Source organism: Neopsephotus bourkii, unplaced genomic scaffold (assembly GCF_033783945.1).
Source record: "Neopsephotus bourkii isolate Nb327-2 ecotype Australia unplaced genomic scaffold, CSIRO-AGI_Nbou_v1 NB_668, whole genome shotgun sequence".
Classification (NCBI taxonomy): Eukaryota; Metazoa; Chordata; class Aves; order Psittaciformes; family Psittacidae; genus Neopsephotus; species Neopsephotus bourkii.
In genome coordinates this window covers 347,753-403,226 of record NW_026901167.1, presented here as the reverse complement: position 1 = coordinate 403,226, position 55,474 = coordinate 347,753, and the positions used below count along the sequence as shown (strand labels likewise).

General features: G+C 45.6%; 1 long non-coding RNA gene across 1 annotated transcript; it reads left to right on the top strand.

Moving 5' to 3' along the window:
• The first annotated feature begins 14,881 nt into the window (after window positions 1-14,881).
• Window positions 14,882-31,137, top strand: LOC133212139 (uncharacterized). The gene is made up of 2 exons (XR_009725406.1): window positions 14,882-15,682; window positions 29,942-31,137. It is a non-coding gene; the product is annotated as an uncharacterized LOC133212139 (long non-coding RNA).
• Window positions 31,138-55,474: the final 24,337 nt, after the last annotated feature.

Below are 55,474 nucleotides of genomic sequence, written 5' to 3'. Positions count from 1 at the left end.
TTGGAGCAGGATTGGGTTTGGAAAGGTCCTGTGTACTGCACTAGATTGAAGGCCAGGCTCTTGTCCATGGTCGGTGGCTTGATCTATGCATGCAGAGCTCAGCTTTTGGAGCCTTCTTATGGAGAGAGGAGCAGCTCTACCTCATACTCGCATAGGCACAAACACAAGGAAGTTTAAGGTCCAGGTGAAATCTAGAAGCTGCAGAATTCCTCATCTCTGGATGCTGGGCTCGCTGCACTAGGTTAGTGGAGTTGTGTGTGCTTGCTTGCTGGAGCCTAAGCACATCTGCAACGCCTCTTGCTTGGAAGCAAAGGTAGGAATCTCCTCATCACTGGCTCTGCCATTCCTAATGGAAGCTGGTAGGTTTGTCCCCTCATGTCTAGTACCCTACCTGAGGTTGTTCAGGCTGTTGAAGAGCTGAATATGTTGGCTTATGCAGAGCTTTGTGCATCAATAGCTGCTTTGGCTGCAGGTCAGTGTGGGGAGACACTGCAGCATGCAATGTGCAGGTTGTTGCTTTGGGTGGCTGGGCAGGAGACACTGGAGCTGGCCTTTTAGCTTGTATGTTAGACCTAACAGGCCCTCTTAAATGCTTGGGTGAAGGATACGCTTTGGCTTGATGTTGCTGGTGCTTATTTTGACTAGGAGACATCACTATACACGTGTGAGACCAGTCAATATAGGGGAGGGAGACTGTACTCAAGATTCCTGATGCTACTGAGAAATAAGGCAGTTTGAGGGCAGTGAGAACAGAGGGAGATTTTGAGGGAGGGGAGGATCCATCAGGGCTTTATTTATCCTTTGCAAAGAGACATGAAAGTGAACAGAAATCCATTTCCAACCCCACCTCCCAGGTCAGCTGCGAGGGAGATGATGTGACACGGCTCAGTGCCACACACCACAGATTTTGTCAAGAACAGAAGGAAAGCCAGCGCTTTATCTTCATTTTTGAAGTGGAATTGGTTCACAAGGTGTACCAGGGAGACGATTCCATGCTTACAGTTGCAACATGTCATAGTCTCGTACACTCAAAGACGACGGTCTGTATTGTGTTTCCCTTTTCATCTTCCAAACTTTGAGCCCCTCTGTTCCTATCATTCCTCCCTTTCCCATGGAAGATAAGGAGCATATTCTAAACAATGGTGCTCTTTTGATACATGCCATAATAAAGCAACACTGGCTTGGAGAACAGCAGATGATAGCGGTCCACAAAGAAGCACAGAGAGGTGCTAATCCTTTCGGTATGGTGCTGCAGCACTTGCTGATGGGAAGCCAACAATTATTTTTCTCTTCTAACATACCAAGGACAAAGGAGCTTCCCTCAGCAGCCCTTCTCAGCCCTAATTTATGTTGTAGCTTTGCAGGGAAGAGAGCAAAAGTCATTTTAGGAGCTATTGAAGGACCTCATCTTTTAAAGCTCCTGTATGGTTTTGGCGAGAGGAGTAGAATACATTTGTGGGGTCCATCAATGGCAGCAGCCTGCAAAGGGCTCAGGAAGGGCCTCATCACTGCCTTGGTGGTGGCACAGCTGCTCTGAGATCCTGGCAAATAGGGAAGGAAGCACCTTGGGGACCTGAGGGTGGCTTTGTGATGGGATTGTTCTCTGCTGACCAGGAGGCGACAGGGCTGGGTGAGGAAAGCAGAGTTGGGTTGTGCTTTGTGGGAGGCTTTTCCCAAGACATCTGTGTTCTCTGCTGCTGTATTGACCTTAGGGATAACACCATGATGTGGTGATGATGTTGCTCTTGCGGCTCTCACCCTTGCTCCTGTAGGTAGGTAGTTGTGACTCTAAAGGGCTCCTATGCCCTGGGAGCAGCAGCAGGATCTCTCTTTGGAAGTGCTTTGTAATTCAGACTCCCTTTTTCTGCCTCGAGCAGAATGAATGCTGCTGTCCTGCTCTGTGAGGGAGATGGCAGCTCCCTGCTGGAGGCTGTGCTGAGCTGGGGCTTTAAGATGTGTGACACATATGAAGCAGAAGCTGTTAAAAGAAGGTTTGTGGGGATCTTTCACATGGTTAATAAGAGTATGTGGTCAGATCCAAGCTGGCTGACCATGACTGGATAGCAGTACTGCCAGGTGGCACTCCTTGTGGAATCATAGGATCATGGAATGGTTTGGGTTGAAGGAACCTTAAAGCTCCTCCAGCTCCAACCCCTGCCACGGGCAGGGACCCCTTCCACTGGAGCAGCTTGCTCCAAGCCCCTGTGTCCAACCTGGCCTTGAGCACTGCCAGGGATGGGGCAGCCACAGCTTCTCTGGGCACCCTGTGCCAGCGCCTCAGCACCCTCACAGGGAAGAGCTTCTGCCTAAGAGCTCAGCTCAGTCTCCCCTCGGGCAGGTTCAAGCCATCCCCCTTGCCTTGTCCCTACAGACCCTTGTCCAAAGCCCCTCTCTAGAGGGACAAAGTTTACCAAAGGTAGAAAATTCACTTACGCTTTCTCCTGTGTATGTGGGGGGGTGCAGCAAGGAGATGCCAACAAATGGCCCTTAATATAATATAGGGGGAATGAGAGGCCAGAGGTGGCACAGTGCTGTCCTGAACACTTAACATGGTGAAGAAATCCTCCCAGCACCAACTGGAGAATATTGCTTAAGACTGGATGGACCTGGGAGGGTTATTCTGATTGGGGGAAAATAGCAAGGAGTTGGCTCCTGTGTTATGACCGCTTGTGCTGGCTGTGTGTTGAACCTGTGAAATCATCTTGTCTCCTCTGCTCTCCCTGAGCAATCTCTGGGCTTCGAGAAGGAGTTTTGTGACTGTCTCATATTAGGGATGCAAACGCTGAGGTCGAGGGCTGCCTTTTTCCAATGTGAATGCAGCAGTATTTAGTGTATAACGGCTCCGGTTCCTGACTGAAACCTCTCTCAGGCTTTACTGCACCACGAGTAAAACGTAATGAGATTGGCTGGGGATAAAAAAGCCCTAGGAATTTTGATTTCTCTACCAGACTGAGCTGCACAGAGTCCCCCATCCCTTGAAGGCCAGTGTGGGTGGGAGCATTTCCATAGCCAGTGGGGTGGCTGAGCATGAAGCACAAACCAAGCCTGTGCAGAATGAGGTTTAACTCCTCCATGACCTGCCAGCTAACACAACGGTTGACGTTTGGACACTGAGCAGTGCTGTAACCAGTGTGGTGTTCCAGCGGCATTAAATCAAATGTGACTCTGCTGTCCCAGGCTCTGTTGTGCTGATCGTGCTGTGCCCATGATGCCCTGATCATTCACACCACTGGGACTACCACATTTTGTCAGAGGAACCCAAAATGAGCATGTCAAAGCCCATGGATGGTTGATGGATAGTGGTATTTGTAAGCTCCTGGTCTGAAAACCTCCCTTGACTTTTTAATTCCTTTCTGTTTCCAATCACGGTGATGTTTTCTTCTCAGGAGGCTGCAATCATCCTATTTGCCCTGTTAAATGCTGCTTTGCTCTGTTACATCTACCCTTCTGTTAGGCTGCTTCTGTCTTGTCTATGTGTCCGATGGCTAGATGATTGGGATCAGTTCTGTATCTGGAAGACACTCGGGGACACCAAAGTGCAGGGTTCTCATTTTTTGGCCGGACTATATTTGATTTAGCTTGTTTCTGTCACTGCAGTTTTGCTTTATCTGTTTTTAATGTCTGTTTCCTTTAAAAATGAATGTTGGGGAGGGTCAGGCTCTGAGTTAGATCCCAGTGCTGTGACTTCACGGGGCTGCTGCAGCACCAGGTCCTTTGCTGTCCTCCATACCCTGGGCCATGCTTGTGTAGCTCCGTAGCCCTGCCTGCAACATTCCTGTGCTCCCTGGTGTGGGAAAAGCAAGGAGGAGCAAGCTGCCATGGTCAGTGATATGTGGGGGTTGAGGGGAAGGGTTATGCTCATGGTGGGGGGGGCATGTTCTCAATGTGAAAAGACTGGTACAGATTGGCTTGGGAGATGCTCTGGGGAGGTGGGATCTCCTGCTAGCAAAGCCCTGTGTCTTCCCAAGGCTGTCTTAGAGGAGCTGTGGGATTTTCAGAGCAACTGTGTGGGAGGAGAGCAGGGATTTGTGGTTGAGCTTCGGGGAATTCAAAAGGGTTGAAACCTTGCCAGCCAAAAATGAGATCCCTTTCAAACTGGTGTGAAATTCAGGCACCGCTGAAGTCGGTGGCAGTTTTGTTCTGGACTTTGGTACCATCAAGGTTTTATCCCAGCTGTGTGGGGGAAGATCTGGAGTGATGCCCACTGCAGTGTTTGCTACTGAAGCTCTCTAGCATGAACACCTTCATAGAAAATAAGGCTTACAGCTGCAATGCAGAGCACTCCAGTTTATATGTGCATCTTCAGTCAACACGGCAAAAACCTGTGTGAGTGATTATAGGGTTAAACTCCCTATGCTTTTACAGCCAGGAGAGAGTGGAGTGCTCCAGCATGGACCATTCCTCAACTTTAAATGTGGATGAGGGTAGAATCTATTTTATCTCTCTAGAACTGTGGGACCTGCCTCATGTGTTGATGCAGTGAATGGTATTGTAAATACTTCTCACCCATACACAGAAATCAAATAACAAAAGGAACCATCTAAAAAGGCATTAATGAATTCTGTTAGAATAACAAGCGCTTGCAGAAACATCTCTATAGTGTTGATAGGTGAGTACACACCAAAAAAAGTAAAATGATTTAACTGCTATTTTTTCCCCTGTAATCTGATTTTTAATTGGGGACTTTGGTCAGGAGATGGTGCTGTAAATATGTCCAGCTGTCTTTCACACTCCTCTAAGCATCCCTAGCGCTATGCGGCATTGCACTCTGCAAGCAGATTGCCCTGAAGATCTGTTCTGCTGTGAGATCTGCCCTGTGTAGCTCTGAGGAATGAATTACATGGTTGAGGAGCTGTCAAGCAGCTCTTGTACCTCAGCTGTGGTCTCCTGGTGATTTGCCATCACCTGATCCTCCCCAGCAATGAGGGTCTGTCCTACCATTTGCCCTTATCCCCCCCACCTCCAAAAGCTGTGTTATTTAGGCAAAACCCAGGCAATTCGTATCAAGCCTCAAGCACCAAGTTGTACCATCTGAAACAGCTATAGCAAAGCTCCTTTTAGCAATGTGAATTCCTGCTGACCTCAGCAGTAATATCTCATGTCTTGCATGCTTGAGGTGGCTTGGATAAGTACCCAGTAGGGGTAAGTCTTTACGAAGCTTTTTGTCTCAAATCTGAGACCCAAATACAGAATCTAATAGGGTCTGGTGTGCCCACTAGTGATTTCTGGATGATTGCTAAAGAGATAACAAGCCATCAATGAGCTACTCCTGATTGTGTGTAATTTGTATGGCCTTCACTTAATAGACATTTTATATGTGCATAAGGTAGAAAACTCACCCCACAATATTATGCAATTGAAATATCAAGGGAGAAAAATAAGCTCTGAAAGAAACTGCAGCTAAATGGCAATGCATATGTGAATGGTGATGAAATACATATGCTATAGAGGACTGCCAGGCTATGCTTTGTAATGCCAAGAAATAGATAATGGCTTTGAGGTAAAGCTTCTGACTGCTCCTTCAGGTTGCTAAAGCCAAGCATGGTCAGGCTCTGACTTTTGTTATCTCACTCTACAGTGCTAACTGCATCAGCTAAATTGGCACAGGGTTATTTCTGATATCCTAATGACTGGAAAACCTCTCCTGGCTTCACTGCCTGGCCAGTTCACAGTGTGAGAGTGCTTCTTGTGTGCTGTTGTATACAGGCTAAATGCACAAACCTGCTTCTTGTTGGCTTGGGCCACCACGATCACAGTGTACTGCCCTCAGAGCAGCACTGGTGCTCAGCTTTTGGTGGCATGGTTAAAAGCATCGTTATCTGGGCTTCTGTAGAAGGGATCCTTTTGCTTAACGGTTGCGGTGGTGCCTTTCTGCAGCTGAAGAGTTAATGACTGGAGTGGCAAATGCTTTAAATTCTTTTTGATAACTTCAAAACTGTTTTCGGTAGCAGCTGAGTTGTCAGAAAATATTTACATAAGTGCATCTGTGAACCTCGCTCCGATAGCTTCAGATCTGCAGCAGCTTTGTCACTTCCTTACAAATAGCTGTGAGCGATCTATTATGTAAAAAGGTTCAGTTTAATTTACAGGAAGCCTTACATTTTTCTCCCAGTACTATGTTTAGTTGATTTTAAAAAAAAATCAAACCCAAACTACTGTGGCTTTTTTAATGTGTCTCTACAGAAGTCTGAGTGATTTATAAGGAAATGGGATACCTTTTCATCAGGCTGGCTGACATCAGGGGGAAGGAGAGAATAGAGCAGTCCTTGTGTAGGTGAGCTGTATGCAAAGCCTCCCTTGGCCCAACACTGAGCTGATGCTGGCAATTGGTTAACTCGAAGCTCCAACTTCTCCTGTTGATGAGCTCCAAGGTGATGCCAGCATGGACAATGGCCAGAGGAATGTATGTTTCACCCAACCTTGGTGGAAGCCTTTGGGGCTAATGATGATGGATCTGCTCAGTGCCTGGTATAGGCACTTCTGGCTTCTTCATTGGAAAGAGCAACAACCTGGCATATAGCTGCGAACTCCAGTGCAGCTTTTGGAGGTTTATTTTATCCCAGAAAGCTTCAGGTCTTTGTGCAGTGACTTTTGCATAAAGCAATAGGCAGAATCTTTGTTCAAAGGCCTGATGCTCATGCCAGCTTAATGCTGTTTTCTGAAACTGCTGTTACTACTTGAAGCCTGTGTGTGTTTTGATTCCGAAACAAATGGCTGACGTTAATGCAAATCGGCTATTTACATTAGCTAAGCTGACTTTTAATCTCTCCCCTGCTCTTCTAACTTGAAAGATAAAGCTGTCCCTTGCTTGAACTGCTCCCAAACAACCAAATTGCCTTAAACTTGCACCTTACATTGTTCTGAATGTGAGTTTTATACAGACTCAAGACCTTCGATATCTTTGACTGAGCTAATGTAAATGTGACCTACCCAAGTTGCAAAGCTTCCCTGAACAACTAGAGGCTTGTTGGCATATGTCCTTAATCAGCCGAAAACAATCAGGGACACTTCCTGAGGTTGCTTTGTTCTTCTCCACTGCAAATGTGTATTGTGTGTGGTCACGTTCTCCAAGTGTGTGAAGACTTGCTCACACTGTGGGAATTTCTTCTCTATCTGCGTTGCTGTTGTACCCAGCTATTCAGACATATTTCTCCCTTAAGTGTGAAGCTAGAGACAATGATAATAACGGGACCAATTATTTTTTCCTAGAGTGGTGTCCCAGATCTGACTTTTCCTGAGGGAATACCATGTTCCTCTCTTGTTTGACTTTTTTACTCCCAAACACTGGATGTGATATTACCAAGAAGAAGATTGAGAGAGAGAGAGGAGCGATCTGTCAACCTTACCATTGAAAGAATTGCACGTTGTTACTCAGATAACAGCTGAAGTAACACAGTGATGAAGACAGACTTCAAGTTGGTGCAGCTTTCCCTGGAGAAAGGGACTGTACTGGCAGAAATGTCTGTTAATTTTCATGCATATTCATCCAGTGGAGGATCCAGATCCCTATATGGGGATGCTGATAGAAGTTTGCACAGGAAAAGTGAGGTTTCCAGAACTACTCTCCAGAGTTACTTGAAATCTCAGAAAAAAATGTTTGCTGGTCTTTGGAGCCTTTTAACAAGAAAATGTTTTATTCTTTGGGGAGGAGAAACCAAACCTATATGAGTTTGGGTGAGTTTTTATTGAAAAAGAGGCCTGCCTGAAGTCAAAACTTCTGCAAACTTAATTTTCTTGAGATAGTGTTTGAAAATACTCGGTTTAGAATTTCTTGTTGAAAAGCCAGAAAGCTGTCAGGTCTGACCACGCTGGTGTCAGACATTAATAGAGAAGTTTTCCTTTACAGCTTCAGTAATCCAACATAGTTTTACTCTTCCCAATTTGCCAAATCGTGCATTATGAAACCCTATGCATTCTTTTTGTTTCTTCCTGAAAATGAGGAAATAAATGCACTTTCAAGACAGAGAAGGCCTTAGGAGTAAATAGAGCTCAGTGATTTAAGACTCGGTGATTGCAACTGGGCTAAGAGAATGGCCGAGTGCCACCAGCGAAAAGAGCAGTCCACTTCCATGCACTTTGAAAACCTTCAGTGTATTCTCAATTTCTGATGTTGATTTATTTGGCTTTTAATCCACTAGGTCCCAAGAGTTGCAGTGGGAGGCACTTCCCAGTCTCTGCTCCAGAGGGATGAATAAAAATCAGCTCTCCAAAGAGAGAATATGGTGTTTTCTCAAACATGGTTAGCGTTTTGCTCTGATCCCTCTGGTTACTGCAGTAGCAGCCTGGTCTGCTGGGAGAACCCTGCTCCCTCCTCCTATACTTCTGACCTTTTCTGACTAGTTCTCTTAAAACATGGCCAAAACCAAACCTCTGATCGCATATTGAGAACAAATCAAGTTTGACTGCTGTCTCACGAAGGCATCCAAAGCTCATTGGATGGGATCAGAATTCAGTCTGCAAGTATTCTCTTAAAGATCATTGGAAGGGCTCACTGCAACTCTTGGACTGTGAGAGAGGCTGTTTTCCAGCCTAGTAGAGCCATTCAGCTTGGCAAGCCTAGATCGCTCTCCCCCTGTCCCAAAATGTTTGAACTTCATTATGAGTTTTCATTTTCTTTGTCCTGCACAAACTTCATGGTTCCCCAGGGTGCAGCTTCCTGTCTCGCCTTGTTGCTGTGCAAATGTCTTCTTCTTTCTATTAGGCTCAGGGTTAATTCTTCTAAAGGTCACAGTTTCACAGTGTGCATCCCTTCAGCTGCTCTGCATTAGTGAGGTTTGCTCTCGCATTGGTTTTAGGTTTAGAAGTTTTGATGCTATTCTGTGCACCTCCAAAGAACTCCTATCCCTTCTCGCTGTGCTTTAAGTCTTAGAGTACTTTTGCCTTAAAAACACTTCAAAGACACTTAAAATATTGATTTGGGTTCAGATATTAAAAGAAGAGTTGTTTAGGTAGCTTGTTCAATGGGTGATTTCACAACTTCATACTGAGAAGTGAAGCAGGAGTTTGAAGCTACTTGCTGGGACAGTCGTTAGGTTTAGGGGTTTTTTAGGTACCCAACCTATACAGCTTTGATCTTTCAGAAGATGTTGAGCACCTTAGTTCTTAATGTCATGCTTCTGAGCAACGGAATTGCTCCTGTTCTATTCCTGTGGCCATAATGCATTTTGTCAAGTTGTGACCACCTCTGAAGCCAAAATACTGCTGCTGTATGCACTTGTATGTAATGTTGTGGCATTCCTTTGTTAAAGGGCCTGTTTGAAGATGGATGTCAGTGCTCTCTGATGCTTTTGAGCTCTCCTGCCTTAAGTAACATTTCAAATAGTAACACAGAAGCAGAAGTCTTTGTATTCCTTCTTTGGGGCTGTCCCAAGACACCCGTCCCCACTGTTGCCTGTTTTTCTTTACAATTTAGCCTTTTGTTTGGACTCTTTTGGAGAGGGATTCTTTCCTCGTTTGGCAGTAATTACATTGTAATGCACAATTAAACTTGGACTTATGGAATATAAATTATCACCAAGGCATTTAAGTACTTGTGTCCTCTCTTCCCATGCCCTAAGCAGCTCAGCCCAGGCCTGCTCTGCTCTCCCCTGCCTCCTGTTCTTGTAACATAAGTTGCTGTTGACTGCAGTTTTGGTCATCTTTCCATCTTTCTCCTTCACCTTTGTACCTCCTGCAGTAACTTCCCTTCCTTCACCTACCAAACATCTTCAGGTTGCTGTTTTACCTTATTTTTTGAGCTTTCTCCCCTTTTCTGTGTTCCAACAGCTAGAAGCTGTTGCAGCACCTTATAACCATGTCTCATGTTTAGAAACAGCATAAATCTCTTCAAATCAATCCTTTGCACTGGCTACAGAATCAAATACAAAGGTAAGGCTAAAGTATTCCACTCCTGAGAGGACTCAGTGTGCCATATAAATTGACTGTGAAGTGAATTAAAGGATTTCTTTGTGGCTTCGTGGCATCTCTTGGACATATACTTAAATATGAATCTTACAGGAATCTAAAATAATGGCAGGAATGACCAATAGGTCAAGTGTTTTGCTTTGTCATTAAATAAGTAGAAATAAACCTGGATACCAACTTAAAGTTTAGATGTCGCTGCTTAACTAAAAGCGATTTTGAGCAATGATGTGGGATCAAATCATGGGATTGGAGAATCCAGTCTGTGTTCAGTTCCCATTTCATTGAGGAGCTTGTTTGAGTTGCTGAATCTTCTGGTGTCCCACTTCCCTTTTATAAAAAGGGGATCACAATGCTGCTTTTATCTTAGGCTATGAGGCCTCTGGGGCAGGAACTGCCTGTTATTTTGAGCCTGTGTAGTATTGAGCACAATGGGGTCCTCCTCTTGGAGATAATAACAACAACATGTGCACCATTCATATAACACGATTTATCTTTCATCTTCCAGCACACTGGAGTTCCCAGATTGCCATAGCATTTTCTTTTACAGATGTGAGAGCTCTCTTCTTTGTCTTGTGAGAATGCAGACATGCTTTTTGTGTCCTCATCTTGCCAGCTGAGAGGAGGGAGGTGTGTGGGATAAACATGGTGGTAGAGTCCACATCCTTCCCAAAGGTCTCCTTGAGTAGGTTGTCAAGAAGAGTTACAACAAATACACCTCAGTAACAGAAATCATTTGAGATATATAGAGAGGAATGATTCTGGATTTCATGCCTTATGATGCACCACATGCTGAAGAGCAAGTCAGAAAGGGTATCTTGAGCATTGCTGTACTCTAAGGTAAACTACTTGCATTAGGTATTACTTTTCTTCCAGTGTTAGAGATAACCTCAGAAAATAAAAGGCTTTATAACAGGGGGAAAGATATGATTGGAAAAAGTCAAACCCATGAGGTTAATATCTGCAGATTAATATGGCTGTGTAAGGTGCAAAGGAAGAAATGCCCATTTATTATAAATGGCATTGGGTAGATTGTCAAGAGCAAAGAGTCTTAAATGGCAAAAAGCTGTTCAGGCTGTTATGTTATGTGGCATAGCTGACTTAACAATAAATACTTGGGTTTGTATCTCAAAGTAGGAAGAAGAACTGAGCTAGAGGGGTCATATCATTACTGACTGGGAAATTCAGCTGATCTGTAGACATACAGTGTCTTTCCACACCCAAATCATGGACCAGCACATCTAAAGCTCTCTTTCATCAGATCTATTCCTTGTGCTATACAGACCTGTGCTTTGAAACTAAACTCAGCAGACTCCGAAAACATCAATGATTTCGTTCTGCATCTCTGCAGGACAATGCAAAATCATTACTTCTCCTTGAAGCTGAAAAGCTGCTCTGAGCATAAGCAAGTGAAGCTCTTGTAAACCCCAGGTTTTGAACTGATTTAGCAACTTATTCCAACCAGTAGTAGCACAAGACACTTGGCTTCTTTTGAATCAGAGGTTTATCAAGAGTCATAGGATGACCTCAAATAAGAAAACTGCCAATTGTGTCAAGGAAGGATTATTCTTAAAGATCTTTCATATAGGATCAAATAGGAAATGTTTAATTGTTGTTCTAAACTACGTCTAAGCTGCCAATAGATGGGTGCCTTGTTTCTAGCACTGTCCAGATTGCTTCTTAAGAACTATCCATTACAAAATGCTTCAAAAGCAAATGTGAGAGCCTCCTGCAAGGTGAGACATCCTAGTTTTTCAGATTACTTGTGTATATATGGATAGAACTGCTTAACATATGTATGTTGGTCTGCCCTGGAAAATCAGAAGTCTCCATTCTGTAGAATGAGAGAATATTGTTAAACATAGACCATAGAGTAATGTCTAGGATGTATTGCACGAATAGAGAAGTTTACTTAGTCTAACTTCTGAGTGTTCTTAAGCTATCTTCTGGATCTGTACCCTGACTGCTGCCAAGCAGTGCTACAGGACTCTTAACCTCAGGAGCAGTGTGTACAAATGGACATGCCATGCATGTATCCTCTTGGAAAACACAGCTGGCAGCCGTGATTTCAGCCCATGACAAGCCATGTGCCACTGCTTAGGCACAACTGCCCTAAGAGATGTGCAGTTATGGAATATTACTGGAAAAGGCTGCTGTAAATACAGGCTGTGATAAAGCAGCATGGTGTTTTCATGCAGAAAGCCAGATTCCATCACAGCCCCAGACCACAGTCAGCAAGCATGAGACAGCGTGCTGCTATCGGGTAGAGTCGTTCTAGCCAAGATGCGAGATTTAGCAGATGTTTAGCAAAAGGTTCCATTCTTCTTGCCACAGACACATGTGGAGCTGTCAAGAGTCTAGTAAGGATTTTACAGGTTTTATAAGTCTCAGTTTATAGAGCTTGGGAAAGAATTTAATATGGCATTGTGATCTTGGAAGCGGCTTTTTTTTGGAGAGAATGTATTTATTTAAGGATAACCTCTGTTTTTGTGATAACTAATGAAAGAGAAGCTAGGTGGATTGCTTAAATGTTGCTTCTCCTCCTCTTCGGAGTGCCTTCCTGTAACGTCTCAGGTTACACAGCCATGTTTTCCTCTGCATGATCAACTACGAGCAAGCTGAATCAGCACTTTGAAGCAGGTTAGATGTGGCTTAACTTTACTCTGGAGAAAGTTCTTTACCAAGTCTCATAATGACTATGGGATGGTACAAATAAAGGGAATGCAATTTATCAACCCTTGTTGGCCAGGAAAGTGATTAGCAGTTTATGTAAGTGAAGGACTTCTTAGGACATGAAGCAGTGCTGCACATTGCAGGAGGCATGGAGGGGGGAACACAGTTTGGGCAGGGAGATGCAGCCGTGGAAGCAATGCTTGTTCCTGTCTACCGAGCACAAAGCCTCCTAATCAAAGTGAATAACATGATAATTATTATAGTGGCTTGTGAGGTTCAGGCTGTAACTTTTGGTACTATTTAAAGCATGGTAACTCTGCAGGGTCTCATTTCCCATTGGAATTCTGCCGATTTGGTTAAGCCCTCTGATGTTTACCATTGGACTTGCTTGCTGGGGAGAAAGTGCCCTCCATCACCCCCAGTGCTGGGAGCTGGAGCTGTGGGTATGAAATCAGAACAAGGGGCTGGAGAGGCATTGTAAAGGATAGGGAAAAATGCCTATTGTAGACATACAAGGATTAACAAGCACTTCTGCATTTTAAATGCCCTTTACAAAGACTGGTTACCTTCTCAGCACTCCTCAAAGGGACTGAGTAGTGTAGTCACTGTTTTGGAGTTTAAGAGACCAATGGAAAAGGTTTTCTTTCCAAGAGGAAAACTAGGTGTAGAGCTCAAATCCCTGGGTACCCACTCCTCTGCTCCAACAGTGACATTTCCCTCTTTTTCCTTTTGGAGCTCCTGCTGAATTATAAGCAGGAAGGAGGCTTGTATAGCACATGGAAATGCATTTCCCTCCTTGGAATGTTCACTACTCTACAGCTGTGATAGGGCTGAAGAGGAGGAAAAGGAAGGATTAAGATCCTGCTAATGCTGTCCCAGTGTGATGTGGCTGCCACACTTGGGTGGAAAAGCATTAGCACTCCTGCTCTCCTTGGCATATGTCAGTTCTGAAGGCACTAACACCGCAGAGGATTGATGATGCTGATTGACAAAACCCTAGCAGAAATTGCTGGCACAAACACCTACCTTCACTGCTGTATTTGCTGGTGGATGCAAAGTTTGGAAAGGGCCACAGTAAAAACCACAATCTGGAAGTCTGGATCTGATCCACTAATTGGAATTAGAGAAACAGGATCCCCAGTAAGGGAGTTTTGCTCACTCCAAAGGTAGAGGGAATGTGGGTTTATCTGGTTTAACCCGGAGCAAGGTCAGCTCCAGGGCAAGTTGGAGACAGGGATACCCTGCTCAGGAGCGTGATGAGTAGTGCCACAGCCATGCTTCATGAGGAGTTGAGGGAGCAATGAGTGATGAGGAATGCTGAGAGTCAGTTCAGTGGCTGAATCCTCCTTGATCTAGGGTCTTCCTTTGTTGCATTTCCATTGTTTCCCCAGGCAAGGTACAACTAATGCAGAGACTCTCAAGAGATGTGCTGTCCACCCTGTACATGCGAATATCTGCCTTTAATGTTAATGGGAATAGCATGTGCTCAAAAAGTGAAGAGTCCCTTGTGATGCCTTTAATCTAACTGATGTGTGTAGTGTGTGATGTCTTTGTTGCTCAGAGAGTTGTCCTGATAACATTATTTTTTAGGAAGATGACCACACATTAAAATTAACAGGCTGCATGAATTTGTTTTGTTTTACTTAAACTCTGTGTGCTCCTTTCCTGTTTTCCAAACAAAAATTAGTGTTCTTGTAGTTCCCCTTGCCTGGAAAAGTGTCTTTGAAAATGAATGTTTGTTAGAGAAGAGTGAAGTATCTATGTCCTGAACCGCTGGCCCTTGGGGTCAGTGCTGTCTACTTGTGCATTGACTTTAAAGGGTAAGATTAATACTTTTTCTTACCTGAGCACTGCAAATCAGTGTGAGCTGGGAAGGTTCAGGATCGTGATTATACTTATTCCACCTGATGGAAGGAACAACTTGTTTGTAACCCACCATGTTAGTGGGAAGAGCCTCCTCTGATGTGTTGTTCAGCACAGTGGTGCTCTGCTGTAGCCCATGGCACTATGGGCTTTGTGAGAGCATGAATGATAAGTAATTGCTGTTAACCATCAGTTTAAATTGGGAAAACAACCTTTGGAAGCTGTATCTTGCTTATGCACCAGACTACTGCAGATTTATGATGTCTTACAAACTCAGCCTTGACTCTTGTTTCTTGCTTGGATTAGTGATGAATCTCTGCATGGCTGACCATGCAACCGGGTTAAACAGCACTGTTAACAATAAAGAACAAAATTGCCCTCTTTTGACAGTGGCACTTCTGACTCTGCATGAAGCTGATCTTTGCTGATGCTTCAACTCGGTGTGTGCTGGTTAGTTGAAGCATCAGATGGGTGCGACCAGAAGGTACATAGAATCACAGAATGGTTTGGGTTGGAAGGGATCTTAATGATCTCATTCTAAACCCCTGCCACAGGCAAGTACAACACACTTTGCAAGGAAGAGACTTCTTGGCTGCAGTGCAGCTGTTTGAGGATGGTGCAGGGAGTGGGAGGGCTTCTGACCCTTATCCCTGGGGATATAAGAAGCAGAAATGGCATTCAGGATGGTAGGGTGGGAGCTTGCTTGGCAGGGGGGCTCCTGGCGCCTGCACATTCAATCCTGATTAGTTTCGGGATGGGATGCTAAGCAAACCTAATATGGGGGATGGCAAATCCTATACCCTTTGCCAAAGCAGGCAAGGCAAATGAAGCTGTCATGCTTTGCATTTTCTCCTTTCTCCTCCAAGAGGTAGATGTGCCTTTAGGGGAGCTGTCTTTCCTCTGCAGTGGTTTCAGCTGCTGTTGTTAGACTTACAGCTGATGCCCCTTGGCCAATCATGCATTGCTGATCACTATTCAAGGTAAGAGACAAAGGAGAGAGCTTAGCAGTCAAGAGGATACTGATGAGAGGGGAAATTGCTTATTTGAAAGGCTTTTTAAGCACTCTTTCTTGACAACAGAGTTTATCACTCTCCTTTTATCCCTCTGTATAGAGTCAGACACTGTCCATTATGAAGAGCTCTTGAGAAACCCCACTCTCCTCTTTGTTAATCTCTCTTCTAGCTTGTGTATGCCAACGACAGGGGACTGAGGCATCTGCATGCTCGGGTGCTGTGTTTGCGGAGTGGTGAGTAGTGGCCAGCACAGACCTTGTCCCTGGAAATGATGTCAATGGTGTGGGTGGTAGATGTTAATAAAGGGGAGATGAGGGTGGAGGGAGGAGAAAAAAATGCCAAAGAAAGTACATCATTGCGCTCTGAAGTATGTTGACTATGATATTGGCTGGTTCTTGTATAAACCAGCCTGGACTCTTCAGTTTTACAGCTACACAGTTAGCTGGAAAAGCACAGAATTCCATGGAAAGCAGCTCACTTGTTCTCTGCCTCCACTTCTGTCTGCCCAGTGGTGAAGTCTGATGCACAGCTGTGCTAACTTCTAGTCTTTTATAGACACCCATGAGTTACCTATAAAGTTTCTGGCTATTATAAAATCAGATCCCAAAGGTTTAAGTGTCAATGCTTGGATTTGGTTACTTTGGCGTTCACTGCCAGCAGTGCCAGTAACTGTTCTTCTGAAAATCCATGACCCTCTGGAGCCACAGTAAGTCATTTTGAAGGCTGAAATGTTTCATTACACTCTCCTAATTCAACCTAAAATGTTTTGTTTCTGGGCAGCTCAACCATTAAATGCTGCTTTCTGTGGTACATTATGCCCAAGGGACAGTTTGTTGGGAGATGACTGTCCTTGTTCTTTGTGAATGGTGGGGCCCTGGGCCAGGCTGTCTCCCATGTAGCACCACAGATCAGCTGGCAGCTGTGTGATTACCAAACATCTGGCTGTGGGCAAGAGCAGGGCTTGGATTTGCCTCCATTTCTTGAACTGCAGCACTGAGATTGGTAAGAGAAATGCACTTGAACATATGGACGGTACCCGAGGTAGGCTTGTGTTCTCCAAGCATCATCATCTTTTAGTAATTTCCAACAGAAACCACGTTTTTCACTGGAAAATATTCTTTGTAGTTCTACATGGTCCCTACAGGGTTATGGGTGTTTGTCCCTGGTAGAAGTAAAGGTCATTCCCTATTTTGAAAGGAGTATACCAATATGTTATAATTGAAATTGTGGTATGCATATGTTAAGTACAAAAAAGTCTTAGGTCAGTAAATGTAGGTTCACATTCAAACTGCTCCTTTGCTGCGCACAGAAAGGATGCGGTATGGCATCTTTATCAGCTTAGTTTAATTGGCTCCAGTCAAGTTTCTGTATTGTTCTGTGTAATCTGAATTAAACATTGGCTTGACTACATATGTGGCTTTATCTTCCTTGAAGACACAGGGCGCTCAGTCAGACGGTAGCATCAGCTTTGAAGTTAAGTTATTCATAGCTCAAGGATTGATTCTGACATTAACACTGTTTTCCCTACCCTCCTTGGAAATGCATCTTGCCACCCCATTCTTTCAGTTCCTGCTTTCGTATTAATTTTGAATATCTGCAGTTTCCTAGTAAAGAAAGAAAAATGCTCCCCTTCCACTTTACAAAGAGAAGCTTGAAAAAGAGGGATTAACAGGGAATGCTGCTTTTTGCATGCTCCTGCTTTAAGCTACCAGCTCTCATATGCTTCAATGTAGAATTGTTTTCCCTTTTCTCTCTGTGAACAGGTTCTGTCACCGGACGAGGGACTCAAGCACTGCATGTACTGAAGGCTTAACCGTACCAAAACAAATATTTTGCCTGGACCTTGCAAAGCCATTCTTATTGATGACACACATGCCAAAGAGCTTGGAGTCACTCACTTAAGTAGCCTTTGCCTGTAGCTGGCAGGTACAATTGAGTTAAGTGAAGTTTCCTTCTCTTTTCTTTCTGCCTTTTATTTTTAAGGGACAAGTGGGGGAGGAAGCATGACTTTATTCTGAACTTTCTTCTTGTTTCTTTAGGGAACTTTTTGTGTGAGAAAGACTTGATGTCAGTGCACAAAAAAATGACTTAAGATTTGCATTCTTTTGCCACAGGAATAAATGAACAAAGTTTGCAACTGAAAAGGCATTTTTACACCTTTTGTTGTTTAGGAACATAGAAATCCCATTATGTTTCATGCATAGCCCTAAGGAATGTGCAAACAAGTATTAGATCAATGGCATGTCTCTGCAGCTTCTTTTATCATGAGTATTTAAAACTGAATATTCAAACATTCATTCATATTTCAAACATCTGTCTCAAATAGTGCATTTGTGCTGGGGTATGTTTTATTGCCAATAGATAGGTTAAATGTAAAGCCTTTAAATGTTTTATAACTTGCAGATGCTTAGCTATCGCCTGTAACAGTGTTTGCAGGGCTTTTTTTTTAATGCAATAGTGGAAAATCGGTAATAAGCTTTAAAATCAACCAGACCAAAAAACAAGCGCCCACCTGAATGAAGTTTTGTGACAAAGTTGGTGTGTGATTCAGAGAACCCAGCTCAGCTTCAATCACTAAGAGTGGAGTCTGCATCCTTGATGGATGCTGTTAAGCTATCTTTCTTCCCTGTGTAATTCACACAAGGACTGTGCTTCCACTTACAGTAATCGCTTCCCACGATTTACCTTATCAGTGCTAAGCTTGGTGGTTGTCCGAGATGGATAACTAAGGTCTTATACCATACAGCCTCATCCTTCCCATTACATCCTTTCCTGTTGTTTGGGAGGAGGATTTCTGGGCAGGCTCGGTGGCCCAGCAGTGAACTGATGTGCAGTTTGTGCTCTTGCCTGTGTATCCCCATCGCTGCTGTTCCTACCCCCAACAGTGGTGCCTGTGGAGCTTGGATGAAGCTGTCCTTCCCACTTCAGTATATCACCTTCTTTTGTCTCTGTGCTTGGAAAGTCCTTTAGAAAGGACATGGAAACCAGATGTGTTTCACCCAGTCTTGTGCTGAGCATAGTCATAAATGTCATGTTAGGGGAAGGTAGGATAATGCTTCCCTGTCTGATTGAATCAAATTCAAACGTTTCTTTGTGCAAAGACCATCTCTGAGTTCTGAGCTCTACTACCTGCTGCATCTAAGACCGATCAAATCCCAGTCCTGAGACTGCACTGCTGTCAGATGAAGCTCCTTTGGTGGTGTTTCCCCAGTGCTTGGGCGGATGGGGGGTCACTGTGTGATCAGTGCCTCTGTGCTGAGGGCTGACTTGGAGGCAAGCACCCCCATGTTGAAGAGGTTCTCAACATTACAATTAAAAATACATGACTTTTTGTGGTGAAAATATTTTTCAATGACAAGAAAGCTTTTATTTATTATTAAAGCATTCCTGGTTTTGGTGAGAGTTTTGCTGTCTCTCTGGTGTATAGACTATAGACTCTAGCAGGGAAATACAGGAAGGCGCCAGCCCTTTAAAGACTTCTTCATATGTTCATGCTGTGAATTCTGACTTTCAGACATGAAAAAAGCCCCCAACTTTTGTCGAGCTATGACTTTAAAAGCAAATTGGTATTCAAACAGACCTAATAAAAAGCAAAGATAACGCATCCCTTAAAGAAGGGAACCTCTCCTTTCAGCTAAGCACAGTGTATCTGGAATTATTACACTGAATAATTTATAGTTCATTTTGCAAAGTGAACAAATGAGCAATGTCTTAACAAGGCCTCTCTTCTGGCAGTGATTGCCTGGGAATCAGATCTCTTTCTTTGTCAGGACACTAATAACTCTCTTTGCACCTCCTTATGTTGTCCGCATCTTGTTTGCAGCTAAACTTTAGAAGCTGACTCCCATTTTTGTGGTTGCAAGTACTTCAGCATCTGGCCTTCTTTACTGAACTATGCTGGCAAAACCCCTCTTGCCTGGGGCTTGCCTACATGTGTATTTTCACTTTTAAACCAAGAGGCAGTGTGGAGTGGTCCAGCAAACTTAACCTGTTCCTAATCTGTTTAAGATAGGCAAGAGTAAGACTTGCTTTAAACAAAACCAGTCTTTGTTTAGGCTTTTGCTTTTGTTGGCTGAACTGATTTCAGATTGCATATTGTGTTAAGCCAGTAAAACTGTGTAAACAAGCCATGCATGTGGTCCTCATTGCCCTGTCCCCTTTGCCTGGCTGGTTGCTCCATCTAGCAGTGGGTGCGCTGTAGGTGGGTGTGTAGGAGTGTTCCTCTGTGGAGCTAATGGCCACCAGAGCTGGATGGGAGTGAACCCTGGTAAGATCTGGGTATTGAATGAAGCACAGATTAAAGAACATTATAAAGTCCATTGTTATTTGTATGGAAGTGAAGAAATGCCCCATCCCTGGCAGTGTTCAAGGTCAGGTTGGATGGGGCTCGGAGCAACCTGCTCTAGTGGATGGTGTCCCTGCCATTGGCAAAGGACTGGAACTGGAGGAGCTTTAAGGTCCCTTCCAACACAAACCAGTCTGTGTTCTGTGTCATGCCAGTATTACACAGACCTCTATGCAAGGCACTGTGGTAGCTTTTTGTTGATAAGGCTTTTTTTTTCTCCAAAGGTCCACTCTTTGATACATCTGCATCAAAGTACTGCAGCTTCATAGTAATCAGGACTTCAGTGTCCTGACAGATTTTATATGTGTTTCCTGTAATTGAAATAGAACAAACAGAAACACATGCAAGTGCTTTCATGTGTGAACTGGTTGAGGAAGATTGAAGCCTTTTAGGAATACAGTCTATTTTGTTGATGGAGGAATCTCTGGTTCCATTTCAGTCCCTGTACAGAGTGGTCTCATTGCACTTCCTGCTCCTTTGAGCATGACATGTTCCAGTACCAAGCCCTGCACTTGTAGCTTCTGTCCCTGTCCCCAGTTACCTTCAGGGACTTCACCACATGAGGGTGGCTCTTCCACCCTCTTCCTCCCTGCTTTTGTGAATGAATGACATGCCTGAGTCCTCCTCAGGTCATGCTCTCATGTCCTAGCCCAGCATTAGTCCCTCATCTGCAGTTACCAACCTCCACCTTCTTTCTTTCAGTGTTTCTCCCTGGTTTGTTCTGTCCCAGATGTGGGTCTCTCTGCCTATGGTTTCTGCAGCCTGTCCATGTGCTGATACCAGAAACAGCAGGATCTTGGGAGTGGCAGCATCCTGAGCCTTGGCTCTTCCTCCTGCTGCTTTGGGGAGCAGGGGAAGAGCAAATCCAGCTCAGCCCCTGTTGAGCCAAGCTGGAGACTGCTCTGTGCATATGGTGTTTTAAGAGAACTATGCCGAGTCTGCCCCAAAGATTTACAACCTGGCCAAATGTGATTTTGTTTTTCTTCTTTTTCTTTTAAATTAGCAAAAGGCACAGCAGAATATCCCACTGCTGAAGTGTAAGGGCTATTCTGTTGGGAAACTATCTGTGCCTTGAGGTGGCCAGCAAGTATTTCTTAGAATGTTTATGGAATGATGTGTATTCCTTGAGCCATTTTCATTAATATTTCTTGAAGAAACTGTCAAAAAGGAATGTAAAACTTCATTCCAAGAAAGGTACCTGGTGTGAAACTTTCAATCCAGACTTTTGCAAAACTGTGAGTAACTGGAAACAGGGCTTGTAACCCATGTCATTGCTAGCTTTGTCTTTCGTAATAGCTCATGCAAACAGAGACTGCTGCAATGATGTTGGAAAGATGCTCAACCTTCTGCTTCAGGTTTTAAGGGATTAGGAAAACACCCATAGTGGGAGGCAGATTATCTCACATCTGTCTGCTTGAAGGCTTCTTGTGTCTTTCTCTAAAACATCTGGTACAGGCTGTTGTCAGAAGAACAACACAGACTAATTTATATGTGCATGTGGCTTTTATAGCTCCTTAGCATGGGTTGGAACTTTGAATTTTTGGTGAATTGGCAATTTTCAGGTGAATCAAAAGCAATGGCTTGGAGCAGCCCAGAACACTTGAAATATGTTCCTAACTTTAAAATGATCTATCCAACTATCTGATTTTATTTGTTCCTTTGGCAGTTATTTGGCATCTGAAACAAGTCATATTTTTTTGTAAGATGACTTAAATCAAGAGGAATTTGTCATAGCGAGGAGCTGAAACCATTTCACTTTGGAAGAAATAAGTGTTCTTACTGGGACAAAAGGGTTTCATTTCGCTCTTGAACATATTTGAAGTGTGAAAATTATAATAGAAGGGAACTTTAAGAAATGTAATGTATTGGTTTGTGAGTAAGGTCCTGAGATTCTTTGTTGCTGGAAAAGCTAATAGTGGGATGAAAGAGACTGGGTTAGCATTTAGGTATTTCTGGAAACCACTTGGCTTTAAGTTTGGATGTCCCATGGCCTTTAGCAATGCCCATTAGAGATGCACCTCCTGGATGGTGATAAACCTTTTGCCATACTGAAGTGGAATCCACAGTCTCCTAAGTGAAGGGTCTAATCAGATAAGGCACAAGGGGCAGCTTCAAGAGGCAGAGGTGGCTCAGGCTCTGAAGGGCAGGGTCTAGTTGGGTGCTTCAGTGCTAGAAACACCTGGAATTAAAAATACTGTTAACAGGCAGGATTCATTGGAGCCAGATTTGGAGTCTGCTGCTGCTGAGCCCCTTGGGAACCAAAGGGTAGCTCTGCAGAAGTGGAGGAAAACAAGCTCAAATGAAAGGTAGAGTTTTCACCTGGAGAGCTTTGTTGCAGGTAACAGTGGAAGCACAATAAAGGCACTAGTAGGTGGTTTTGAAAACCAAGGCCTTAATGCATTCCAGATCTGGCCCAGAGGCTTTGGATATTGTTGCTCTTTCCTTCAAGCAGGGGAAAACAGAACCCCAAACATTTGAGTGTCTTTAAATATCTTTACCAAAAGGCTATGATTAAATGTACTGACCACATATAACAAATAGTAAAGTGACTTTCCCACTCTTCCTTTGTGCAGAGAAATGATGAAGATAAATATGAAAGTGAAATCCAATGTCCATGAATTTAATAGCAAGAGGTACTTCTGTAGATATGAAGAACTGCTCATAGGACCTTTCTTTCTTTAGGCTTTAGTCTCCTATCTAAAAGGCTGACCTCTATTTGGAATCAAATTGTAATGTAAAAGGATGAGCTGAATTTGAAAGCAATTGAGGGAAGGGATGGAACATCTAAAGGCTACGCTATCATTAGTTTTGAGTTAAAATAATTGTACGTGTTTAGTTTAAAATGGGGGGGATAAAGTACTTTGAAATATAATTACATTTAACAGTCTTGTAGCTTTGTACTTTGTGCTAGAAATTGTGTTCCCAGCTGTTTTTCATCTCCTGTAATTTAAATAAGTAAACCTTTTGTTCTTAAACTCACTTAGTTCCTTCTAATTCTGTTGATGGACATCCATTTCTACTGCTTTATTTTATGTTAATATTGAACAATGGCATGCAGTTACCCCCCTGCCGACCGCCGCTCCACCTCCTTTGTTTTCTGGAAGGCTTCTTTTTTTGCCTTGGTCTTTAGTTGGATAGAAGAATCCAAACTTCCTGTCCCTGCATCTAGCCAGGAGTAAGGTTTCTGCATAAACGGACACAAAATCCCTCGGGAAGGGCGCTAGCCCCCAAGCCGGGAAGGTGGTGCTGGGCTGTCAGCCTCTTTTGTTCCTTGCTCAGATGGAAGCATGAAGTGGACGGTGCTTTGTGGGCCTGAGTAAAGCTGTGCCAAGGGAATGCAAATGCACTAGGTGTGCCCAGGTAATTTAAAATGCTCACGCTGGCAGCTTTTCTGCATGAGTAAAGCTGTTTAATGAATGCGTTTTCCCCCACTTTCTTTCCTTGACAAGTTGATTCGGATTGAAACGGTCTGTAATAAGCTTGTCATGGGGCTTGGGGACAAATAAACCCTCTCCTGGAGGTGGCGAATAGAGTCCGTGCATTCTGTGCTTCTCTCTGACCAGGATGGCTAGCGGCAGGTATGGAGGAGTGACTGACAGCGTTGGTTGGACTGCAGCATCCACTCACAACCCAGGCTTGGCTTCACACTGGTGCCTCAAAAGTCAGATGCAGAACTTCAAGTAGGAGAACTGGCATCTGTTGTGGCTTTAATGCTTCCCCTGCTTTAACACAAGGAATTGGAGTGCTGTTGAATGCAAGGGGGTGCTGTGCGTAGGCTCAGGCTCCTGCCTCCCCCCTCTTCCACCCCTCTAGAGAGAGCTTATTCTTCGTGTGCTCAGCCTTGCAGTTTGACAGAAGTGCAACATGGAGGAGACCTGAGTGCAGGATCAACAAAGGCAGCACTGGGCATTTCAGCCACTGCCTTTGAAATAGGCCTTGACAATAATGGAGTTGGGAAGCCCCACTGTTCAGCCTTCTTTATAGTGTTAATAACTGTCCAGAAAGAAGAGAAGCAAGAAATTGCTCAGATTTCATCTCTCAGATTTCATCTTGCATCTAGGGTGCCGCAACAAATCAAACTGAAATGGGCCCCTTCGTGGCTTCTGCACTACCGTGCCGAGCTGCCCCGGGCCCCTCTCCCCTTGCTTTGCTGAAGGTTATAATGCTGAGGGAGTGCTTGGGGCAGGCTGGTTGGGGGCAAACACATGTGCTTTTTGTATTGCACAAGTGTCCTGTTGAGGATGGACTCTGAAATGAATTGGTTTATAGTGTTTTGAATTGGAGGTTGGGGCAGGTAGTGGATGGTTGCTGCTACAGAAGAGATGTCTGCACTGCTTGATCACCCAACTGTGTCCAGGACCCAACTTGCTTCCCTTGAATGTGCAGGGGCAATTTTTGCTAATAGGAAAATTAGGAAATAGATCAATAGAAAACTAGAAAATAGATCAATAGGAAAATTAGAAGTGGGCTTGAGGAAGGCAGAATTCATGGCTGGCCATGTCTCCTACCCGGGGCTTTGGGGGAACAGGACTTTGCCAGTGCCAGCAATATTTGGTTAGTGATGCTAGCAAGAAAACACTGCTTATCGTTTAACATATGCAAACTCTTCAACTACATTAACAAATAATGCTGTTATGTTTTTATCGCTTATAATATTAGTGGAGTTCAGAGTTGCATGGTTCATCCTCAGGGATGCACTGGGAAGAGCGTTGAAAGTCCAGGAGGGCAAAATGCAGGAATCAAGTTATGCTTTAATAACTGATCAGAGTTTTATATATATATCTTATCTATATTTATATAACTTTAGGAGGAAAAAACTTAACAACCCAACAGTGGAATGCACAAAGGAGCTCATCAGTTTAAACCAGGACAGTGATAATCAAAAGAAGTTGCATTTTTTCATGTTTGTTCATTTCACATTACATAGGAGAAGCATTTCTGGCACCTGCATTAGTTTAAAGGCTGCTTGCATTGATAATCTCCACTCTCTTAGTACATGGAAGCAGCTGGAGTGCATTCTTATGCTGCAATACAGTGCGTGGTCTTCAGCAATTTCCTTCTTATTTTTGCTAATTAGCAAATCAAGTTTTTTGTCTTTAATCCTTATGCAACCAGGGATATTTCATGCTCAGAAGGCTGGGAAGTATGTGCTAGCAGATTGTCTTGCCAGTTGGAATTCCCTAGGGCACTGGGGGAAATGCTGAGGAACAGGGGCTTCTGGATCCAGGTCTGCCACTAGTTTTGCTGGTTGTCTGAGTATTTGGAGCTGCAGCCTTACAGCATCATTTCCCAAGTGCAGCGTGGAGGAGAGCAGAACACGTGTGAGTGTGTTCACATCTGGCATTAACATATAAATTGGAGGCATATAAAGTTTCTTCCCATACAACTAAATTAAAAACCTGTGGCAGAAGGTAAACTGACAAGTGCAAAACTGCTTGGGTGGGAAATTCTAAATGGTTACAAATGTCTCCTGAAAGCTGCTTCTGGAGTAACGTTACTGAGCATGACTGTCTCCATGCACGTTGCCCAACAGTGTCCTATAGCCATGACTGGTACAACTTCTTAGAGGTAATGCCCTGTTCTGGTCAGCAAGACAACACTATAGAGCATGGGGCAGAGCTGAGGCTACAGGGCTGAGTACAATGTACGTGTACAATAAGCGCATCTCAGCTCTTGCTGGAGATGAGGACTGGAGAGCCAGAGTTCAGCCCTGCTCTGCTGGGTAAAGTGGTGCATGCTGATAGCTATTGACTTGCAGACACATTATCTCTGTGTTGGTAACGTGTTTCTAATTTGAATTTGTAGCTCATGGGGTGTCTCAGCGGGGGTAATGCACTAGGCTCTCCTCTCTGGAGACCTTGTTCTGACTTAATTTGGTGTACTTATATTTCTACTGGAACAGGACTTGGCCTATATTACACAGCTCTTTCTGTGTGAGCCAGGTCCACAGTAATGCTGATGGTTATCTGAGCTGCTGTCCTTAAATCATTTGGGACTATGAGCTCTTATGTTTTTGGTCATACAGACCGTGAAGGAACATGGAAAAAGAAGTAGAGAGGAGGCTGACCTCCAAGGCACTACCTGCTAACAGCATTGCTTCAAAGCAATAGGAGCTGGAGTGCACACGCTTCTGCAACGTTAGGTCTCCTGTGAGGTGTAAACACCTCTCTTGCTCCAGATCCCATGGGGGAAACCAACACTGATTGCTGATACAGTAAATGAGAAGTACGTGCAGGATGTTGTGAACTACAGGTAAGCTCAAAGTAGAACCGTGTGCTGGGCCGCATCAAAATGAGCGCATCCAGGAGGTTGATTGAGGGGATTCTCCCCATCTGCTCTACTAAGACATCCCTTGCTTCCTGCGTCCAGCTCTTGGGCCCCACAGAAGGGATGTGGAACTGTTGGGTGAGTCTAGAGGAGGGCAATAAAGATGCTGCAAGGGCTGGAGCAGCTCTGCTCTGGAGCCAGGCTGAGAGAGCTGGGCTGGGGCAGCCTGGAGAAGAGAAGGCTCCTGAAGGGGAGACCTGAGAGCAGCTCCAGTGCCTAAAGGGGCTGCAGGAAAGCTGGAGAGGGGCTTGGGACAAGGGCCTGTAGGGACAGGGCAAGGGGAATGGCTTGAACCTGCCCGAGGGGAGACTGAGCTGAGCTCTTAGGCAGAAGCTCTTCCCTGTGAGGGTGCTGAGGCGCTGGCACAGGGTGCCCAGAGAAGCTGTGGCTGCCCCATCCCTGGCAGTGCTCAAGGCCAGGTTGGACACAGGGGCTTGGAGCAAGCTGCTCCAGTGGAAGGGGTCCCTGCCCGTGGCAGGGGTTGGAGCTGGAGGAGCTTTGAGGTCCCTTCAACACAAACCAGGCTGTGATTCTATAACTGCTGTAGCAGTATGAGGCCATCATGGGCTCTCTAGCGCTTACACTTCTCTGCTTGGGCAGGGGGAAGCTTGACCAGTCTGTGTCCAGGTTTAGGTTCCTGTTTAGACTGAAATTTGGTTGCAACTTATCTGGTGTTCAAAGAGAAATGCAACTGCTGTCATAATGACCACACTATTTCCTTCTTGCTGCTGGCCTCTATTAGCCCTTGTCCATGCTGTGTTACTGCTCAAGTGTTACATCTCTATTAATATCTTTGCTGATTGCATTAGCCACCCTGCCGTTTATAGTCCGTATGTTGCAAATACAGTCCTACATGAAGGCACTTAGAAAGATGTGTTATGGCTGCAGAGACCCAAGTGATCAATAGCTTTTAGATTACTGTGTCACTAAACAGCAGGCTGAGACACAGAGAGGCACAGTTACTTTAGGGATGAGAGAGTTTCAGAAAATAAATCAATAGTGGATACAGGCTGATTGGTTTCCAGTTCAAATAATTCCAAGAAACACGGAGCCCAGGGGAAAGCATGCCATTCATACTTGGAAATAAACAACACATGCTTGCTTTCATTTATGTATTTGGGTCAGTACTCTTGGAAATGGAGAGGGAGCCATTGGGCAGGGTATTAGACTGGAAATGGGGAACTTGGGTGCTGCTTTGAGTGCCCCCGGAGAGCCCTTCTCCATGTCATCTCCAGGTCCCCTTTGGAGCCTTTGCTCTGGCCCTGCACACACAAAACCCTCAGTGCACAGGGTGTGATTCCCAGTTGGAGCCCTTTTGGGGCTAACAGAAGTGCAAGCAGTAACAAACACTCAGGAAGGTGATCTTGCTTTCCAAGTGCCTTCCTTCTGAATGCTCAAGTGGCCGTGGGCTAAATGATGATTAGTAGCTGTCAGCGTTCTGGATGGCTTATAGACAGGTAGGACATGAAGCCTCCAGGGAAGCGAACGCAGCCACTTCTCCAGGAGGTTGCTGTGACCTCTTGCATGTGAAGGGGTATTTATTGATGTTAACAGCTTGGTGATGATGCACTGTTATCTGCTGCCTCTGGGACACTGAATGAAGGCATTTTGCTGGAGTGCTGGGTTTATACTGCCTGGTGCACTAAACCCCTGCTTTTACCTTGGGATGGGCTGCCAAGCTGGGAAGTCTTGGGAAGCTGTCACTGGAGAGGTACAAGTTATACAGGAAGTTTCCCGGAACTGAGTAGCACAGCTCAGCAGCCGAGGGCTGACTCCTGTTCATGCAGTGGTGGCTGAGAAGGGCCTGCAACATCCTGCCTTAAGGGGACCGGTTGGAAGCACTTATTTGAAGGGAGGAGTGAGAGATACCTGATTTTGGCTTTTTGGATGGTCTTGTTTCCCTTGTCCACACAGAAGGAAGCTGGCTGCTCCCATCTGACTTGTGTTTCCTCTTAGAAAAGGTGGTTTCATGATGGTGAGGGGTATTACTTGGGTCTAATGTTTGGGAGACCTGGAGTTAAGTCCTTTTCTTGGCCTGGATCTGTGTGTGATATCCAACTATGTCACCTGGCCTGGCTGTGCTCTCTGTGCAAACCAGAGAAAATAGTGTTTCCCTGCCTCAAAAGAATGAAGGATAACTATTTTGAGGCCCTGAGATAAGGGAAGCTGCATAAGCATCTCAGACAAGTAGATCTGCTCCCACTGAATTCAGTGGCAGAACTTTTAATGTGAGCAAGATCCGGGCCCCATCTGATAAAGAATTTCATCTGGATTGCATATGGGGGCAGGCATTAAAGGACCCATCTAAGGATCTCCCCTCTGGAGTACATCTATAAAAGACCCTCTGTAGTTGTGTTCAAAGCTCACAGTAATGCTAGTCTCCTCAGGACAATTCACTTAGATCATTCAGAAACTCTTTCTTGTCTAAGCCCTGATGCTCTCCCCCAGTGGAAGAATGTGGTTGAAACTCCCATGCAGGGAAGACTGGAGATTTGTTTGCTGTTTGAACCCCAAACATTAACAAATTGGACACACGTGCTTTGAGACTAGAGCCTGCTCTTATTTAAGCCAACGCCAAACTCTCCTTGATCCCAGCAGGATCAAGCTCTTGAATATTGCTTGTACCTTTTTAGACTATCTGCCTCTAAATGAGCCAGACAGTGACAAACTCATTCTGGATTTATCCTCCTTGACTGGTTTCAGACTCTCCCTCTTGGGACAGGAGAGTTCATAGTCTAATTGCTGAATGAAAGACCGAGGGCAGGTATCATTGTGCCTTCTGTTTCACTGTTTAGCATGTGCAAGTCAATGCTGTGACTTAGCATTTTGTAGTGCTTAAGCATCTTTAATGCTCTTGTGAGACTTGTTCCAGCTAGCGTAGCGCTTCTTGCTCACGCATGAGATTTTTCTCCCTCTTCATGCTATAGCACTGACAGGTGAGTATTATATGTGTAGAAAGCTATTCAGCAGAAACATATGCCTTGAATATGTTAAGATTCCTTGTAAGTCACTTGATCAATGTGCAGTATTTGTGCCCTCTCTGTAACTTTGCCCTGAATTCATATTCATCAACAGAGGTTGCTCTGTACTTAATGGGACGCTTGGGCACTGAGTGAAGGGAAGGGACAATACGCAAACAGGGTGAAGAATGAGGACAAATGTAGATGAACTTCCTCAAACAGGCACAAAATGCTCATTCCTGAATAAAAAATGTGAAAAGGTCAAGTGCCCCCAGAGGTTTCTATTGTGACAGGCACTTAACCCCTTCACTCCTGGTTATCTGCTTCAGCTGCTGGGCCACTCAGTGCACAAGTGCCATTAGCATCAGCGGAATGTGGCGCAGGATACGCCTGGGTGAGACCAACCTCCCTTCCAGGCCCTGTGTTTGCAGGAAATAATCCTTGTGGACACTGACCCTGTCAGTAGCTGTGTCTAGAGATAATTATTTCCTAACCTGTAACCTTTTCATGGTCAATTGCTCCAGTATATTAGACAGAAATGTGATTTCCTTCTATCTTCAGACACACACAAGTTCTTGTCCTTCCCTGCTTTCAGGGCTTAACTTAGCAAGTGCACAGGCAACCCAGAGCTCTCCAGCACACATTGTTTTGATTCTGCTTAAAAGAAAAAGAGGTTTGCTGCTCTTCCTTGCCATTGAGCAGAAGGGATGTGCAGTATATGCCTATTCCTGTCTGTTTTGGCAGACAGGTGTTTCCCTTTAAGAACCTAATCCTAATCAAGCAACTGTCAGTGTTTAGCCATCTTCTGCTCCACCAGATTTCTTGCTTGTTGACTGATTTTTGGTTTACCTTTTCCCTAGCTTGTGATGCTTCAGTGTGTGCCCCTTGACACATCACCAAGGCATCTGAAGAGGCAAGATCAGCAGAGTATATCAGCACAGCTGCTCGGAAGGCATCAGGGTGGATATCGGCAGGGATGTCAAACTGAGCAGCTGGGGGTGAAGACACTTCTCTTGCATGAGCCCAGCCTGCTCCTGCCTGAAGTACACCCCATAGAGACAGCTTTGGTGGTTGGGACTGGCCTGAAGAGCATGAGGTAGGACAGTGTTCCTTCTTCTGCACTGCAAATACTCCTCCTCGCTTCTTTGTGTTGCAGCCCCTTCAGCAAAGACTTGGGCACAGAACCCAGAATCCTTGTGTTTGAGACTATCCCTTTTGGGAATGACATAAGCAAAATTCCTCATCTCACCCTTAGGAAGCAGCTGGTGTGGACTGTGCTGAGCAAAACAACACCGCATAACCAGCGAGCACTGCTGAGCACGATTCACAGCCAATGCTTTTACAACCTGCTTCTTGTTTTGGAACAGCACCTAATTGGTTTTGAAGCACTGCAAAACTAGGTCAATTTGCCAGTGGGCTTTGTAAGAGTCTTTAGCTAAATCTCTAGACTTTAGCTAGATGTTAATTTGAGCCAGACTTAGGAAAAATATATATTAATATACCCACAGTCTCACGTGAGAAACTTGTAGGCAACGATTTGGGATTCAGAGCCATCCTCCTATTCCTAAGACTAAATTCAAAGCCACTGTTTAAAAGCAAGCTTGCACATGCGGATGTCCTGATCTTTAATTAGGCAAAACTCCCACTGACATCAATAGGAGGTTGACTTGAATAAGAACTGCAGGATCAGGTCCATAATTTGATACCTGGGATTTGATTAAGCAGCTAAATTACTAGAACACTTTCCCCAGGAGTATAATTGCCTAATTAATTTTGAAAATAGCTAAGTTCAGCACTGACTATGGTGCACCTCTTGCCACATGAAATGGATGCTGTTTAAGCCAAGTTGATGGAGCTATTTGCAAGGGCCCACAGAGTTTATTTTGCAGTTAAGTAGTTCTGTTTATTTAAAGTTCAAAATTAGCCCCCATTGTGTTAAAAACGTGGTGTTTCAGAAAATATACTCTTGTGATAGACTTCCCTTGTAGTCTGGTTTGGCTGTTAGCATTGCAAATGTATTTTAAAGAGTAGTGCTCTACTGCGTCCTAATTCTTGAGTTCTGGCTGCTGTGATTTATTTGGCAGGTGGGAAAACACTGGAGGCTGGGGAAAGAGCTTCCTCTCTAACAGAAGAAGCTTTGAAAAGTTTGTTGTCTTATCAATGGTTTTATTTCTTTCTGTTTCTGGTGTCCTGACATGCCTCTGGTAGATTATATACATTAAAATTAGTGTATATTGTTTGCTTTTCCCTGGAGTTTCAGTCTAACACTGTGGGCTGTAGTTGATGCGGTTGCTGCAGAAGGACTTGCATTCACAACCAAAAGACTCTTTGCTTTGTTTTGGGGTGTTTTGGTGGTGTTTTTTCGTTGTTAACAGAGATCTTGTTATGTAAATGGAACGGAGAAATCATACATGGGCTTCCTAAGCTTAAAGAAATTGCTGAAGGAATTGAAATGCCGAGAAGGAGAAGCTGTTCTCCCTAAATATGCATGTATGCTTTATGTGTGTGCGTCTGTGTATATAGACATAATTAGACTTGTAGTTGGCATAATGCAAAGTGCCTGCTCATGCTGTTGACCGTTACCTGATAATGCACGTTCTCCCATTCTCTCTGGCTGGATTCTTAAGGCATTACCATGGGAATTTTCCCTTTCCAGGGGTTGTAACATTGCTCTAGGACTAGCTGGTTCTGTGACGTGCTTCTTGAGTGGCTGGAGTGGCCCTTATTCAAGACCTCCATCCAAGCATCTCCTGCAGAGAATGAAACCATCAGCTGTCCTCAGGGAAGTGCTCCGCTCTGCAGCAACTCATAATGGTGAGTCTTGTGTCTTTGAGCCTTGCAGGGTGATGGGATCTTGGATTTTAACATGCTTAAAGCATGGATAGGAGATGGATAGGAGCATAAATTCCAGCATATCACCATATGAAGTGGAATGCAGTCAAATTACTCTTCAGAGAGGTAGGCTTGAAGCCTTTAGCAACCATTCTGCTCTTTTTTAAGGCTGTAAGAAGACTCAAGAGGTAAAGAAGATGTTTCACAAGTAAGCAAGATGAAACTGCAGCTGCAGCCTGAAATAGGCTGAGGTCTGCAGTCTTGCTCTCTTTCAGAATGATAGCTTTTTGTTCTGTTCTGACAATGTCAGAGCCTTACTCACAATAGGGTGCAAGTCCTGTACCCTTGAAATGAGCAATTGGGTCCATGTTTTAAAAACAGGAAGGTTATCTTTCATGTTGAAACTGGGGTCTTTTGACCTTCATTTGCCAACTTTAATTTGGTGTTCAGCTCGTGTTTTGATGATTTTCTATGAGGATTATAGAAACTTTCAACTTTTCTTTCAAAAAGCAAATAGGTAACTGTTTGTCCTGCAGCCTCTTGATTTCTGCAGCTGAGGTTCTCTGAAGCATCATGATTTGGTGTCATCAGGGATGACTGTTGTTTAGAAGTGATCTGGTTTGGCATCCTCTGGGTTTTAAGTCAGATTTGGAGATCTCTAGGGTTGTTCCCCTCCCCAGCTAGTATTGAATCTCAGTAAGACTGTGGAGATGCCTCAGTTATGAAAACGTGAAAGGTAAGAAGAGAGTTCAAAGTCTGGTTATGATCCTTTAGGCTGTAATTTGCCTCCTGATACTTTGGGAAGCATCGCACCCCTTCCCTTTGTGGCACTCTGCCCTCCTCTAGTGGTGGTTGGGCCACAGAGAGCCTCTCACAGTTCCTGGCAGCGAGTCTCTGGCTTGGGGCGATGTGACTCTGGCTCTGGGACCTGGAGATAAGGAGTGGGATCTCTCAGTTCCCACTGATTCAGCTGAGTTCCTCACCTTCTGCCTTGTTTTCTTCTTTGGACAACGCCAGAAGCTCCTTGGCAGTGTGTGATACTCCGAGGAGCCAGAGAAGATGTGATGGTGGAAGTCTGACAGCTCCTATTAGCTGTACTTTTAGTCTGGGTTTCTGAAATAGGATATCAGCAAAAAACAAATATCAAGAGTTTGGGCTTTAATTTCTTCCCTCTCTTTTTTTAAATACAAACATAGGGAAAAGAGCCAAGTTTCATTTTCTTCTCAAATTTACACTCTTCTTTCTGTATCTGTGGATGCTTGAATAATCAAGAGTAACACCACAAAGGGGAGATCTCTGTGCATCTCGTTCTCCTATTGTCTTGGCTCACTTGACCCCGTTGGGGATGTGCCCTTTCATTGTATGCTGCTGTTGGGCCTGGGAGGGCAAACAAAGGGAAATGAGCTCTGTAAGTCCATGGCTTGATCAGGGACCAGCTGAATTAGCTGGACCAGCCCTTGACTCAGCGTGGCTGTGTCAGGATGCAGCTCTCATGTGCCAGGGTCCTTTGCTTGCTTTCAGTATGTGTGTTGTATGGAGGGTACAGCCAGTGGTGGGGATGCTTTCCTGAGTGACTGGGGGATGGGAACACTTGCTGGTCTTGAGGGGAGAGGAAAACTGAACTAGAACTTATGAGAGCTACTGAATCACATCCCACTACAACAAGAGGACAAGAGCTGGTTTCTCCTGTGGTCCTCTTCACTGAGCAGGAAGCAGAAAGCTGCAGTGCAGTGGCCCTCACAACAGGCTCTGCTGTTCTGCGCTATTATCCCTGTTTTACATTCAAGGAAGTAAAGATGGGTTTAATTAAGACTGTGCAGAGCAGGAATGGCAGCTCTGCATCTGGGGGACACTGCCTCCCAGTGCAATGGCCTCTTCAACACGAATAAGGAAAGACCAGCTCCAAGAGGGTGGCACATAGCATCTTTCTCTCTTAAATCCTTAATGCCCTTCCAATAGCTGCCCTGGAGTGGTTTGTTTGTCAAAGACCCCCTTTCTAGCTGGCAGTCTGTTCTCCTGCCTCTTTGTAAAACCTCAGTGCTTTCCCTAGCCAGTGAAGGCACCATTGTTTTAACAGCATAAATGTCTCTTGAGGCTTCAGCAAAGGTATATTATTTTTATTATGTAACTGTGTATATTACTTATTTTAGGTGAAATACTTGATGTGTTATGTTTTATAAGGTATGGGGAGCTGCTGGATATTGCTACTGTGCTTTCCTCTGCTTCAGCATCAGGCAGGCCAAAGGTGTCTGGGTTATCCGGTTCCTAAACTACCCCATCAGCCTCTTTGGATGTGTGGGAATTTTGGCTTTGCAGCATCAGTCTCTCTGAGGAAAGCAAAAGGGAGGTGAATGCTCCTAAAGAAGCTCCCTCTCTTTTGAATCTGTATCAATCTCAGTGAGTTCAGATCTCTGTCCTTTTCTTGGGAGAGTGGGGGGAATGTTTCAACTGAAGACTTCTAGAGCTGGGAAGTTTCCTAAGCCCCAGGCAAAACCTCAGTCTGTGTATATTCCAATCTGCTTGTCTGGAATATGTGAGGAACTTCGTTTTTATCTTAAAGCAGTTTGAGCCCCTGGAGAGAAATACAAACCTCATCCTTCTCCCTGTGAAATAAAGAGGAGCAAATATGTATTGTAGCTGCATTCTAGTGCTTTTTATACCACCTTTTACTCCGCTGTTAAACAGTTTTCAGTTTGGTTCATCCCTGGAGTGCAGAGAAAGTTGTGTTTAATTCTCTTGTGATCCCCCCTCCACACCAGGCAGTAGAATTGTCCCAAAAAGAATTAATTTATTGGAATGGGGGTTCTTTTCTAAACAATTTGCTTTGCCTTCATTGAAAACCTGTAGTGATGTACCCACGTCTCTGTTATCTGTGCTGAATGACTGACTTCCAGCCTAGTCAGGCTGTGTTTAACTTCAGTTTCTGTTAGGCTTTTGCTAGACTGGGGAGCTCTTATCACAGTTTGGTTCCCACATAGGTGTGCATGAAGGGAGGCTTTGATAAGCTAATTCAGCCAGTGGTCTGTCACTAAAATGCATCTCCACATCCTTTATTCATCTGTGTGACTGCTCTCAGCTGCCCCAAACAGCCCTCTGCCAGTTCCCTCTCCCTCACTGTGCTCTGTGGTTTGCCTTTAAATACCTTCAGGGGTGAGCCTATCTGCATGTTTGTACATCATCGAGGGCTTGGGAGGGCCTCTGGGTACCGCCTTAATAAACCTGCTCAATAATAAAGCGCAGAAGGATGCTGCTTCAACAGTATCTTGGTGTACAAGTGAAGTAATTGAGAGCAGATCCCGTTAGTCTCTCCCCTTGCATTGCCAGCTGGGGGCACAGGAGTTGCTTTTGCACTGTGGCAAAATCACTGCCGTGTTTCCTTTATAAACAGAGGGATGGTTGGAATCCGAGGCCCTTCCTTGTTGTTTTATCCCTCTGAAAAATGCTGCTGCTGCCTTCCTGCAAGCTGCGAGAGATCCCCAAAGCTTGCCAGGCAGCAAAGCTCAGGGAGCTCTCAAAGGATAGCGCTGCTGTTCCCTCTCGCCTCTTACAGTCTCTACCTTTCCTCTGTTCTCTTTTCTTTCTCTGCCAGCAAGGCGCTGTGTGCAGTCTTCTGTGAACCTTTGTGGGCCAGGTTTCTCCCGGGTGCCTTTTTTCCTCCTCAGTAGCTGCAGAAGAGGCAGTGGATCTGAAGGGGGGAGATGTGCTTTATGACTTACGACACTTTATAAAGTGCATTTTGCTGCAGGATTGACAGAGCAGGAGGCTGAAGGCTCCCAAGGCCAGGGATGCAGGGGCAGGTAGAGGATGAATCTGCCCTCGGTGACTACCCCTATGCCTTGGAGCCACCCATGGGCTGAGTGGGGACACCTCCAGTCCTTGCTTCCCTGCTCAAACTGTTCAGCAAGAGGAGGGGTGAGTGCTAGATGAGCCTAGGACCTAGCTGTGCTAAGAGCTGCTTCCAGTGCAGCAGTTCATTATCCCTCCAGAAGCCATGGGAGGGCTTCTGCATGTGAGCAGGCTCCATTATCCAGCTGTTGATCTAAAGCCAGGCTTATTTTGACAACCCCACCTCTTCCTCCATGGGCTGGCTCCTGATGGCAGGGGTGTCAGCACTCTTCCCAGTGTGAGGGAGCTGGGCTTTATTGCACATTCCCTTGGCACTCCCGGGCTCTGTTAGATACTTCAAATGGCTCTTTCCCACGGTTCTGCATTAGTCTCTGCCCCTTTCTTGCCTGTAGCCTCAGGGCTGCAGCTCTCCAGCCATCTATTTATATGGCCCTCATTTGTCTTAGTTTCTTTGGCACTTATATGGCTCCCATTGGCCCAGGACCTCAATGCCTCCCAATCTTTAATATATTTATCTTCACACATGCAGACACACAGGCATACCTGTGAGGTCAGGAAGTACCATTGCTCCTATTGTACAGATGGAGGACATTAAATGGTAATTGGTTAAACTGGGAGCAGGTGGTGGTGGTGATGGAAAAGGGCTGCTTACGCATGGTACCAAAAATGGCATCACATCTGGGCATGAAGGTCTCCCTGCTCATACCTGAGTCTTGTGGGATTTGAAGTCCAAGTCATGCCCTGTCCCCTTTTCTGGCCTCTTCAATCTTGAATCCTTTTTTGACCCAGTGATACAATTTCAGAGGTAAAAGCTTCTGTCAAATTGCCCATCCAGGATGGAGATGGAGGTTGGAATCCCCTTAGTTTGATAGCGAAAGCAAAAGATCGTTTAATGGCAGGATCATTCCCTCTTGCTCACTGATTCTTGACTTGTCCCCCTCTTCTCAATGACCCCAAGGTAGGGATGGAGCCCAGCAGTCCAAAACACAGCCACCACCAGCTCAGGGTTTGCTTTGCTTCACTCTCTGAACAGACTGTCTGTGGCAGGAGTTTTGGCAGCTCACACACAGCGATGCTATTCCATTCCTTGGCAATCGCTTTCTGCTACCATTTCCCAAAGACAACAGTGCTGCCAAACGTAGCTCCACGTGCTTTTCAAACCTGAACAATGAGCAGTGCCTTCAGTATAGAGACAATGTTTGCTGCGCTTAAGGAACTGAATCAAAACCCATTGGGGGTCAGTGGTAATCCCATTTTTTCGAAGCCAGAGGTGTTTTCTCCTGTGCTTGGAGTTGAGTGAGAGTGAGGATGAGCTGGAGCCACATTGGGAATGTGGGAATTGCAAGGGTGAAGTCAGGTGCCTGGTTCTTGGGCCCATGCCTGGCTGGTAGACCACAGTGCCTAATTAGTGCAGCAGATGTTCTCTGTTAGCAAGGCTTACCTTAGGCGCCTGCACTAATGTTCTTGATAGCAGCTAAGGAGAAAAGGGAGGAGGAAATTGCATCTATATTTAATTAATACTGCATTCATATTTTATGGGGGAGAGCCCTTAGGTGCAGGAAGATTCTGAGTGAGAACAATAGCTTTGGAGTGCTGGAGCCATTGTGAGGTGCTGAGGAGGTGAACTTTGGATATAAAACAAACCCAAATCCCTTCCAGGATAGCCTGGGAAAGCCCAGGAACCCTCTGCCACTCGCCTCCCAGCCTCAGGCTGAAAACCAAGTGCCCAACTTGCTGATAATACGTATTTGGTTGGCTTTAATATTGTCCAATATTGTGAGTAAAGAGGCTTGGTGTGTTACAGACAAACCTCACACTGATTATCTTTTCCTTTTGATAAGCTGCCAGGCTTGGAGAGGTTTCCCCTTCGATTCTGTGAGCTTACTCCCCTTTTCCAGCTGCATGCTGTGTTCCTTCTCTTCTGGCTCCAAATCCTGGGCATGGAGATCCAACATACTATTGTGATGGCCATCACATCTCCATCCTGCATGGCTGGGTTGCTGTGGCTAAGGTGGGTCCGAGGTGGACTGAAGGTTGGCTCTGGCATCCAGTATTGATAAAAGCATGTGAGAGGTGGCTGTTTGCTGGAGTGGCCTTTGCTGCTCTTGAGGACACCTCAAGGCATCGCTTGCTGGGCATCTGGGTGCGATGCTGCACCAAGTGGAACTGAGGATGCTGATGGTGTTTGGAGTTTGAGCAGGAGGTGCAGTGATGAGGCCAGCATGTGTCCTCCTCCCTGGAGGCTCTGATCCTGCATGTGGATGGGTCATCCCTGCTGATGTAAGGCAGAGCTGTCAGCATTCACTCCTCTGTCCTCATTAGGAGCAGACTTGGGCCAAGAAGGAGACATTTTAGAGTCCAGCCAGAGAAACGTGAAAAATAGCTTTCTGAAAGCCTGTTTGTTGTAAGTCTGTTAAAAAACAATGTACACACCCTTCATGCTCTATTAAATACCATTGTTTTATTTAGTTAGCATGTGGCACAGTGCTGCCTGTGCTTTGCAAAACACATTACATCTCATTCTCTGCGATGTTGTTAGACTCTGTGGTTTGCATTGTAATAAAAACGTGCAAACAATTATTACCCAAACAAACCCAGCTATGATTTATCCTTTTGTAGATCCTCCTCCTTCTCCTTTCACTGATTCCTCAGTTTTTCCTTGGTGGGGTCCAAAATCCAGAGAGAAAGGGAAGCTGGAAGTCAGAAGTGTTTACGGACATCAGCTTCTGCCTTCCTCCAACTACAAAAGGAACATTTGTTGCCTCTAAGTCCTCAGCAAACTGCCGTCAAAACAATTAGTGTTATTTTTCTATTATCCTCCTATTTGAGAGTAAATAGCCATTTCATGAATATGTTAATTAGCTGGTAGGTGCAGAAGATAAGTGGATGGGGTATCTCCACAAATGATGATAAAGCTTCTATTGTATACAAGGATACTTCCCAAGTCCTTGGGGTCAGGCGGTTGCAGTTCAACTGCTCACAAGCAGACCCGTTCTGCTTTGATAACTGAAAGATTTAACCAAAGTAACAGGGTTGTGCAAATGGAGATTTATTTCCCCCCTTTCTTAAAGGAAAAAGCAGCCAGAACTGAGTCCCTACAAAGCTGAACAATTAAACCCTGGTGTAGTAAGTTTTAAAGGCGAGCAGAGAGGGTCTGAAAAACCCAATGTGATTACTGCAGGGCTCTGCGTCTGTGGGCTGTTATATACATGGTATTTTTAGCTGTAAAGTAATACTGGGTTATTCCATTTCAATTGGGCTGTCTGCAGGGCAGGAATTACTTGTAAATTCATCTGTCAGTAGGAACTGCAGGTTACTAGATAGATATGTTGGCTTATTTCCTTTAAAATCATCCAAATATTTATTTTAGGGAGACTGTGTTGCTTTAGGCTCTGGAGAAGCAGGAAAAACGCTGGTTTTCCTTGTGGAGATGTGTACATTGAGGACACAAATTCCATATTCTGCAAAGTTGAATGCGCCATTGTGCCAGATAATTAAAATGTAAATTTAAGTATCTATGCCCGCTTTGTGATTTCTTTCTTTTTTTTTTTTTTTAATACTTTTAAGTTAGTTGTCTTTTAAAACATGTGGTCAGCTGTTGTATTCACATATGGTCAAATGATCAAAGTCTGAACTCCTCTCTAATTGTCCCCTGCTGCTTGTCTGCTCTGTCCATGATCAAGGCCTCAGCAGGTGATAAGAAAGGCATGAGAACAGGCTGGAAGGAGAATGAACTACTGAGGGGCCCAAGCTGAAAGAAATAAAGACTTCCAGTACATCACCCTGACAGTAAAGAACCAAGAAAAAGTGAAGTCTGGTTAGTTCTTATTTTTTTTTCTTTCTTTCTTGCCTTTTTTTCCCCCCTTTTTGCTCCCCAATCTGCATATATTTTTTTTTTAAAGGCAGAATGCAAATGGGGGTAGTCTCTGTGTATTCTCAGCTCATATAAAAGACAGCACCAAACAGCCTGCTGCAGACATGTTTATTTACTTGCTAGGAGGAGGAAGCTGCTAAGTCACACAGTTTATAGTATTTCACATGTTTGTGGAAATCCTTGCCATTCTTTTCACTTGTGCTTGTCATTGTTTGCCTGGAGTTCACTTTGCCAGATGGTTCTTTATTGTCACTGGTGTCCACACCTCGCTCTTGCATCACTTCAAGACCAAATGGTGTGAAGAGCTTTAATACTTAGAGGATTTAGTAAAAGTAAATCCACACTTTGTGGAAGGTTCATTCTCAAGCTATTCAAGCAGGTCTAGCACTGATTCAGAGAGGAGGGAGTAGCTGACCCAAGGAATGAAGAGAGGGGGAAATAAATGGATTGCCTTTGCCATTCCTGTTTGTCCCCTGCTCTCTTGCAGCCAAAACACCAATGGAAAATTAAGGCTCTGTATTAGCTTTAGGACGAGGAGTTAACAGTTAAAGGAAGGTGTGCTGTCAGACATCCCCCACTCGCCCCATCAGTGTAGATGCATTTCTCCAGCTAAATTTCTTAGCCTTGCAGCAGTGTATTTGTATGCATCATGTTTCTGGGACCACGTGAGGATTAATTTTTTACATGAATTTGCATGCAAATAGAGCACTCCCTTTTGGCTGCTGTTCGAGTCGTTTCTTGCCTGTTTGCAAACACTGTCACTCAGATGGGAGAAGTGCGATTGCCCCATTTTACAGCTGAGGAGGCAGTGGCTGGCTGAGAAAGCGGTAATGCACAGACTGTCACTCAGATACAGAGGGCTGTGGGGCAATTTATATTTCATTATAAGAGTGAGGTTTGAGTGCTTATTCCTTTAATCTCACAGGTAGCTGAAGACTATTTGTCCAAATGACTACAGCAGTAAGAGTGGGCAGAGAGAGTGTGTGTCTGTGCATGGACAGGGAGTACTTTAGCAGGAGGCAGGTGGGAGAGGATTTAGAGGTTATTATAGGAAAATCCTTCTGGTGATCAGACTGTTGGGTGGCTGCTGGAATATAGGCAAACAGGTTAATGGGGTATCTCCACAGAGGGAAGAGCACACATCGCATCTCTGCTGCAGTCCCTCCAAATAGGCAGAGCTGTGTTTAGTGTCATATGTTTCTTCTAGGGACAGTATGGCCACCTCCAAAGGGTTTTCCTTGTGGGCTGTGTGGGGTTTAAGTTGAGGAGTGGGTTTATGGTAGAAGGGGAGGCTTCTCATAACTTCGATGGTGGAAAAAGAGGAATGCAATCACGTCTCTGCACAGGGCAAAGTGTGAGAGGGGCTTGAAACAAAGAGTTGGGAGCATTTTGACCGTGAAGATTTGTGGAAGGCAGGGCCCCAGTCCTGCCGGGAGCTCTGCTGGAGAGTGTCTGCCTCAGCACTGACCCACAGAAGTGAAGTGCCCCATGGAAATCTCACCGCTTCCCTTCCCTCCCTCCTGGGCTCCCTTCTGGGATGGGAGCTGGTTCCACTTGGTCATGCTCAAGTGACTTCCTGAGCTGGGGTCGGTGGGAGTGCATTGCTGAGAAGGTGAAGTGCCCACCGCAAGCTACGTCTAACGTGAGAATAGGCAGAGCTGCTTGCTGCTGAGTGCAGTGAACAGGGATGCTGCCAAGTGAAGGCACTGAAGCAGGGTGTGCAAAGGAGCTTGAGAGACAGCTAGAGGATTTGTGAGGGGTTGGGTGGGGAGGTGGAAGGATGTGGTGACGGTAGGGAGAGGAGGGGATGAATGGAGCAGGCAGGCTCGTTAGGCAGAGTGGTCTTTTTCTACTGCTTGCTCTTCATAGGAAGCACAGGGAAGTATATTCCTAGTGCTTTCCCTGCGTGTTCAGGCTCTGCTTTTATAACACAGGCAATGCCATGCTATCAGCCTATCAAAGTTTCTCTCACTTGTCCAGCCCATCCATTCCCAGTGTAAATGGAATCTGAAAGGATAATGATGCGTTTCTTGCTATTTGCCTTACAACCCACACTGACTCCAGAGTAGGCTGTGGAAGGAGCCCAGACCTGGCTGTTGCATTTCTCCCACTCCACCTTGATCGCTGCTGAGTTATTGCAGCTTCTTAACTGCAGTGAAAATGGCTTTTAACAGGGATTGTTGTATTTGCTCCACTTCTCTCCACCATCCTACCACATGCATTGAGCTCCTGTTAAATACCTTGCCCAGTGAAGGCTGCAGGATCCTGTTTAGTCTGTGAGCTCTTTGTAGGCATCTGAGAAGAGGTGGGGTTCTGTCAGCTGGAATAGCTCCTTCATGGTGACTTTGGGTTTTTCTCTCAAGCGGGTTTGATTCAGCTGCTTCTGTCTCCTCCCTTCTGAGCCCAGTTTTGGATAGGTACGGTGGGCACATGGTTTATGTGCCCCTGTGCTGGCATCAAAAACAATCAGTACAGGAGGCGTGATTTAGCAGACCTGGGCAGTGAGGATTTGCCCTTGCCTCACACATCCTGTGCACTACTAGATCCATCCCTCCGGGGGGTGCTGCTGGCTGAGGGATGATCTATAACCCTTCTGTCAGGCTTTGCCATGCCCTAGTGACCCTCCTGTAAATATTTATTGTCCAGGACATCTAGCATTAGGGAAGAAGACCTACCGTGATGGTGGACATATATGGGAACAGAGGCAGCCAGGTTTCACCAGCTGACAAATTATACCTTCTCTCATTTGGTCCTCTTTTTCCTTGGGGATAAAACTGGCAGTGTCCAAAGAGAGCTGTTGAGAATCACATTTACATCTGGAACTTTCTAAGCTGGTGTGACCTATCTACTCTCAAGACAGCTGAGGGGTTTATTTATCATAGAGAAAACACAGCCTTGAATGTAGAGATAGAAGTGAGATAGTGGCGCGATAGAAGTGAATTCTGCTTCTTTAATGGTAGTTTTTGTAGTACACATTGATTTGTTATTTACAGAAATAGCATAGAGCAATACATTGAAAATCCCCAAACTGTGGTGGGAGTGTTGAGAAGCAACAGATGAAAGTAGCTCCTGTGTAATACTGCATTAACATTGCACGCTTATATGGTTCATTGAGGAGTTACTGGTCATAGTAACTGTGAATAAGCTCATATATCTTTATATCAAAAGGAATGTGACCAGCAGGTTGAAGGAGGCGATCCTGCCCCTCTATTTTACTCTCGTGAGACCTCACTTGGGGGAGTATTGTGTGCAGTTCTGGTGTCCTCAACATAAAAAGGACATGGAGCTGTTGGAACAAGTCCAGAGGAGGGCAGTGAGGATGGTCAGGGGACTGGAGCAGCTCCTGTATGAAGATAGGCTGAGAAAGTTGGGGCTGTTCAGCCTGGAGAAGAGAAGGCTGCGGGGAGACCTCAGAGCAGCCTTCCAGTATCTGAAGGGGGCCTATAGGGATGCTGGGGATGGACTCTTCATTAGGGACTGCAGTGATAGGACAAGTGGTAATGGGTTAAAACTGAAACAGGGGAAGTTTAGATTGGATCTAAGGAGGAAATTCTTTCCTGTTAGGGTGGTGAGGCACTGGAATGGGTTGCCCAGGGAGGTTGTGAATGCTTCATCCCTGGCGGTGTTCAAGGCCAGGTGGACAGAGCCTTGGGTGCCATGGTTTAGTGTGAGGTGTCCCTGCCCATGGCAAAGGGGTTGGAACTGGATGATCTTGAGATCCTTTCCAACTCTGACTATTCTATGCTTCTGTATTGGTTCAGGTTCTGTTACTGGCAGAATTTTTCCTTTGTCAGCTGTGGAAAGTTCCTGAGCAAAGAGCTCTCCAACCTGCTGTTGATGGCAGGTAGCGTCATGCTGTTTTCTGGGAATATGTTTGCTATTTTCTAGGATAAACAAGTGAAAAGTGGTCAGCAGATAAAATAGGTTCCTCCCACTGCCCCCTTCCCCCATATGCTCATAATAAGTGGCCAAGGGAGGGTGGGGGAAAAAAGGAATAAAAGTGGTTTCTTGACTTGGAAATGGTCAGGAAAATTACAGAGCCAACAAAATCAATTTCCAGCTCTAATAGTGGACAAGCCCAAGGAGCTGTGCACAGGGCTCCCTGGGGCTAAAGTAGGCGTTTAATCTCTGAAGTCCTATACAGGGGAGGCATGCTGAAAACAAGGAGTTTTTGGTGGAGTCACATGCCTCGGGAGGTTTGGGATCAACAGGAGGGATGTGGTTTGTTTTCTCTCGTAGTGGTTTTGGAGCTGTGAGAGGTTTGGTGGGAGGAGGTGAGGTTTTATCATAGAATCATAAAATGGTTTGGGTTGGAAAGGACCTTAAGATCATCCCGTTCCAACCCCCCTGCCATGGGCAGGGACACCTCGCACTAGATCACACTGCCCAAGGCTTTGTCCAACCTGGCCTTGAACGCTGACAGGGATGAAGCAGTTATGCTGCTGTATGGGTAACTGAAGGGGGCAGGTCCCAGCCTCACTTCTTGGCATCCTTGTATAGGAAGCAGAGTTTGCTTTATTACTTCACCAGCCTTGCAAGGACTATTGTGAGAGCTCTTTGCTATAATACACTGGTGAGGAAGATCCTTGGGCTAAGCTGTGTGTGCTGTGGGGCTTGTTACTTGTAGGACCTGATTCTGTAAGATGCTCCTTGTGGCTCGGCTTGAATGGGAGATGGAATAAGCCCACTTTGTCCATGCATGGGGCCTTCGATTGACTGAAAAGAAAGGGATGAACAGAGTGGTCATTACTTTAGATTGGATTATGCAGCAAAAGGAAGGCAGGAGGCTTCAGCAGGGAGGATTTGGGCTGGTTCAGGGAGGAAGGTTCTTGCTCTGCGCTGCAGGTCAATGAAGAGGTAATACCCTACGCTGCAGGGTAATGAAGAGAATAGCCCTAATGTGCATAAACGCTGCCTGTCAAAGTGACTCTTCCTCCTCTGCAAATCTACTTAAACAAAAGAAGCCTGTGTGGCACCCTGAAACGCATCCAGCAATTAAAAGATAAGGTTAATAAGTTACGTGCATGGAGGCCAGGAAATTTGGAGGCAGTGTTGCTGCGGTAACCATAACCCTGCCCTTGGGGGCATCGGCATTCCTGTGGGGTCGGTGGGGGTGGGAAATGCTGCTGGCGTGGTAACGGAGGGGTGGGAAAAGTCATAAACATGTAAAAATAAAGCCAACGCTTTCATCTCCTTCTGTGGGGTCAGTGGAGGAGCAGTAAAAGGTGAAGCTCCACTGTGCAGGGTGTGCTGGAGGAAGCTTTTGGGAGGGCAGAGCTAACCTTGCTGGATTTAGTCTCGACTGCGTTCAGTACTGGGGACACTGTGTTATGTGAAGGAAGGATGTCCTCAAAATCATACTGGTATCCTTCTTTGGCTCCTACAGCTAAAATCCTGGTCTTTAAAGGAGACCTTATAACAGCCTTCCAATAGTTAAGAAGGCTGACAAGAAACCTGGAGAGGGGCTTGGGACAAGGGCCTGTAGGGACAGGGCAAGGGGAATGGCTTGAACCTGCCCGAGGGGAGACTGAGCTGAGCTCTTAGGCAGAAGCTCTTCCCTGTGAGGGTGCTGAGGCGCTGGCACAGGGTGCCCAGAGAAGCTGTGGCTGCCCCATCCCTGGCAGTGCTCAAGGCCAGGTTGGACACAGGGGCTTGGAGCAAGCTGCTCCAGTGGAAGGGGTCCCTGCCTGCGGCAGGGGTTGGAGCTGGAGGAGCTTTGAGGTGGTCTTTAAGGTGCAGAGGAGAAGCCGAGCAGCCAGGCTGCTCCTGTGCTCCCCTGCCTTGCAGAGCAGCATGGGCAGAGCCTCTGCCTTTGAACTGGGACCTTTGGTTTTTGTGGCTGGAGCCAAACCCTTCATGTCCCTGAAGGCAACCCCCGGCCTGGGTGTGGAGACAGCGACTGTGAGACTGCAGAGACAGCACACGGCAGCTTTTATTGATGAGAAATGATGCCATTTACATCAGAAATGTTTATTCAGAGCAGCTCCCAGTGTGTGAGGGGGCCTCCAAGGGTGCCAGAGAGGGATCCTTCATCAGGGACTGCAGCGACAGGACAAGGGGTGATGGGTTTGCACTGGAACAGCAGCAGTTCAGTTGAGGAATGAGGCAGATTCTTCCCTGTGAGGGTGCTGAGGCGCTGGCACAGGGTGCCCAGGGAAGTGGTAAATGCTGCATCCCTGGCAGTGTTCAGATCCCGGTGGGACAGAGCCTTGGGAGCCATGGTCTGCTGTGAAGTGTCATTGCCCATGGCAGGGAGCTTGGAGCTGGAAGCTCTTAAAATCCTTTCCAACCCTAACTATCCTACAACTAAACTAAACTAAACTAAACTACAACTATCCTATAATTCTATGATTCTAAGAAAAGAATATTGTAAACAACAACAAACAACAGAACTGCTTACCCCTATAGTAACCTATAACCTATTGAAACCCCAACAACAACAGTAACTTACTCCTACACTAACCTATACCCTAACTCTTCCTATCTACCTCCGCCTCCGTTTTGGGGCAGAGGGGCCACTGGATGCAGCAGCCCCGCGCCTGGTGCGGGTGGAGCGGGTGGCTGCAGAGGGCTGGGTGTTGTGCTGCTCCTCTGCAGCTCCTGCACCAGGCTCAGCACCGCGCTGGTGGCTTCTCGTCCTGGTGTCCTGGACGCTGGTGCTCAGGGGGGCTGCAGTGACCGCTCTCAGGCGCTCCATGGCGCTTTCTGCCATCCTCTGGATCTGCTCCAGGTTGGGGTAATCCCGTTGGAAGTAGGGATGGTAGAAGAAGAGCAGCTACAAATGCAAAGGAGAGGAGTCAGTTGGCATCGGTGCAAGGAGGAGAGAGACAGAGAGCCGGTAACTCAGCATCTGCATCGGAAAAGGCAAACGCGGGTGTTCCAAAGGACTTTGTGGGGCAGTTTAAACCTCAGCAGTTTTGGCTGAATGCAATGGTAGGGTAGAGTTTTGGTCAGTCAGAACCACCCTTGTGTTTCAGCTGCTGGGAGCAGAGAAGTGTAGGGGCTTCAAAAGCCTAAAATCCAATGGAGAAACCCAAACAGGTCTCATTTAGAGCACCTGAGTGTGGCATGGGCCTGTTGGGAATAATGGTGGTGCTGCCGTGTATCTTGTCAGCACTGAGCAGCTGCCACAAGGTGATTGAGGGTTCTTTTGTGTGCGGGGGAACCAACGTACCTGTCCCAGAGCAGGCCCTGCTGCTGCCACTGCCTGCAGCTCCCTGATGGGGATTTCCACAGCCATATCCTCCTCCATCCTGCAGAAGCCGTGGAGGTGGAGGCGGACGAGGAATTCATTCAGGCTCTCAGCCTGGAGGGCCAGACGTGCGGTCCTCTTGCTGAGAACCTCATCTTCGAAGAGGTTATCTGCGATAACCACGCAGCTCCCGTTGTCTCCCCACCAGATGGAGTGGAACTGGAAGCTGGAGACGAGGTTCCATAGGAAGACGAGGAAGGAGTCGGGTGCGGAGGTCTCTGAAACACAGAATTGCATGGTCAGGGCCCAGGGTTCATCAGGCAAACCCTGAAGGAGTTTTCTTTTGTGGGAGGTGCGGTGGCAGCAGCCCAAGGTGCTCCCGTGTCACCTCTTTGAGTCATGGCCCAAGCTGAGGATGCCTCCCCTGAAGAGGTCTCCAGAACCACTTGGTCCCTGCCCTTGTCACCAAGTGTCCCCCAAGCAGCCAGGCTGGGTCCTGCTGCTCAGCAGACTGAAGGGGTGTGGCCCCAGCAGCCCCTCAAGTTCTCCAGCATCACTGTGACATCAGGGTTCCATGAGGGTTCCATGGAACATGAGGGTTCCATGGTTCCATGGCAACAGCAAGGGGCAGCAGCAGAAGTTGCTAGAAAGCCGCGTTGTCTTCTCCAGGAGGGAGCTGTTTAGAGCTGAGAAGTGACCCCAACTGTATTTGCCTTTGGCCTGTGCTGCTGGGGCCGTGCTGCCTCCCATTGCCCCTGGGAGCTGGTCCCCAAGGCAGGATGGGGAAGGCTGCAGCGTTGGGCATCAGAGTGCCCAGACCTTAAGGTTCTCCCTTGGCCACCTTCCCCCCATGCAGAAATGCCCCAGGCCTCTTGTGTGGAGTAACCCCACTGTGATTGCAGCAGCGCTGCTGCTGTCACAGCTGTGCATGTGCTGGGTGATGCTCTCAGCTTTCAGCAGGGCTCCGTGCTGCTCTGCAGGATGAAGTACAAGTGAAACACCACCTGCACTGATCCTGCATGTGAAATAAAGCGGTGCTCTGCACTCCTGTGCCTTTTGGGATGGGTTCCTCTGCTTTTCCTTGAGCCAGAACCGTTAGACCCAAGCCAGGACACTCAGTGATGTTCTCTCAGCCTTTTGAAAGCTGTCACCCCAGTCCTGAGTTGAAGGACCATGGCTGCAGGAACAGTTGTGTCAGCTGCAGGTTCTGAAGTCCATGGAGCCTGACCTTAGAGCAGCTCCAGTGCCCAAAGGGGCTGCAGGAAACCTGGAGAGGGGCTTGGGACAAGGGATGTAGGGACAGGCCAAGGGGAATGGCTTGAACCTGCCCGAGGGGAGACTGAGCTGAGCTCTTAGGCAGAAGCTCTTCCCTGTGAGGGTGCTGAGGCGCTGGCACAGGGTGCCCAGAGAAGCTGTGGCTGCCCCATCCCTGGCAGTGCTCAAGGCCAGGTTGGACACAGGGGCTTGGAGCAAGCTGCTCCAGTGGAAGGGGTCCCTGCCCGTGGCAGGGGTTGGAGCTGGAGGAGCTTTGAGGTCCCTTGCAACACAAACCAGGCTGGGATTCTGTGATGTCTGCTTCAAAGAACTGTGCCTCTAGAACTGCTGTTCAGGCCTGGCCTGCTGGTTCCTTCTTTGATGAGCTGGTGGCTGAAGCTCTGTCTTCACCTCTGGGAATGCTGTGCCTGTGACTACAAGGGATGAGTTGCCATCCCCCTTCATGATGAGGAGAGCTCCTTCCTTGTGTCTGCAATATCACTGCCTGCGACTCTAGCACTGCCAGGTTTTGCTAGTGTAGATGATTTTAAGCTAAGAGAAACAGCAGTGGTGAATGTGGTGGCTTCTCTTGCCTGTGAAATATAAAAGGAATTTGCTGTGGAAATCAGAAATGATGGCTTGGTGTTCTCTGTGTTACTGAACTGAGCACTTAAACATCAGTAGTATTGCAGCGATGATGATTCTTGGTTCATTATCCAGCACTCATTCTCCAGTCTCTGCATCTATTGTTTTGCCGTTGTGAAAAGGTTTGGGTTTTCTGTTGCTGTTTTCTCAGAATAGATCTGTGCTTAGGTATCACTGCAAGAAACAGGTAATTCCTTACAATGAGAAATCCTCAGCTGGTTGCTGGCAGATACCTCTCATCTGGAAAAGACTCTTCCTCATATGCTGGTTATCCCTGCTGAGCTAAAGCGAGCAACTGGAGCAAGTGAAGCACTTGTGAAGTGTGCTACAGCTTCTCCCTGTAGTATGCAAATGAAGTGCAAATCATCTGTGTTCCTGCAGGAAGTCCTTTATGAAAGGCAATGGGATGGAGGGAAATGGAGGGCCTGAGTGCTATATTCAGTGGAGGGCAATGTGCATTTGCTGTATGGTTGGGGTATGATAATAGAAGTCTGTTTCCATGCAGTGCTGTGGTTCTCAGAGGCAGGAGATGAAAGACATAGAGTGATAAAGTGATACATCTCAGGGCATTTGATTTTGTATTAGAACATCATATTTTGTAGCAAATGCATACCAAATGTGGGAGAGAAAGCCTGTTGTGTTACCGAACTTTAAAACACACACAGAAATCATGCAGTTGTTTTTATTGTACTGAGATCTCATCCTGATAGCGCTTTGGGTTATTTGAATAAATTACGTGTATTTGGCAATCTTGTAGTAGGAATTTGACACGAGAAAGTGAGCAAAGGTACACGATGACAACGCCATGGAAGGCAATGTTTATGGAGAAGATATTTTCTATACACCATTGTTCAATGTTGAAACACGTTTCTTCAATTTACATTCCTTGTTTTCTTTCTTTTTTAAGGGAGCATAATAACTTAGTGTAGCTTTGGGAACTTGGGACAGATATAACTTAAGCTGATTTATCTAACTACACACAGTACTTTGTTGCTTGACACACAAGCAGCTGCCATAGCAACTGCAAGATCACAAACTGTTATGATACCTCCGAGAAACGGGTTGTCTTTTAAAAGCAGCACAAGTGTGTAAATTTGCATGTCAACTTTAGTCTATAGTAGCTGTGGCTTTTGGGGGAGAAATGAGAGCTGCAAATGCATGTTCCTGTCCCTGTGGGGCCTTCGTGGTTTATTTTGATGGTTGTATTTTTTCACATTGCCATAATTTATCTCATTATCCTATGCTGTTGTGTTGAGCTGAAGGAATGGAATGTATTTTAAACTGGTCATTGTTATTTCAATATACCACGAGAGTATCTAATGACTTTGAGATCTTCCTGCCTCCAGTTGAAAGGAGAGAGAAGCAAGTCCTGTCCTAAATAGCTTAGGGCTGAAAAAGGTGCAGACAGAGCTGGTGACATAGAGAAGGTAAATTGCCACCAACCCGCTGTGTGGCTGGGACAGACAGAGCTGGAAGAGAGCCTCCTGAGAACATACATAGCTGAGGATGCTAACTGGGCAGAAAGGAGACAGCGCTGTGGGCTTGTTCCACACAGCCAGTGTGACACTTCCCAAATGCAGCTAAATATCTGGTGTTGGTAGATAGGATAAAAGCAAGATAAAAAAACAGCCCAAAAAGAGGGAGAGAGTTGGTGGCAGGGTTTTCCCCTCCTGTTCTGTCATCAAATAACATATCCCAAATGGAGGTGAACTTCCCTTCCTAACAGCTATGACTGAGGTATCATCCCTACCTCGTAGGTGGATGAACTGCTCCACTGAGTTAACAGCCTCCTTGTGAGCCCTAAGCTGAATTCATTGAGAGGTGGGTATAGGCCTCATGAGTGGTTAGAAAAATAGTGACTTAAGTCCCTGCAAGCACAATTTCCTATGCCAGGTGCCAGAATAAAACATGCAGTATTTTGCAGCCATGCCCTGGCCTTGTAGGAAAACTGCTATCAAAACCCAGCTGTATGGGTGCTAGTTCACTTGTGTCCATCACTTGGCCCATTAAACACCCAAATGGTTTAACTTTGTGACTCCAGATTTATTCTCTTTTGTTTGTTTTGTAAAGGTCATGGTGATGTGTCCCAAGTCATGTTATAGATCAGCTGGGGAGCTACCATGTGTCTTTGAAAATAAGAGCAAATGAAGAGAGTTTCCCAGTTTTTATTAGTAACATATGCAAGGAGTCTACAGACATTCATAGATCACTCTGAATGGGTGCATTTCCCTGGAATTTGGTACTTGCTTCATGAGGCCAAAGAGTTTTAGTCATGGTCCAGGATGCCAGGGAATGTATTGAAACAGAGCAAAATGGTCCTATCTTCAGATCACTTCCAAAGCAAGCCCAAAGCAAGAGGTAACAGAAATAGCCAGATGGAGATGTGTAAGGAGTTGATGAGAATGTTGCTCTATGGACCTCTGTCAGGAAAACAGCTATTTAAGTGATGACAAGCTGTTTGTTTGCATGACAGTTCGGGGGACTTTGAAGGCAGGTTTGAAGGCAAACAGTGAAGTCACTTTGTAGATGGTTGTTGGGAGCTATTCCTAGCAGGAGGAAAAAGCACAAAAAGGGATTCTGTTGGAAAACATAAGATACAGACTGTGGATATGCTGAGGAGCAGGAGCCAGTGCTGCAGATAGAGTATGCTGTGTGTAAAACAAACCTTTGTCAACTGTTCCTCTTGTTTGTCCAACTTGTGATGAGTAGGAATCAATGGGCCTCTCCCAAAAGTGGCTGCATTTTGAAATAGTCAGGAATATGGTATTGATGACTTCATGTCCCAGTCTTGCTCCCTTGGTAAATCCCTGTTGTCTTATGTGAACAGTCAGTTCCTTCTCCAGGAAAAGAGCTGTGATGCATGGTATGGAGAACTGCCATACCCTGCTGGGGTTGTATCAACCAGGGACCTGTATCAGGGCTTACACCAGACCTTGGCAGAAGTGGGAATGAGTTGTGGAAAGAAGCATGCAGAAAAGCAACTGTTTTCTGGTTGTTGGAGCCCAAGTGGTGTCTGTGACTTGGGAATTCTGAGGTCTCCTTGCAGTGCATCTTTACAAGGAGTTTGTACATCTTTGCCAGCTTTAAGTGTTCAACGTTTGTGAGTCACACCTCAGAAAGCTCATGAGGATGGGTTATTTTTTTGCTGGCTTGTTTGTTGGTTTTGGTTTTTAAGTGGTTGGATGTGTTGTCATGTTTATGAGCTCTCAGGTCCATCTGCGTTGCCTATTTCAAGGTTTTCTTAGCAACTGAGAATTAGGAACTTATTTTTATGGCGCTTGTTCTTTTTTTATATGGAACCTAGATTTGGGTGAGTCACCTGCCTGCAGGTCCTGAGGCTTCCTGAAAAGCACCAGATGTTACAAGATCTGGGATGAAACTGCGAGGGCGTGCGGTGCTGCGGGTGCAACCAGGCCTTTTTATACAGCATCTTTTTGGAATGGCTTGGATATGAAATGTGATTGACTTATTTATTTATCTATTTATTCTCTTTGCCTTATGTTTGGTTGTTTTCTGATGGGTTTTAGTATGGTGTTTGGTAATGGGATTTTCTCTAAACTCTTTTATTACTAGGATTTTATTCCCCTTGTGGCTGTAGTGGGTACAGCGCAGAAGTGCTCAGGATACACTTAATATTGATGGTGGGAAACACTGTTTACAGGCTAGCAACGAACTATAATAGTTACTTTGCTTTCCACTTGAAATGCTGATCTGAATTCCTGCCACAGAATTCCTGTGTAAAGCCACATAGATCTTCAGCTGCGTTTGTTGGATCTATTTAGATCCCTGTTTGGTTTCTAAAAGTGGCAATAATGTCTGTGAACATCTCTAGCCACTTCCTCCCACACATCGCCTGGTGTGAGCTATTGTCTGCTTGGGTATCTATATCCAGCATAACTGTAGGTGTGACTTTGTGTGGTTTGACCAGTTTCCATAAGTTGAAGTTGCTCAAGATGACCGCAATGATAATTCAATATGAAATGCTGTAAGGAAATGCTGAGCCAGTGGTGAATTTTCTAGAAAGATCTGCAAGGAAAATACCAAGCATTTGACAATTCAGCAGGAAAGGTGCATTTTGAGGATTTGAGAGGAAAACCAGTTTGTAAACTGGTGTTAATCTTGGTCGGTGTTGTAGAAATAGAAGTTTAATCATGATCAAAAGGTCTGTGGTAATGTGAAAACTCTTCGAAGCAAATCAGCATGAAATCAGGGACCTTCACTCTAACTTCCTTGGTTTTGCTTCAGTTCTACAGAAATCGTAGCTTTATTTCTCTATACTGGATGACATTTTAACACAGAGAATCACAGTTTAATTAAGTTGTTTTGATGGTTTTGAAATGCACTTTTGATTGAGACTTTAGAAAGACCTATGGACAAAGAAGAGTAATTAACTGCATTTGTACAAAGCAGAACAACATGGTTGATTAAATAGCAGAAGGACAGGGACTTGGATCAGGTCTAGAGCAACTCAGATGGGCTTAATCCTTTTCCTCTGTGCAGCACTGAATCAGTAGGCATTAACTGCAGCAAGACTTTGTCTAAATGTCCTCAGATGGCAAGGAGCCTATACCCATCTTCCCTCCCTGTTCCATCCTGTCACTGTAAGTCTAAACCTCTGTTTGACTCTTCTTCCTCATAGGCTACCCCTGGCATCACTTCTAGAAAGCAACTGGAAGACATCAGGTCCAACTCACAATATTTCCAAAGATTTTCTTGTTTTCTGGTCACAAAAGCACAATCCAATCCAAACAGACTAAACTTCAGACTTTTCAACAGTCATCAGCCCTTTTCTAGGAGGTAGAAGAAATGCCAGTGAAATGCAGTGAGCTGACTTCTCCACGAGCATGTAAGATGCTGGTGATGTGATTCTCCTCTCCTGACCCTGACTTTTGCAATTGATGACTTTGTCTTTGCTTTCCCTTAATCCCTTTGAAAAATGTGAACAGATTTTCTTTTGACAGCTCTTGGTGCTGCTTTGTCTCTAATAGAAAGCCATTTAAATATGTCTTTTATTGCTTTTTGGGCTCTGGCACCTCGATGGAACTGGTGGAAAAGACGTTAAGTGGGATCTCCACAGGGAGGAAGAAGGTGTCAGCAAAGGGAGCAAAAGGGGGATGCTGTGAGGAAAGCCATGCTGTCCTGCAACCTCCTTCATCCCTGGCACACTTTGGCTGAGGTTAATCAAGTTGCAAGAACTGCATGAGGGGAGGCAGTTGCTCACACAGACATTACTGGATGGGGATTGGAACAAGCTGCTCTAGTGAGAGGTATCCCTGCCCATGCAGGGGGCTGGAACTGGATGAGCTGTAAGGTCCCTTCCAACACAAACCATTCCATGATACTGTGCCAGAGGTTTTCACCCCTCCCTCTGTATTTACATCTGTTTGCAGGAGAAACGGTTGAGAGGATGGAGATCTTGATCTCCTGTGAGCCAGTACAAAGGAGTCATGGGGGCGGGGATGCTCTGGTATCGGTTACAGCCAGAGTCAACCTTGGAGCAAAGCAAGCAGTGGGAATAAAGGTCATAGAGGAAAGTGAGGATATCATCTTAAAGAAAGCCTCTGCTGCACAGGAGTGCCATGTGCAGTGCTGCCGAGCATCTCGGAAAGCAAACCAATAACGTCAGGGTGGGAATTCCCACTGCATCCCCCTCCTCTAGCCCCCTCACCTCTGCCTTGAGATCAAAAAGGCAGCAGCAATGCAGCCTTGCTGTCTGCGTGAGAACAGAGCTGCCGCATGGGAAAGCTGCTCTGGGAAGATGCTTGGAAAATAAACAATGGAACACCAGCACAGTGTGGGGCAGATACCTGGCAATCCCAGGGAGAAACCGCCTGTGCTTGGGATAGGCAAGCCTTCCCCTCTCCTTTGAATGGCACAGTCTTTGTTTCCACGTACTTTCCAGACCCCAGGTAGTGTTTACAGGGGAGGCAGGTTGGTTTGGTGGATGCTGCAGGCAGTATCATGCTTGGGGGAATACATATTGTCAGGTTTTGCCTTCTGCTTATTGAAGGCTAAAACGCCGTAGCGCAAACCAGCTTGCAGTTTGCACTGGGGAACAGGACATGAATGGGATGTGCCAGCAGTGTTTCCTCATCTTGAATATTATTATGGAAAAGGCTGGGAGAAATCAAGGTTTTCCTGTCCCAAAATTCTTGGCATTAACCTGACAAAAGTCTTTCCCAGTGCCACGGTTTTAATGTCCCAAGGTGACAGTTAAGGACAAGACCAAAGTGGTGAACATGTTCCTGAGAGACATGTATGTTGGGTGCCTGTAAAGATGTGTATGGGGCTATTTTCCCCTCTTTCTCCATCTCGTTTTCCCGGGAAGCTGTTTTGCTGCACGTCTGGTGTTCCTGACCCACCGCATGGGAAGCCTTGAGTAATCCCACACTGCACTGAGCATGTTTGAGAAGTTCTGTATGACAAGATCGCTAAGTGTCCTGCCCTTTGCTCTGCCCCCTCTCGTGTTTGTCACATCTAATAATGGGCAGAAATGTGGTGTGTGCCGCTGAACACAGGGAATTTGTTTGTATTCCGTGTGTGCCACAGCCTTTTAATTTGAAGAGGGAGCGTGGGAGCAGGGAATAGCTAAAAACACTTCTCTTTGATCCCTCTCTACCTTAGGCCACATACAGCTCTTAGGGAACGATGTGAACTTCAGCTATGGGCTTTAGGGTGGCAGTCATGTCTCAAGGGGCAGTTTTAAGTGCTATAAAACACTGTTCTCTATTTCAGTGAATGGCGAAGCAT